Source organism: Somniosus microcephalus, unplaced genomic scaffold (genome assembly GCF_052327205.1).
Source record: "Somniosus microcephalus isolate GS21.2 unplaced genomic scaffold, FLI_Smic_1.0 scaffold943, whole genome shotgun sequence".
Classification (NCBI taxonomy): Eukaryota; Metazoa; Chordata; class Chondrichthyes; order Squaliformes; family Somniosidae; genus Somniosus; species Somniosus microcephalus.
The window spans coordinates 6455-73280 of NW_028226130.1; the positions used below are offsets into that span (position 1 = coordinate 6455).

The 66826-nt window shown below is 48.4% G+C and overlaps 1 protein-coding gene across 1 annotated transcript; it reads right to left on the bottom strand.

The window, feature by feature from the left end:
• Nucleotides 1-36182: 36182 nt before the first annotated feature.
• On the bottom strand, nt 36183-48917 carry LOC147080951 (protein O-mannosyl-transferase TMTC1-like; the record flags this gene model as incomplete). Its single annotated transcript, XM_085981008.1, has 4 exons — nt 47727-48917; nt 41010-41177; nt 37726-37839; nt 36183-36326 (listed from the first exon to the last, which is right to left on the bottom strand). Coding segments are annotated over exons 1-4 (434 nt in total), but the record flags the coding sequence as incomplete, so codon positions are not given.
• Between the last annotated feature and the right edge of the window lie 17909 nt (nt 48918-66826).

Below are 66826 nucleotides of genomic sequence, written 5' to 3' on the forward strand. Positions count from 1 at the left end.
TTTTATAGGTTTCAATGAGATCCCCTCTCATTCTTCTAAACTCCAGCGAGTACAAGCCCAATCGACCCAATCTCTCCTCATACGTCATTCCTGCCATCCCAGGAACCAGTCTGGTGAACCTTTGTTGCACTCCCTCTATGGCAAGTATATCCTTCCTTAGGTAAGGAGACCAAAACTGTACACAATACTCCAAGTGTGGTCTCACCAAGGCCCTATATAATTGCAGTAAGACGTCTTTACTCTTATACTCAAATCCTCTTGTAATAAAGGCCAACATACCATTTGCTTTCCTAATTACTTGCTGTACCTGCATGTTAACTTTCAGTGATTCGTGTACAAGGACACCCAGGTCCCTCTGAACACCAACATTTGCCAATCTCTCATCATTTAAAAAATACTCTGCTTTTCTATTTTTCCTACCAAAGTGTATAACTTTACATTTCTCCACATTATATTCCATTTGCCAGTGTGGATGATGGAAGGCTGACCAGGAGAGCATTGGAATATTCGAGTCTGAAGGTGGCAAAGGCAGGGATAGGGCTTCAGCAGAAGATGGTGTGAAGTCGAGGCAGAGTTGGGCGATGTTATGGAGGTGGATGGAGGCAGTATTTGTGTTGGAGAGGATGTGGGTCCGGAAGCTAAGCTCTGGGTTGGTTAAGACATCGAGCATGTGAACAGTCTGCATCGGCCTGAAACAGCGGTTGGGGAGGGGTATGAAATCAATTACAAGGGTGCGGAGTTTGTGGCGGGGGCTGAAGATGATGGCTTCAATCTTTCCAGTGCTCCCAATGTTGAGCTGGAAGGAAATGTGTCTGTTGGGCAATCAGTGTGACAGCACAGAGGCCGCGGAGCAGTCGAGAGCGGTGGTGAAGGGGTAGAACTGGGAGTCACCACCAACGTTCCCTGTAATTGTTTTTTTTCGTGCGCGGTCCCCTTTACTGGCTGCGTGGCCCATTCAAATTTTCGCGCATGCGCGGTTTTTTCCCATTGAAAAGCCGGTGAGCAGCTTGTGCGGGACCTCCAGACCACCACGCGGCTGCACAGCTTAGAAGGAACGTTGGTCACTGTTGTGTATGTACCTTTAAGAGAATAACTGGTCTCAGACTGCAGTACCGCAGTGACCACCCCTGTATAAAAGGCGCTAGTGAGCCTCTGTTGTTTTCAGTTTCACTATTGACTTCCATCAGTAAAGACTTGTTTTGTTCAACTCCTGCTGTCCGTGTCTCAATCATTCACGGACATAATACTGGCGACGAGCAGATACGAACCTACCTACAGTCTGCACCACCTCCTGGGATCCATTCCTACAGCGAAGTGAGCAGAGGTCGAGGCCAGAAAGAAAAGAAAGTAAGAGGCAGTAGAAACGGTCGTCGACCGTGGGCATGCGCCCCTGTGTTAGCGGAGTTGAAGTTTGCTGGAGAAGCTGTCGGAAGCGGGGCCTGGTTACTGTCGACGGTGCTTCAGCTAATCGGGCTGGTGGCAGGTAGTACACTGATCCTTCCTGGGCTGCGGCGGTCGCGAGCTCGAGCGGGTGGCTTGCAACGGGGCCGAGCAGCGTTGTCGGGAAGAAGAGAGAGAGGGTGGAGCACACAGGGCGCGGCCGGTGCTATGAAGCCGGGCTGCGTATAGACCCGAGAAGAGGGAGGCAAGAGTCCCACAGGGTTGTCCCACGACGGGAAAATAATAATAAAAAAAAAATTAAACGCGCAAGAAACCGCGAGGAGCTGCAGGTTGCAACGGGAACCGCGGAAAGCAGCGCTAGCAACAGCGGGGAAGAAGGCAAAGCACGGGAGGCACCATCTTAATCAGCGGGGAAGAAGGCAAAGCGCAGGAGGCGCCATTTTGTTAAATCAGGGAAGAAGGCAAAGTGCGGGAGACGCCATTTTAGATTTGCAAGATGCCGAAGACTGGCTGTATCACTGCTTTTGATAATACAATAGAGGACTGGACCACGTATGTGGAAAGAGTCGAGGTATATTTCGAGGCAAACAAAATAGCTGATGAGAAAAAGGCATCGGTATTGCTAAACATAATGGGCGCTAGAACGTACGGCCTATTGCGGGACCTGATTACTCCAGCCAAACCGAAGGCGAAGAGTTTTAATGAAATTGTTGCTGTCCTACAGGAACACCTAAACCCTGCACCGCTGTTGATAGCAGAAAGATTTAAATTCCACAGGAGAACTCAGCATATAGATGAGAGCAATGCTGAGTACCTTACGGAACTACGCAAGCTATCAAAGCACTGCCAGTTCAGAGAAGGACTGGCAGATACCCTACGGGACAAATTTGTCTGTGGACTCCTGAGTGAAGGAACACAGAAGAAGTTACTATCAGAGAAAGAGCTGACGCTAGATAAGGCTTTCAGCGTGGCAGTATCGTTTGAAGCAGCAGCCAGGGGAGCTGCAGAAATTCAACAAAAGCCACAGGAATACGGCACCCACGAAATGACACGGGGATTTGCAAAATGTTATCACTGCGGCAGAACTAACCATGACCAGAAGGACTGCTGGTCCAAAGACAAAATATGCAGGCAATGCGGAAAGATGGGACACATTGCACGAGTTTGCAGGTCTGGGAAGAAGACCAGCGACAACAAAAAGGCTACTAAGGGACCGTACAAGAAAGTACAAAAGATGACGGACAGTAGTTCCAAAGACCAGATGAGCGATAGTGAATCCGGGAACAGGAGACTAAGCTGTCTCAAACTTCACAATGTAATCGCAAAAGAGGATCACCGAACCATTTGGGTCACCCTCACGATAGCAGGGTCCCAAGTTAAAATGGAATTGGATACAGGATCAGCGCTAACTGTCATGAATCGACGAGACTACGAGCGGCTATTCTCACACATACCCTTGAGAGAGACATCCATCGTCTTGATGACGTATACGGGGCAAAAAGTATACCCCAGAGGAAAAATAAGGGTGCCTGTCGAATACAACGGCAAGAAAATACGGAAATTGTATCTCTACATACTGCCAAATGGTGGACCACCGTTATTGGGACGTGAATGGATCAGGAAGATAAACTTAGATTGGCACTCCATTCATGCAATGATGGTGGACGGTAAAAAAGATGAAGATGTCACTCCTGGACGATTGTCAACAATCTTAGCTAACGCCAAAGAGGTATTTCAACAAGAACTGGGCACGCTTAAAGGCGTAACCGCCTCGATAAAAATAGAAAAGAATGCAGTTCCCAAGTTTTTCAAAGCAAGACCGGTACCATATGCAATTCGCCCAGCCGCCGAGGCAGAGCTGGAAAATCTGGAGAAGGCAGGCGTGTTGTCTAAGGTCGACTGGAGCGAGTGGGCGACACCCATCGTTCCTGTCATGAAGAAAACGTTAAGCAATAAGTCCGGGGAGCCAAGGAAGATTCGCATCTGTGGGGATTTCAAGGTGACGGTGAACCCAGTCCTTCACACAGTACAATATCCTCTTCCAAGGATAGAAGACATCTTCGCCTCACTGTCTGGAGGGAAGCGTTTTACAAAAATTGACCTAGCACAAGCATATTTGCAGATGGAGGTTGAAGAGTCCTCTAGGAAGTATCTCACGATAAACACTCACAAAGGTCTTTACCAGTATCATCGATTGGTATTCGGAGTAGCATCGGCTCCGGCGATATGGCAAAGAGCGATGGAACAAGTCCTGCAAGGGATTCCGGGGACTCAGTGTTACTTGGACGCCATCCTTGTGACAGGTGAAGATGACAGTGAATACCTTAACAACCTAGAACAGGTGCTCACTAGACTACGGGAACATGGGCTACGAGCCAACCGCCCCAAGTGCGAGTTTTTTAAGAAACAGATATCGCATTGTGGCCACGTGATTGATGAAGAGGGGTTACATTAGTCCCCTGACAAAATTGAAGCGGTTGTTAAGGCCCCAGCACCTGAAAATGTGTCGCAACTGAGGTCATTCCTCGGATTGGTGAATTACTACCATAAGTTTTTGCCGAATTTGTCGACAATTCTGCACCCACTGAACGCCCTGCTACGAACGGGGTAGCATGGAAATGGAGCGATGATTGTAAGTGGGCCTTTCAGAAGAGTAAGGACTTAATCACTTCAAGGGAAGTATTGGCTCACTACAACCCAGCACTGCCGATCAGACTGGCGTGTGATGCGTCTCCCTACGGCATTGGGGCGGTACTGTCACATAAATTCCTTGATGGATTAGAGAGGCCGATAGCTTTTGCGTCACGCTCGTTAACTTCTGCCGAGCGTAACTACGCCCAGATTGACAGAGAGGCCCTCAGCCTAGTGTGGGGGGTGAAGAAGTTCAATCACTACCTGCACGGTCAAAAATTTACTCTACTAACCGATCATCAACCTCTTGTCTCCATTTTCAACCCTCAGAAGGGCGTACCGATAATGACAGCACAATGGCTGCAGAGATGGTCCCTTTTCCTAGGGGCGCACCAATATGACATCGAGTACAAAGGAACTAAACAGCATGGGAATGCTGATGGATTGTCACGCCTACCGTTGCTGACGGTGGAAGAAGAAGACCTTGCAGTGGATCCAATGGAGTTATTCCACTCGACCATAGTCGAATGTCTCCCTGTGACGAATGCAAACATAGAAAAGGAAACACGGAATGACCCGACACTATCACGGGTCTATGATTTAACGGTGAAGGGATGGCCAGCACATGGCGAACCACTGCTGCCAGCATTCTCGCCGAAGAACAGCTGTCAGTGTGCAGAGGAACCTTGATGTGTGGATCCAGAGTAGTAATTCCACCTAAGTTGACGGATAGAGTGCTCAATGAGCTTCATGAGGGTCATCTGGGTGGGGTAAAAATGAAGAACTTAGCCAGAGCGTTTGTGTGGTGGCCGGGAATCGATAGAGAAATCGAAGAGATGACCAAGAGCTGTGCAGGATGCCAGAAGGTCCAAAACGCCCCACCACAAGCTCCTCTGCATCCATGGGAGTGGCCCTCATCTCCATGGCAAAGGGTGCACATTGATTTTGCTGGTCCCTTCATGGACTCGATGTTTTTAATCGCGGTGGATGCATATCGAAAGTGGCCAGAGGTAATAAAAATGTCCTCAACCACCATGGAAAAAACTATCACAGTTTTACGAACCATATTCGCCAGGAATGGGCTGCCTGAACAGATTTGCTCTGACAATGGACCACAGTTTGTGTCTGAAGAGTTCCGGAGGTTCTTAAAGAACAATGGTGTTAAGTATTACACATCTGCCCCATATCATCCAGCCACTAATGGATTGGCCGAGAGGTTTGTCCAAACATTCAAGAAGGCTATCAAGGCAATGTGTAATGAAGATATACCCCTACAACACAAGGTGGACAACTTCTTGTTTGCCTACCGGAATGCGACACATGCGGTTACCAACCAAACTCCAGCCATGATGTTCTTCAATCGAAGACTACGATGCCGCTTGGATTTGGTTAAGCCAAACGTCCGAAGAGATGTGGAGAACAGGCAGTTTCAAAATATGAATGAAAGGCCGACCAGGAGTTTTAAGATAGGTCAACCAGTTTTGGCCCAGGACTACCTGATGCGCCATCAATTACTCAAAAGACTGAGGTTAAGCGAGTAACAACCAGGCTTTTATTAACTAAAGAATGAAGGTCTAGTCTCGAGTGGTCGACCCGTCCAGAATACTAAGGGACTGGGAGGTAGTCACTTATATACCTGGAATAGTGGGAGGAGTCAGCCGAGGCATGTCCAGACCTGTACCTAGTGGAATACACATACACCTACAGACAGGTATAACAGTGGTTTACCACACTACCGCACTGAGAAATGGCAGCCAGGAACGATTTGTACACGGCAAGGACCTCTCATGTATACCGTGGACGTTGGAGAGAGCATTGTAAGACGCCATGCTGACCAGATTCTAGAGTCACTGGAAAACGTCAACTCCACACCACGATCTGATACACCTGGCAATGAAATCGACGTACCAATTGCAGCTACCGCAGAACCGGTGATATTGGAAGCAGATGAACCAAACAACGACATTGATCCCGACTCAACCTTGCCAGAAGAACCTGATACCCCAAAGAGGCGTTATCCAGACAGAATCAGGAAGTCTCCTCAAAGACTGAACTTATAATTGCTTAAACTTAACCAATGTATCTAGCAACCGTGATTGTAATTAGTTATCATTTAGTTGTTAAATGAATGTTATGTACTGTTTATCTAAAAGGGGAGGAATTGTTGTGTATGTACCTTTAAGAGAATAACTGGTCTCAGACTGCAGTACCGGCAGTGACCACCCCTGTATAAAAGGCGCTAGTGAGCCTCTGTTGTTTTCAGTTTCACTATTGACTTCCATCAGTAAAGACTTGTTTTGTTCAACTCCTGCTGTCCGTGTCTCAATCATTCACGGATATAATAGTCACCACCATAATGTGGAAGCTGACCCTGAGTTTGCCGATGATGCATGTTAATGAGGAAGAGGAAGGGGGGCGGGGGGCTAGGATAGATAGTTGGGGAGCTTCCAACATAATGGTTTAGGGCAGGAAGAGAAGCCACTGGCTAGGGAATAGAGTAGAAACACTCCCAAGTGCCTTCCTTCTTGTTGCATTGCCTGCTAGCCCCTCCCTTCCCTCCACCCCTCCCCATCCAAACATACACACACACATTCGTGGGAAACTTCAGCTGAAATACCTGAAGAACAACTCGATGATGTGCCAAGTTCTGACTCAATAGTTTCATTCAACCAGCTCTAGCAATCAGAGGAAACACACCCTGGTGTACTTGAGCCTAGGCCGCAGTAATGTAAAGCCAGAGATTGACTCACTGCACCATCCAGTCCCCTCCGTCGCCACTGCGGAGATTTTACGACTGTATGACATTTCTTGCAGAACATAGCAATCAGCAAAAAAAACTACTGATTGAGCAGTCCAAATCAAGTCATAATTCGGCGCAAATATCACAAACAGACCTGCCTCACGGCAATACTGGATCACAATTGGCAGCTAAACGGTCCTTGGTCCATAACGCCTTCACGTGAGGGAATTCCTCAGTTACTTTCAGTGTAAAGTCCTACCAGCTTTTCTCATTTCCCTCCCTCCTCCTGAACGTGCCAATTCACACGGAGTACAGATAATACTGTTTATATAGATTTTAGATGCATGGATAAGGTTTCAGCCACGACTGCGTGCATCTGATAATATGATGTGCTTTTGTGCCACACTTGCATTGCACGGCAAATCACAAGGTTACTATTGCCATAGATACAGATTTGCATTAGCGGGGGGCGGGGTGGTTGATGGAACGTATTCCACTCTCCCAATTGAGGGTCACCATCTCATACTAGGCCCTGTAGTTTTGAGACAGGGCTTTCATCACGGCAATGGATGCTAAAGAACGTAAGAAATAGGAGTAGGAGTAGGCCATACGGCCCCTCGAGCCTGCTCCGCCATTCAATAAGATCACATGGCTGATCATCGACTTCAACACTACTTTCCTGCCCGATCCCCATATCCCTTGATTTCTCTAGAGTCCAAAAATAGATTTATAGAATCATAGAATGGTTACAGCACGGAAGGTGACCATTCGGTCTGTCGAGCCCGTGCCAGCTCTCTGCAAGAGCACTTCAGCTAGTCCCACTCCCTTGCCCTTTCCCCGTAGCCCTGCAAATTATTTTCCTTCAGGTACTTATCCAACTCCCTTTTGAAAGCCACGATTGAATCTGCCTCCACCACCCTTTCAAGCAGTGCATTCCAGATCCTAACCACTCGCTGCGTAAAAAAGTTTTTCCTCATGTCGCCTTTGGTTCTTCTGCCAATCACGTTGAACCTGTGTCCTCTCGTTCTCGACCTTTCTGCCAATGGGAACAGTTTCTCTCTATCTACTCTGTCCAGACCCCTCATGATTTTGAACACCTCTATCAAATCTCCTCTCAACCTTCTCTGCTCTAAGGAGAACAACCCCAGCTTCTCCAGTCTATCCACGTAACTGAAGTCCCTCATCCCTGGAATCATTCTCGTAAATCTTTTCTGCGCCCTCTCTAAGGCCTTCACATCCTTCCTAAAGTGCAGTGCCCAGAACTGGACACAATACTCCAGTTGTGGTCGAACCAGTTTTATACAGGTTCATCATAATTTCCATGCTTTTGTACTCTATGCCTCTATTCATGAAGCCCAGAATCCCGTAAGCTTTTTTAACTGCTTTCTCAACCTGCCCTGCCCCCTTCAACAATTTGTGCACATATACCCCTGGGTCTCACCGTTCATGCACCCCCTTTAGGAGTGTACCCTTTAGTTTATATTTCCTCTGTTCATTGTTTCTACTAAAATGTATTGGATGGGCAATAAATGCTGGCTTTGCCTGCGACGCCCAGATCCCCTAAACGAATATAAAAAAAAAAGGACACAGACAGGCTGGTGGAATGGGTGGACACATGGCAGATGAAAAGTGCGAAACATAGAAACATCCAAAGATGTGCGGGTTAGGTTGATTGGCCATGATAAAAATTGGCCCTTAGTGTTAGGGGGGATTAAATATGTGGGGTTACGGGGTTATGGGGATAGGGCTTGGGTGGGATGGCTGTCGGTGTAGGGACCGGGTGCTAGGGTTTGGATGATCAGCCATGATCTCGTTGAATGGCGGAGCAGGCTCGAAGGGCCGAATGGCCTACTCCTGCTCCTAGTTTCTATGTTTCGCACTTTTCATCTGCCATGTGTCCACCCATTCCACCAGCCTGTCTATGTCCTTTTTTAAAATATTCGTTTAGGGGATCTGGGCGTCGCAGGCAAAGCCAGCATTTATTGCCCATCCCTAGTTGCCCTTGAGAAGGTGGTGGGGAGCCGCCGCCTTGAACCGCTGCAGTCCGTGTGGTGAAGGTACTCCCACAGTGCTGTTAGGTAGGGAGTTCCAGGATTTTGACCCAGTGATGATGAAGGATCGACGATATACTAAGTCAGGTTGGTGTGTGACTTGGAGGGGAACTTGGAGGTGGTGGTGTTCCCGTGCGTCTGCTGCCCTTGTCCTTCTAGGTGGAAGAGGTCGCGGGTTTGGGAAGTGCTGCTGAAGAAGCCTTGGCGAGTTGCTACAGTGCATCTTGTAGATGGTACACACAGCAGCCACGGTACGCTGGTGGTGGAGGAGTGAATGTTTAAGGTGGTGGATGGGGTGCCAATCAAGTGGGCTGCTTTGTCCTGGATGGTGTCAAGCTTCTTGAGTGTTGTTGGAGCTGCACTCATCCAGGCAAGTGGAGAGTATTCCATCACATTCCTTACTTTTGCCTTGTAGATGGTGGAAAGGCTTTGGAGAGTCAGGAGGTGAGACACTTGCCACAGAATACCTAGCCTCTGACCTGCTCTTGTTGCCACAGTATTTATGTGGCTGGTCCAGTTAAGTTTCTGGTCAATAATGACCCCCAGGATGTTGATAGTGGGGGATTCGGTGATGGTAATGTCGCTGAATGTCAAGGGGAAGTGGTTAGACTCTCACTTGTTGGAGAGTCATTGCCTGGCAGTTCTGTGGCGCAAATGTTACCTGCCACTTATCAGCCCAAGCCTGAACGTCGTTTAGGTCTTGTTGCATGTGCGCATGGACTGCTTCATTATCTGAAGAGTTGTGAATGGCACTGAACACTGTGCAGTCATCAGCGAACATCCCCATTTCTGACCTTATGTTGGTGGGAAGGTCACTGATGAAGAAGTTGAAGATGGTTGGGCCTAGGGCACTGCCCTGAGGAACTCCTGCAGTGATGTCCTGGGGCTGTGATGATTAACCTTCAATCACCACAACCATCTTCCTTTGTGCTAGGTACAAGTGGAGCATTTACCCCCCAATTCCCATTGACTTGAGTTTTACTAGGGCTCCTTGATGCCAGACTCGGTCAAATGCTGCCTTGATGTCAAGGGCAGTCACTCTCACCTCACCTCTGGAATTCAGCTCCTTTGTCCATGTTTGGACCAAGGCTTGAAGTCGAAGACTATCCTCCTCACTGTTCACTATACTTCCTAGTTTTGTGTCATCTGCAAATTTTGAAATTGTGCCCTGTACACCCACATCCAAGTCATGAATATATATCAAGAAAAGCAGTGGTCCTAGAACCGACCCCAAACAGCAGCATTCAGTGTAGCTCATCTGGACGGGGATCAAACCCACAACCTTGGTGTTATTAGCACCACGCTCTAACCAACTGAGCTAACCGGGCACAGCCTTGAATATACTCAACGACTCAGCATCCCAGCCCTTTGAGTTAGAGAATTCCAAAGATTCACAACCCTCTGAATGAAGAAATTCCTCCTCATCGCAGACTTAAATGGCCTACCCCTTATCCTGAAACTATGCCCCTAGTTCTAGGCTCGACAGCCAGGGGAAACAACCTCTCAGCATCTATCCTGTCAGTCCGCCTCAGTATCTTACACGTTTTAATGAGATCACCTCTCATTCTTCTAAACTCCAGAGAGTATAGGCCCATTCTACACAATCTCTCATCATAGGACAGCCCTCTCATCCCAGGAATCAATCTAGTGAACCTTCGTTGCACCGCATCTAAGGCAAGTATGTCCTTCCTCAGATAAGGAGACCAAAACTGTGCACAGTATGCCAGGTATGGTCTCACCAAGGCCCTGTACAACTGTAGTAAGACTTCCTTACTCTTGTAACTGCGATAGACCTGCCTCCATAGCTGCCTGCGATGCAAGAGAAAATGTTTTTAAATCCAAAAGCATGACAAAAGTGAGGGGAAAATAATGAAAGACAGGAAATGATTGGTCAGTGGCTCCTACAGGGGCTGAATGTGTCTGAGTGAGCAGCATGGACAGAGTACTCGAGCTGTGATCTGACCAGAGCACTGTACAGTTTGAGCATGGAATCCCCTCATTTTGTATTCTGCTGCTTGGCCCATATAGATCAGCAGTCTAGTTGCCTTGTTGATTGCTGCTCCATAGTGACTGGACATGTTGAGTGGCAAGTCTATGAAAGCCCCCAAGTTCTCGTTCATCCCTTAGCTATTTGAGCATTATTCATACAGTTCTTGTGTTGCCGATTTTTCGCCCTACTTTACATGGATCTTGTTTCATCTGCTATTGATCGCCAACTTAAACATAGTCTTGCTTTTATATAGCGCCTTTCACGAACTCAGGACGTCCCAAAGCACTTTATGGCCAGTTAAGTATTTTTGAAATGTAGTTGCTGTTGTAACGTAAAAAATGGGGCACAGAAAGCTCCCACATACAGCAATGAAATAAATGACAAGATCATATGTTGTTAGTGATGTTGGTTGAGGGATAAATATTGGCAAGGACATTGTGGAGCATGACCCTGCTCTTCTTTGCAATAGTGGCGTGGATTCTTTTACGTCCAGCTGAGGGTGCTGACGGGGCCTCGGTTTCACGTCCCATCTGGAAGACGGCACCTCCGACAGTGTAGCACTCCCTCAGCACTGCACTGGAGTGTCAGCCTGGATTTTGTGCTCAAGTCTCTGGTGTGGTTCTTGAACCCACGACCTTCTGACTCAGAGGCAGGATTGCTACCCACTGAGCCACAGGTGACACCTGAGGGCGGAGGGGGAGTAAAACCATCCACTGAATGGACGGTTCAAATACTTGCTTTGTTAGCACAGGATGCAGATAAACACCAATAAAATTACAAAGCTGAGTCACCAACATCTGCCATCCTTCTGTGAAGATGATGTGCAAATAGCCATGGTGAGAAGGGACTGCTTCAAGGGTTGTTAGCCGGCTTCAATGATCTGGATGGGTGACTGGAGACTGCAGGAATCGATTCAAGCAGCTGTACAAGCAAAACTACAATCAATAAAAGCTGCTGTGCACCACGTTCAAAAAGTAAGTGGAAGCTGGGAATTCAACATTAGCCCGTAGGCTCCGCTAAATAAAACACCAGCCTGGAGTCTCCTTTAAATAAAACACCAGTCTGGAGTTTCCTTTAAATAAAAACACCAGCCTGGAGTCTTGTGATGAAATAACTCTGTGTTCTGGCATTTGTATTGTCTGTTGTTGTTGTACTTGTTCATGTCTGGAATGTTCTACAGGTGTAACCACTAATGCTCCTCCCTAGCCCCGCCCCTCTGGATCCTCCGGATTGGTGTGAGTCTTACTTATAAGGGCTGGGTCGGTGATGAATGATGGTTGCCCTGTGTTAACTTGATGCCATGTTCTTACTTAATAAAAGCCTTTAGTTTTAAGCTTTAACCTCTTGGATTCAGGCCGTTATTTGGCACATCAATTTTATTAAGTAACAACTTTTGGAAGATGGATCGATTAGAGCGTCTGGATATCGATCCCCATTTGGCAGACGCGTCGAAAAAATTTACGCATTGGCTTCGATGTTTTGAACACTTCATCACATCGATTGATCCGACGGTTAACAAGTTGGGTCTTCTAACCTACTTGGTAAGTCATCAAACTTACTCTATAATTGAAGATATTACTACATATGAAGAGGCCCTTGCAGCCCTTAGGCCCAGTATCTTAAGTCGGTTAACGAAGTATACGCCAGGTATCTTTTGTCTACTCGCAGGCAATTACCCGAGGAATCCCTGGATGATTTCCTGCAGGACTTTAAGGCTTTGGCTAAGGATTGCAACTACAAGGCTGTCTCTGCCATATTGTATCAGGAAGAAGCCATCAGTGATTCTTTCATATCTGGCCTCCGATCTAATTATATTAGACAGAGACTCCTTGAGAATGACTCGTTAGTTTTAAAAACAGTCGTCGCTATTGCTCGATCGTTAGATGCAGCCCAGAAGAATTCAGAAGTGTATGCATCAGCCCATGTGTCTTTTTCAGCCTTGTGTGTTCCGAGTATGGAGGCATCCATAACACCAATGGAGCCTCCACTTAATCCTTTTGTTGCGGCTGTACCTGTAGTGTATGTACCCGTCTACCTTTAAGAGAACTATTGTATGTAACCGTCCACCTTTAAGAGAACTACTTTAGGTGTTGCACTACTTTGTTGGCTTCTGTATACTGTAATACCGACGGTGACCACACCGGTATATAAGTGCTGTGTCAGGATTTATTGGGCAGATTCGCCCTGACCTTTGAATAGTAAAGTCCTGTTTTAAGTTACTCTGGTAGTCTGTGTATTAATTAACTAAACAACCCACAGACTTTACAGTGGCGACGAGTCCGATCGTACCCTGCGGCAACAATACTTCCGAAGCAGTTAACGAGCGTCGAGAAGAGGCAACCGCCCTCGTCATTCTGCTGGGAGAAAACTCGAGTCTGCAGAGCTGGAAAGGAGGAAGAATTCAGAGACAAAGACTTCCATCAGCAACAGGCACTGACTGTCCCTTCTGCCACGGTGAGGAGTGAGCCGATCAGCACGAGAAGCAAGCCGGCCACGGTGACTGTGAGTAAGGGAAAAGTAAAAAGAATAACCGGAGGATAAGGGCGGTGCACTCGACCACGGTCGAGGGGGAAAGGAGCCGGACAGAAGTCGGGCCCAGAGGCGCTGAGACTGGGGCAGCGTGGAGCAAGGAAGCCGTGGTACAGACAGGCTGGGGACGCAACGGCGTCGTGAGACAGCTAGACCGCGACCGGCGAAAAAGGCCGGGCAGCGACCGAAGCCACGAAGCGCTGCGACCGGGAGCGTAGGAAGATATAAAAACTCAGCCGCAGCCGGGGAGGGAAGCACCGGACTGCGAGAGGGCTGGGAGGCGCGATTGGGAGCCGAGCGAGCGGGAGAGGCAGAGCCGACCAAGGGAGACTGAGCGAGAGCCAGTCCAGCGGCTGAAACTGTTCGCCGTCAACGGGGTGTACCCAGCGCCGGTAGAGCCGAGCGAGCGGGAGAGAGACAGAGCCCGAGCAAGGGGAACTGAGCGAGAGCCAGCCCAGCGGCTGAAACTGTTCGCCGTCAACGGGGTGTACCCAGTGCCGGTTGCCCTGCCGAGAAAAGGGAAAGCACTGAAGCCGACGCGCAGGCTGTGAACCTGAAAGCCAGCGGCCGTCGCCCGTGGGGAAAGTGTACCCCTCCCGCCAGGGGAAGAAACGCGGGAAGCCGCCATTAGGCGGAGAAGAAGACAGAAGCGGGGAACCGCCATTGAAGTGGGCGGGGAGAGAAGATAAGCGCGGGAAACCGCCATTTTTGCGGGAACCGCCATCTTGAAGAAAAAAAAAAGAAAATTTAAAGAAATAATCCGTGGTGTTATCAGGAAGAGAGGAAGATGCCTAAGCGTGGTAACATCAACGATTTTAATTCCGAGGTAGAAGACTGGGCCACGTATGTGGAACGCATTGAGATCTATGGTGAGGCCAATAAAATAGAAGAAGATGACAAAGCTATAACCTTGCTAAACTCGATGGGCGCGAAGACATACGGGCTCTTGAAGCATCTACTAGCACCAGCTAAACCGGCGGATCAGACTTTCGATGATATTGTTGCTGTCCTGAAGGATCATTTTAACCCCGCACCACTGATGTTAGTGGAACGATCCAAATTTTACGCGAGAACGCAACGGAAAGAGGAAAGCAACGCGGAGTACCTGATTGAACTGCGTAGGCTAGCGAAACACTGTCAGTTTAGGGAAAATCTGGCAGAGGCACTCAGAGACAAATTCGTGTGCGGAATGTCGAAGGAAGAAACACAAAAACGACTGCTCGAAGAGAACGATCTTACACTTGATAAGGCTGTCCTTATTGCTGCATCGAACAAAGCCGCAGCGAAAGGAACGGCGGAAATGCAGCTAAAGGCAGCGGCACTCAGTGTGCAGCAAATTACTTCGGGTACAACGAAATGCTATCGTTGTGGGAAGACAACACACGACCAGAACCAATGCTGGTTTAAAAACCAGGAATGTAGGAAATGTGGCAAGCTCGGTCATATAGCTAAGGTATGCCGGTCAGGAAAGAAGACCAACAATAATGAGTCACCACAAAAGAGGTACAGAAAGGTACATGAGGTGACTAGGAAGAGTCCGGAAGAACAGAATTCGGACTCACACTCCAACTGCAAGGAACTGGATAGTCTGAGAATTCACAATGTGAGTAATGAAGCTGACCGACAAGCTATCTGGATCACACTACAGATTGCAAAAGTCCAAGTGAAAATGGAAGTGGACACCGGATCGGCGTTGACGGTCATGAATAAGCATGATTATAAAAAGTTATTCAAGCATATTCCCCTACGGGATACGGAACTAGTATTGCAGACATACACGGGGCACAAAGTATACCCCATCGGAAAGACAGAAGTCAAGGTGAGATACAAGGACAAAGATCACCAAAGGATGGACCTGTATGTGTTGCCTGAGGGAGGTCCACCACTTCTGGGACGGGAGTGGATCAGGAAAATAAAGATAGACTGGCATTCACTAAACACCATGACGGTAGATTCCGGAAAGGAAGGTGTCAAACCTGAACGGTTGTCCAGAATATTGGACGAAGCTAAAGAGGTATTCCAGCAAGGACTGGGAACACTGCGAGGAATTAAAGCAAAGGTTAAGGTTGCAGAACATGCAAGCCCAAAATTTTTCAAAGCCAGATCGGTACCTTACGCGATACGACCTGCTGTGGAGGCAGAACTGGAAGAACTTGAACGATCAGGGGTACTGTCAAAAGTGGACTGGAGTGAGTGGGCCACGCCCATTGTTCCCGTCATGAAGTCTTCACCAAGTAACAAGCCAGGGGGACCGGGGAAGGTCCGCATCTGCGGAGACTTCAAGATCACAGTGAATCCGGTGCTTCACACGGTACAATGCCCGCTTCCGCGGATTGAAGATATCTTTGCTTCGTTGGCTGGAGGGAAACACTTCACCAGGATAGACCTGGCACAGGCATACTTACAAATGGAAGTCGAGGAAGAGTCGCGTCAGTACCTCACCATCAACACACACAGAGGCTTGTATCGTTATAATAGACTGGTTTTTGGGGTAGCTTCGGCTCCAGCAATTTGGCAGAGGGCCATGGAGCAGGTATTACAAGGAATTCCAAGCACGCAGTGTTACTTAGACGATATCCTGATTACGGGAGAAGACGAGGAAGAACACCTCACAAATTTGAAACTGGTGCTCACTAGGTTGAAGGAATATGGCCTTCGAGTTAATCGCAAGAAATGTGAGTTCTTCCAAAAACGGATCTCGTACTGCGGTCATGTCATTGACCGAGAGGGGCTGCACAAGTCACCTGACAAGATAGAAGCTGTCGTGAAGGCCCCCGCTCCGGAAAACGTATCACAGGTAAGATCATTCTTGGGGTTGATTAATTATTATCACAAGTTTCTGCCGAATCTATCCACGGTGCTGCATCCGCTGAATGCTCTGTTGCGGAAAGAAGTACCATGGAAGTGGAGTGAGGAATGTAAAAAGGCCTTTCGCAGAAGCAAGGCGTTGATTACCTCTGAAGAAGTGTTGGCTCATTTCAACCCAACGTTACCTCTTCGTCTAGCTTGTGATGCTTCCCCCAATGGAATTGGAGCAGTACTTTCACACAAGTTACCAAATGGCTCGGAAAGGCCAGTGGCATTCGCGTCCCGATCATTGACCTCCGCGGAGCGAAATTATGCTCAAATAGATAGGGAGGCCCTCAGCCTTGTGTGGGGCGTAAAGAAATTCAATCATTACCTGCAGGGCAAGAAGTTGGCTGTGATAAAATTGACCCTTAGTGTTAGGGGATTAAATACGTGGGGTTACAGGGATAGGGTGGGATATATGTCGGTGCAGGCTCGATGGGCCGAAATGGCCTCTATCTGCACTGTGGGGATTCTGTGGATTCTTCTGTGGAAGTTCACATTACTGACAGACCACCAGCCGTTGGTGTCCATATTCAACCCTAACAAGGCCGTTTCCACCATGACAGCGCAAAGGTTACAGAGGTGGTCCGTGTTACTTGGGGCACACCAATATGACATCGAATACAAAAGGCCCAAACAGCATGGAAATGCTGATGGGTTATCGCGCTTGCCATTGCCGATAGTAGAAGAAGTGACTACAGTGGACCCGGTAGAGATGTTCCACTCATCCATAGTGGAATGTCTACCAGTAACAAATTCGATGATCGAAAACGAAACAAGAAATGACCCGACTCTCTCACGAGTCTATGATTTAACGGTGGAGGGATGGCCAGCACAGGGCGAACCAACGCTGCCAGCATTTTCGCAGAGAAAAGAACAGCTGTCAGTGTATCGAGGAACCCTGATGTGTGGATCTAGAGTGGTGATTCCACCCAAACTTCAACAGAAGGTGTTAAAGGAGCTGCACGAGGGACATCTGGGTGGAGTGAAAATGAAGAACCTAGCAAGAGCGTTTGTGTGGTGGCCAGGCATTGATGGGGACATCGAAGAAATCACTAAGAGCTGTCTAGGATGCCAGAAGGTCCAAAACGCGCCACCACAGGCTCCTCTGCATCCATGGGAGTGGCCCTCATCTCCTTGGCAAAGGGTACACATCGACTTTGCTGGTCCATTTATGGACTCAATGTTTCTAATAACGGTGGATGCACACTCCAAGTGGCCGGAGGTAATAAAGATGTCCACCACCACCACGGAAAAAACCATCACAGTGTTAAGGACCATGTTTGCTAGGAATGGGCTGCCGGAACAGATCTGTTCTGATAATGGACCGCAATTTGTGTCCGAAGAATTCAAGAAATTCTTAAAGAGCAATGGGGTTAAGCACTACACGTCAGCCCCATACCATCCCGCCTCCAATGGATTGGCTGAAAGGTTTGTCCAGACCTTCAAGAAGGCCATAAAGGCCATGGGTAATGAAGCCATTAACTTACAACATAAGGTGGATAGCTTCTTGTTGGCGTACAGGAATGCAACACATGCGGTCACAAATCAAACTTCCGCCATGATGTTTTTTTAATAGACGACTAAGATGCCGGCTGGATTTGCTTAAGCCAAACGTCAGAAGGGACGTAGAGAACCGGCAATTCCAGGGCATGAATGAAAGGCCAACTAGATCTTTTCAGATAGGTCAACAAGTTTTGGCCCAGGACTACCGTACCGAGAAATGGCAGCCTGGAACTATTGGAAAAAGGCTAGGGCCGTTGATGTATACGGTGGACATTGGGGACAGTATAATAAGGCGCCATGTTGACCAGATCATAGGGTCAGCCACAAATGGCCAACCTACTCCACCACCTTACACGGTTAATGTTGAGACAGAGATACCCAGAACACCTACCTCCGATCTGGTAATACTGGAATCAGATGAACCTGACACTGTCCTTCAAGCCGAATCGACCTTGCCAGAAGCACCTACTACCCCGCCGGGAGTTACGACACCACCGAGGCGTTATCCGGACAGAGTCCGGAAACCTCCAGAGAGACTGAATCTGTGAACTGTCTTGCATAAAGTTGTATATATGTTATAATGTATGTTTAATGGGGAATCAGTATGTTGTAAGCTAAAAAGGGAGGATTGTAGTGTATGTACCCGTCTACCTTTAAGAGAACTATTGTATGTAACCGTCCACCTTTAAGAGAACTACTTTAGGTGTTGCACTACTTTGTTGGCTTCTGTATACTGTAATACCGACGGTGACCACACCGGTATATAAGTGCTGTGTCAGGATTTATTGGGCAGATTCGCCCTGACCTTCGAATAGTAAAGTCCTGTTTTAAGTTACTCTGGTAGTCTGTGTATTAATTAACTAAACAACCCACAGACTTTACAGTACCCCATGGGTCTAAGTGTTATTTTTGTGGCCAATCTAAACACCCCAGGTAAAGATGCCCAGCCAGAGAGGCTACTTGTTTTAAATGTAAGAAACGGGGACATTTTAGTAAAGTGTGTAAGGGTAATCCTGTACCTGATGTCTTTTCTGCTGCCGCCTATCGTTTTACTCTAGCCTCGGTTACGGTTGACCAGACCATACCGTGTTCCTTGTCGAAATCTATGATGGACATCAAGATTAATGGTCGTCCTACTGGGTGTTTGATAGACTGTGGCAGTACTGAAAGTTTTATACACCCCAACCTTGTTAACTCCTGTTCCTTGAAGGTGTATCCTACTCGAAGTGAAATCGTGATGGCGTCCAAGTCCTTTACTTTGGAGGTAACTGGATATTGTAAAGTCACATTGACCGTTAAGGATACGGAGTATAAGGATTTTAAACTCCTCATATTACCTCGGTTGTGTGTGAACTTAATTTTAGGTTTGGACTTCCAGTGTCAGCATGAGAGCGTCACCCTTAAGTATGGTGGATCCCAGCCTCCGCTCACAGTCTGCGGCCTTTCTACTTTAAAAGTAAGTCCGCCTTCTTTGTTCGTGAACCTTGCTCCTAATTGTAGACCTATAGCGACTAAGAGTCGATGGTATAGGTCAGAAGATAAAAAAATTATAAAAGAGGAAGTGGAAAGGCTTCAACGGGAGGGAATCATCGAACACAGTAATAGCCCGTGGCGTGCCCAGGTGGTGGTGGTTAAAACTAATGAAAAGAAAAGACTTGTGGTTGATTATAGCCAGACTATAAACTTGTATACCCAATTAGATGCCTATCCTTTGCCTCATATTTCTGAGATGGTGAACCAGATAGCTCAGTACCGCGTGTTCTCCACCATTGATTTAAAGTCTGCCTATCATCAACTCCCCATTAAAATAGAAGACCGACCTTATACAGCCTTCGAAGCTAATGGGCGCCTGTACCAATTCCTTAGGGTGCCCTTTGGAGTGACGAATGGGGTATCCCTCTTCCAACGGGAGATGGATCGTATGGTGGATGAATACGCGTTGGAAGCAACATTCCCGTACCTGGACAATGTTACCATCTGTGGGCGTGACCAACGGGAGCATGATCAAAATCTCGTGAAGTTCCTAGAGACTGCAAAGAGGTTAAACCTGACCTATAACGAAAACAAGTGTACCTTTAATACTACACGTTTGTGTATTCTTGGTTGCGTTGTGGAGAATGGGGTAATCGGGTCAGATCCTGAAAGATTACGCCCGCTTAAGGAATTACCTTTACCTCACACTGTAAAAGCTTTAAGGTGGTGTCTGGGATTCTTCTCGTATTATGCCCAGTGGGTGGCTAGCTACTCAGATAAAGTCTGACCTCTTATTAAGTCGACATCTTTTCCGCTATCGGCGGAAGCTCAGGAGGCTTTCTTTAATATCAAACGGGACATTGAGAAGGCAGTGGTATGTGCCGTGGATGAGAAGATCCCTTTTCAAGTGGAAAGTGATGCATCTGATTTTGCGTTGGCAGCAACTCTTAATCAAGCTGGTAGACCAGTAGCTTTCTTCTCTCGTACATTGCAAGGACCAGAAGTTCGACATTCTTCAGTGGAAAAGGAGCCACAGGCGATTATCGAAGCAGTCAGGTATTGGAGACATTATCTCGCTGGCCAACGTTTTACGCTCATTACTGACCAGTGATCTGTGGCCTTTATGTTCAATACTAAGCAGAGAGGCAAGATCAAAAATGATAAGATTTTAAGATGGCGAATAGAACTGTCAACATATGACTATGATATTCAGTACAGGCCTGGAGTATTCAATGAGCCATCGGATGCTTTGTCACGAGGAGTATGTGCTAGTCTAGGTATAGATAAGCTTCAAAGTCTCCACGACACACTCTGCCACCCTGGGGTTACCAGAATGAACCACTTCATTAAGTCCCACAATCTACCCTACTCTATTGAGGAGGTCCGGACAATGACCAGAACCTGTTGTGTTTGTGCTGAATGCAAACCCCGCTTCTATAAGCCGTCCGAGCCAGCTCATCTTATTAAAGCAACTCGACCATTTGAGCGTTTGAGTCTCGATTTTAAAGGTCCCCTTCCATCGAGCGACCGTAATGTCTATTTTCTTAATATTATAGACGAGTACACTCGGTTCCCTTTTGTTATCCCCTGTCCGGATGTGACTAGTGCTGTTGTAATTAAATGCTTCTGCCAACTGTTTTCCTTGTTTGGCATGCCTAACTATATACATAGTGATAGGGGTTCTTCCTTTATGAACGAAGAATTGCGACAGTTTTTGCTATCGAAAGGGATTGCAACGAGTAGAACTACCAGCTATAACCCTCGTGGTAATGGGCAGGTCGAGAAAGAAAATGCGACAGTGTGGAAGGCTATCGTACTGCCTCTGAAGTTGCGAGGCCTGCCGACCTCTCGCTGGCAGGATGTCCTGCCAGACGTGCTGCATTCCATAAGGTCTCTTTTGTGTACAGCAACGAATGCCACCCCTCATGAAAGGATGTTTAGTTTTCCAAGAAAAGCTACTAATGGAGTATTGTTACCCACATGGTTGACGACCACAGGCCCTGTGCTGTTGCGCAGACATGTGAGAGGCCACAAGACTGATCCACTGGTGGAGGAAGTACAACTCCTCCATGCTAATCCCCAGTATGCGTACATTCAATATCCGGATGGGCGAGAGGATACGGTCTCTATTAAAGATCTTGCACCTGCTGGAGCTCAAAGAGTTCGACTCTGAGAGTAGAGTTTTCAATCATGGTATTGGACCTTCAGAGACACAAACCCTCAGTGTGGAAAACACTGATGATTTGGGGAATTCGAATGAACCGGAGTTAGTACTCCGGGAGGAGCCTCAGCAAGAGTTATGTTGTTCCCAGAGGACTATCAGACTTCCTGACAGACTGAATCTATAGCAGGGGGTGAATGTGATGAAATAACTCTGTGTTCTGGCATTTGTATTATCTGTTGTTGTTGTACTTGTTAATGTCTGGAATGTTCTACAGGTGTAACCACTAATGCTCCTCCCTAGCCCCACCCCTCTGGATCCTCCGGATTGATGTGAGTCTTACTTATAGGAGCTGGGTCTTACTCATAAGGGCTGGGTCGCTGATGAATGATGGTTGCCCTGTGTTAACTTGATGCCATGTTCTTACTTAATAAAAGCCTTTAGTTTTAAGCTTTAACCTCTTGGATTCAGGCAGTTATTTGGCACATCAAGTCTCCTTTAAATAAAACACCAGCCTGGAGTCTCCTTTAAATAAAACACCAGCCTGGAGTCTCCTTTAAATAAAACACCAGCCTGGAGTCTCCTTTATATAAAACACCAGCCTGGAGTCTCCTTTAAATAAAACACCAGCCTGGAGTCTCCTTTAAATAAAACACCAGCCTGGAGTCTCCTTTAAATAAATCACCAGCCTGGAGTCTCCTTTAAATAAATCACCAGCCTGGAGTCACCTGAAAATAAAACACCAGCCTGGAGTCTCCTTTAAATAAATCACCAGCCTGGAGTCACCTGAAAATAAAACACCAGCCTGGAGTCTCCTTTAAATAAATCACCAGCCTGGAGTCACCTGAAAATAAAACACCAGCCTGGAGTCTCCTTTAAATAAATCACCAGCCTGGAGTCACCTGAAAATAAAACACCAGCCTGGAGTCTCCTTTAAATAAATCACCAGCCTGGAGTCTCCTTTAAATAAAACACCAGCCTGGGGTCTCTTTTAATTAAAACACCAGCCTGGGGTCTCCTTTAAATAAAACACCAGCCTGGAGTCTCCTTTAAATAAAACACCAGCCTGGAGTCTCCTTTAAATAAATCACCAGCCTGGAGTCTCCTTTAAATAAAACACCAGCCTGGAGTCTCCTTTAAATAAAACACCAGCCTGGAGTCTCCTTTAAATAAAACACCAGCCTGGAGTCTCCTTTAAATAAAACACCAGCCTGGAGTCTCCTTTAAATAAAACACCAGCCTGGAGTCTCCTTTAAATAAAACACCAGCCTGGAGTCTCCTTTAAATAAAACACCAGCCTGGAGTCTCCTTTAAATAAAACACCAGCCTGGAGTCTCCTTTAAATAAAACACCAGCCTGGAGTCACCACTAAATAAATAAGTGAGTCCACGAGCAAAACTTTCAGCTGCTTCTTTCAGGTTTGTGTCTTCTATCGCCAGCTCGGCCCCTTCTGCTGTTTCTCCCCCACTGGATAAAATTCAACAGGTGCCCGTGCTCCCTGCCCAAGAGGGACCTATTCAGGAGAGTCTTGACAGTCAGTGTTGAACTGGCAATTTGACCGTGCATGGCACATATGCACTTCTGGCAGGGACCAGTATGGAGCGATGGTAAGCTGGAATCTCACCGATTTTGCCCTCCCTGCCAGAGAAGGCACTGAGAAGAACTGTCGCCTGCTGCTGCCGCGACCACATATCCGCTACCTCAGCACAGCCTCAGCATCGGACCTGGGATCATTCTGCTCTGTGCGGCTCTATTATTTATTTGGTGAACTACCGTAGAGTGGGGGACAACTTTTATATCCAACAGTCGCAACTGCAAAAATGCAACATGTATTTTCTTGCTGTCAGCAGACATCAAATTGCCGTTTGGTTGCTGAGAGTTCAGCTCCAGTTTTATTCTTGATCGGGATCCCGCAGAATCCTGAGGTTAGTTCATTGTTTATCCAAAGTAAACTCACAGCTATATTTATTCCAGAAAGGATCTGGGGTGAGTGTGTGTGCAAATAAAGTGGAAGAGGTGCCAGGGAGCGATAAAGTTACTCACGATGCGCGAGAAAAGTCTAAAAGAACAAAAAGATATTTTAATAATTTAGTTGAAGCAGAGTAAGTGCAAATTTCAGTTATTCTCAGTCAGTCGCTAATAATTTAAGCAAAAGCAAAATACTGCATATGTTGGAAATCTGAAATACAAGCAGAAAATGCTGGAAATACTCAGCAGTTCAGGCAGCATCTGTGGAGAGAGAAACAGAGATAACGTTTCAGGTCGATGACCCTTCGTCAGATCCGGAAGATCGTCGAGATGAACAGCATCTTCCAGTTCTGATGAAACATCATTGACCTGAAACATTAACTAATAATTTACATACAGATGGGTTTTCCCCTCCCGCTGGTTGGCTTTTTAAAGACCTCTATCTCTTCCATCTTCAGTGCTGGAAGCATGATCCTGAAGAGAGATGTGATTTTTTTTTGAAGGTCTAACCGTGTGTTGGAATATTACAATGCACAAAAACTGATTTAGATCCTGGGGGAAGGAGACTTCCTTCAAACTTTTCTCAAAATCTAATTAAGTGAGAATGGAGCTGTTTCTGACTGGGGTGGCACTCAGGGCCAGAGTGATCTCCTGGACTGGTTTTAATTGCTTAAGGGGGCCAGAGAGGAATTTCCCAGATTTTTTTCTCCAATCGGCCTGTGTTTTCTTCTGTGTTTTTCGCCTCTCCTAGGACATCACACGTTTCTCGGGTGAGGTGGGGAGTATACGTATTGTGAGGCACAAGGCATCAAGTTGTGTAGGACTGGCTGGCTGGATCAGAGCATCCTTGCCTGTCTGTTATTGTTTGTATGTTCGAATCCCAGAGTCAAACAATTCCTTAAATTAGCAGTATAGATGGAAAGAATTCTGTTGACAGCAGAGTACTGGACACCCTCAAACTAAGGGGTGTATATCTCAGGCGATCTATAAATTGGGTCCAAGTTTAAAACAGAATGTCTCTGGCCTCTAACACATTCCTGTACTTGAATAAAGTTCGGCCTTCCCTTATCTTGCCTCTCACAAGCCAGCCGCGACCCGCTATTTTCACTCAGATTCCCCAGCCACCTCACAGTAAAGGTCAATGGACGGTCAGTACCGTAAACTCTGGCGTAGTGGTCGCAACAAAAACAGTCAAACCGTTTTACTCCCCATTGTCAGGTGTCTTGCAAACCCGCAGGCAGGCCCGAGGTACCTGCCAGAGTTTAGTAGAGGGGCTCAGGTTGAGTGTCAGGTTGAGTCCCTGGTGCAAGGGTCAACGATGTCTCAGAATGGCTGCAGAACATTTTGGAAGGGGAGGGTGAACAGCCAGTTGTCGTGGTGCATATAGGTACCAACGATATAGGTAAAAAACGGGATGAGGTCCTAAAAGCTTAGGAATAGGGACTTAGAAGGTAAATTAAAAAATAGGACCTCAAAGGTAGTAATCTCAGGATTGCTACCAATGCCATGTGCTAGTCAGAGTAGAAATAGAAGGATATTTCAGATGAATACGTGACTAGAGGAATGGTGCAAGGGGGAGGGATTCAAATTCCTGGGACATTGGAACCGGTTCTGGGGGAGGTGGGACCAGTACAAAACAGACGGTTTGCACCTGGGCAGGACCGGGACCGATGTCCTCGGGGGAGTGTTTGCTAGTGCTCTGGGGGAGGGTTTAAACTAAAATGGCAGGGGGTTGGGAACCTGAGCAGGGAGACAGAGGAAAGGGAAACAAGGATAGAAGCAAAAGAAAGGAAGGAGATAAACAAAGGTGGCAGTCAGACAAATCAAGGGTTTAAATCAAACATGGCCACAGTAAATAATAATTCTAAAAGGTGTAAGAGTGTTAAAAAAACAAGCCTGAAGACCTTGTGTCTTAATGCGAGGAGCATTCGTAATAAGGTGGATGAATTAGCTGTGCAAATAGAGGTAAACGGATATGATATGATTGGGATTATGGAAACATGGCTCCAGGGTGACCAAGGCTGAGAACTCAACATCCAGTGGTATTCAATATTCAGGAAAGATAGGCAAAAAGGAAAAGGAGGTGGCGTAGCATTGCTGGTTAAAGAGGGGATTAACACACTTGAAAGGAAGGATACTAGCTCTGATGATGTGGAATCTGTATGGGTAGAATTGAGAAAAACCAAGGGGCAGAAAACATTAGTGGGAGTGGTATACAGACCTCCAAACAGTAATGCGGAATTGGGGATGGCATTAAACGGGAAATTAGAAATGCGTGCAATAAGGGCACAGCAGTAATAATGGGTGACTTTAATCTACACATAGATTGGGCTAACCAAATTAGTAACATTACTGTGGAGGAGGAATTCCTGGAATGTATACAAGATGGTTTCCTGGACCAATATGTTGAGGAACCAACTAGAGATCAGGCCATCTTAGACTGGGTATTATGTAATGAGAAAGGATTCATTAGCAATCTTGTTGTGCGAGGCCCCTTGGGTCAGAGCAATCATAATATGATAGAATTCTTCATTAAGATGGAGAGTGAAGTCGTTGACTCAGAGACTAGGGTCCTGAGTTTAAATAAAGGAAACTACGATGGTATGAGGTGCGAGTTGGGTAGGATTGATTGGGGAATGTCACTGAAAAGGTTGACGGTGGATAGGCAATGGCAAACATTCAAAGATCGCATGGATGAACTACAGAATTTGTTCATCCCTGTTTGGCATAAAAATAAAACAAAAAAGGTGACTCAACCGTGGCTAACAAGGGAAATTAGGGATAGCATAAGATCCAAGGAGAAGACATATAAATTGGCCAGAAAAAACAGTTAACCTGAGGATTGGGAGCAGTTTAGGATTCAGCAAAGGAGGACAAAGGGATTAATTAAGAGGGGGAAAATAGAGTATGAGAGTAAGCTTTCAGGGAACATAAAAACTGACTGTAAAAGCTTTTATAGATATGTGAAGAGAAAAAGATTGGTGAAGTCATGCGTAGGTCCCTTGCAGTCAGAATCAGGGGAATTTATAATGGGGAACAAAGAAATGGCAGTCCAATTAAATACATACTTTGGTTCTGTCTTCACAAAGGAGGACACAAATAACCTCCCAGAGATGTCGGGGAACATAGGGTCTAATGAGAGGGAGGAACTGAAAGAAATCAGTATTTGTAGGGAAATGGTGTTAGGGAAATTGACGGAATTGAAGGCCGATAAATCCCCAGGGCCTGATAATCTACATCCTAGGGTACTTAAGGAAGTGGCCCTAGAAATAGTGGATGCATTGCTGGTCATCTTCCAAAATTCGATAGACTCTGGAACAGTTCCCATGGATTGGAGGGTAGCTAATGTTTACCACCTTTTTTGAATAGTGGGGTGAGAGAAAACAGGGAATTATAGACATCGGTAGTGGGGAAAATGCTAGTCCATTATAAAAGATGTAATAGCAGAGCACTTGGAAAACAGTGACAGGATTGGACAAAGTCAACATGGATTTACAAAAGGTAAATCGTGCTTGACTAATCTACTGGAGTTTTTTGAGGATGTAACTGGTAGAATAGATAAGGGAGAACCAGTGGATGTGGTGTATTTGGACTTTCAGAAGGCTTTCGATAAGGTCCCGCATAAGAGATTAGCGTGTAAAGTTAAGGCACATGGGATTGGGAGCAAGGTACTAACTTGGATAAAGAACTGGTTGGCAGACAGGAAGCAAAGAGTTGGAATAAATGGCTCTTTTTCCGAGTGGCAGGCAGTGACTAGTGGGGTACCGCAGGGATCGGTGCTAGGACCCCAGCTATTCACAATATATATAAATGATCTAGACGAGGGAACTAGATGTAATATCTCCAAGTTTGTAGACGACACAAAGCTGGGTGGGCGTGTGTGCTGTGAGGAGGATGCTGAGAAACTCCAGTATGATTCGGACAGGTTGGGTGATTGGGCAGAAGCATGGCAGATGCAGTATAATGTGGATAAATGTGAGGTTATCCACTTTGGTGGCAAAAACAGGAAGGCAGATTATTATCTGAATGGCAATAGATTGGGAGAAGGGGAAGTGCAACGAGACCTGGGTGTCCTTGTGCATCAGTCGCTGAAGGTAAGCATGCAGGTGCAGCAGGCGGTTAAGAAGGCAAATGGTATGCTGGCCTTCATAGCGAGAGGGTTCGAGTACAAGAACAAGGATGTCTTGCTGCAGTTGTACAGGGCCTTGGTGAGACCACACCTTGAGTATTGTGTGCAGTTTTGGTCGCTTTATCTGAGGAAGGATGTTCTTGCCATGGAGGGAGTGCAGCGAAGATTCACCAGACTGATACCTGGGATGGCAGGAATGACGTATGAGGAGAGATTGGGTCGATTGGGCTTATACTCGCTGGAGTTTAGAAGAATGAGAGGGGATCTGATTGAAACTTATAAAATTCTAACAGGACTGGACAGACTAGATGCAGGAAGGATGTTCCCGATGGCCGGGGAGTCCAGAACCAGGGGTCACAGTCTAAGGAAAAGGAGTAAGCCATTCAGGACAGAGATGAGGAGAAATTTCTTCACCCAGAGAGTGGTGAACCTGTGGAATTCTCTACCACAGAAGGCAGTGGAGGCCAATTGATTAAATATATTCAAGAAGGAGTTGGATATATTTCTTAAGGCTAAAGGGATCAAGGTATATGGGGAGAAAGCAGGGACAGGGTACTGAATTTGGATGATCAGCCATGATCTCATTGAATGGCGGAGCAAGCTCGAGGGGCCGAATGGCCTACTCCTGCTCCTATCTTCTATGTTTCTATGGATCAGTTGGTAACTACTGTAAAAGCCGCATTATTTAACAGATGGCCAAAAGGGACAGAAACCAGCTGTTATTCTGCTAATATTTCAGTGAACAATGAAAAAATAATGATCACGTTCATTTACATGGGCAGATAGAGAGAAACTATTTCCTCTGGTGGGGGAGTCCAGAACAAGGGGGCATGATCTTAAAATTAGAGCCGGGCCATTCAGAGGTGATGTCAAGAAACACTTCTTCATACAAAGGGTAGTGGAAATCTGGAACTCCCTCACCAAGAAGCTGTTGAGGTTAATCTGAGTGGGGCCCTTCAATGTCCATCACCAAGGGTGGATCGGTAGCACCACTACAACCAATCTGGCCAAGTCTAGAAGGATATTACTGCCACACTGGGCTTGCGGCATGTGGTGAGAGAACCAACACGAGGGAAAAACTACTTGACCTCGTCCTCACCAACCTACCTATCGCAAATGCATCTGTCCATGACAGTACTGGAAGCAGTCATCACCGCACAGTCCTCGTGGAGACAAAGTCCCGTCTTCACACCGAGGACACCCTCCATCGTGTTGTGTGGCACTACCACCGTGCTAAATGGGATAGATTCAGAACAGATCCAGCAAAAACTGGACATTCATGAGGCGTTGTGGGCCATCAGCAGCAGCAGAATTGTATTCACCACAATCTGTAACCTCATGGTCCGGCATATCCCTCACTATACCAATACCATTAAGCCAGGTGACCAACCATGGTTCAGTGAGGAGTGTAGAAGAGCATGCCAGGAGCAGCACCAGGTGTACCTAAAAATGCAGTGCCAACCTGGTGAAGCTACAACACAGGACTGCATGCATGCTAAACAGCAGGAGCAGCATGCTATAGACAGAGCTAAGCAATCCCACAACCAATAGATCAGATGAAAGGTCTGCAGTCCTGCCACATCCAGTCCTGAATGGTGGTGGACAATTAAACAACTAATGGGAGGAGGAGGTTCCATGAATATCCCCATCCTCAATGATGGTGGAGCCCAGCACACGAGTGCAAAAGACAAAGCTGAAGCATTTGCAACCATCTTCAGTCAGAACAGCCAAGTGTATGATCCATCTCAGCCTCCTCCTCAGGTCCCCAACATCACACGTACCAGTCTTCAGCCAATTCAATTCACGCCACGTGATATCAAGAAATGGCTGAATGCACTGGATACAACAAAGGTTATGGGCCCCGACAACATCCCGGCTGTAGTACTGAAGATGTGCGCCAGAACTAGCCGTACCTCTAGCCAAGCTGTTTCTATACAACTACAACACTGGCATCTAGCCGACAAAGTGGAAAATGGTCCAGGTATGTCCTGCCCACTATAAACAGGACAAATCCAATCTGGCCAAATACCGCCCCATCAGTCTACTCTCAATCATCAACAAAGTGATGGAAAGGGTTGTCGACTGTGCTATCAAGCGACACTTACTCACCAATAACCTGCTCACCGATGCTCAGTTTGGGTTCTGTCAGGACCACTCGGCTCCAGACCTTAGTCCAAACATGAACAAAAAGAGCTAAATTCCAGAGGTGAGGCAAGAGTCACTGCCCTTGACATCAAGGCAGCATTTGACCGAGTGTGGCATCAAGGATCCCTAGTAAAACTGAAGTCAATGGGAATCAGGGGGAAGCCTATCCACTGGCTAGAGTCATACCTAGCACAAAGGAAGATGGTTGTGGTTGTTAGCGGCCAATCATCTCAGCCCCTGGACATCACAGTGTCCTAGGCCCAACCATCTTTAGCTGCTTCATCAATGACCTTCCCTCCATCATAAGATCAGAAGTGAGGAAGTTCGCTGCTGATTGCAGTGTTCAGTTCCACTTGCAACTCCTCAGGTAATGAAGCAGTCTGTGCCCATATGCAACAAGACCTGGACAGTATCCAGGCTTGGGCTGATAAGTGGCAAGTAACACTCACACCACACAAGTGCCAGGCAATGACCATCTTCAACAAGAGTCTAACCACCTTGCCTTGACATTCAACCGCATTACCATCATCGAATCCCCCACCGTCAATACCCTGGGGGTTACCATTTGCCAGGAACGTAACTGGACCAGCCACATAAATACTGTGGCTACAAGAGCAGGTCAGAGGCTGGGTTATTCTGTGGTAAGTGACTCACCTCCTGACTCCCCAAAGCCTTTTCACCACCTACATGCAATACTCGCCACTTGCCTGGATGAGTGCAGCTCTAGCAACACTCAAGAAGCTCAACACCATCTAGGGCAAAGCAGCCCGCTTGATCAGCACCCCATCCACCACCTTAAACATTCACTCCCTCCACCACCGGCGTACTGTGGCTGCAGTGTGTACTATCTACAAGATGCACTGCAGCAACTCGCCAAGGCTGCTTCAGCCTCTACCACCTAGAAGGACAAGGGCAACAGGTGTATGGGAACATACACCTCCAATTCCCATCAAAGTTACACACCATCCTGACTTAGAAGTATATCTCCGATCCTTCATCGTCGCTGGGTCAAAATCCTGGAACTCACTACCTAACAGCGCTGTGGGAGTACCTTCACCACACGGGCTGCAGCGGTTCCAGAAGCGGCTCACCACCACCTTCTCAAGGGCAATTAGGGATGGGCAATAAATGCTGGCCTTGCCAGCAGCGCCCACATCCCATGAATAATTAAAAAACTAAAAAATTTCAAAATTGAGTTTGATAGATTTTTGTTGAGCAAGGGTATTAAGGATTTCGGAACCAAGGCGGGTAAATGGAGTTGATACCGATTAGCCATGATCTAATTGAATAGTGGAACAGGCTCGAGGGGCTGAATGGCCTACTCTTGTTTCAATATGGCCGGATCAGGTTTCACTTGTTTTTCCAATTTTGTCTCCAACTCTGCTCAGCTCCAATCTTGCAAACATCCACCACTGCACCAGGGTGACAATTTTCACTTCGCATATCAGAGGTCCCTGTGCCTCACAACCACTGGGTTAACACTGCTCAAACACAGTTCAGGTAGGAATGAGTGACACTGCAGATAAACAGTCACACTGTAGAAATGAAATGACGCCATCAGCAAAATGGCTTACAGTTTCTCCTTTAGGGAAGGTGATGGAAAGGCAGAAATGTAATTAGCTGATGCTACAAATGGATAGGCAAAAAAAAAGTGAAACACAACTTGTGTAAAAGTTCTTGGCCTAGAAATTCAGTTGGGCGTGCCAGCCGTTAGCGCCTTAGGAGGAGTAGATCTCGAGCGCTAGGCGCTTAGCGCCCGGGCGCAGCGCGATCTGCGCCTCGCCCCAACTTCAGTACACATTTAGCGCCGGCGCAAAGTCTTAGCGCGCGCGCCCTGTTGCGCGCGCAGATCATGACGTCATTTTGTCGTGCAACGCCCTTTGTGCGCCCCGAACCGGAACTTCGCTCGCGCCGGCCCATTGTGCGCCAGGCGGCCCTAACGACTGTGAAGTGGAACGGTACACAGCCGAAGCGGGCCGCGGGGAGCGCAAATTAAAGGGCCCTCCTGTACTAGAAATGGTACGGCTGGTTGGCTGGCTGGCTGGGAGGAGGACGAGGAGGAGGAGGAGGAGGACGAGGACTGGTGTGCCGGGAACACATAACAAACTGATGGAGAGAAACCCTCCCCAAAACCACAAATACACCAGTGTCGAGGACGAGGACGAGGACGAGGACTGGTGTGCCGGGAACACATAACAAACTGATGGAGAGAAACCCTCCCCAAAACCACAAATACACCAGTGTCGGCCTTTCAAAAAAACAAATCCAACCTCCCCCTTTAAGAGCTCACCGGAGCCAGAGTGTCTGCCGTCAATCAGCAGCTCGCCGCACCTGCCCTGCGCCCAACTTCCGGTTTAGCGCCCCGGCCCGCCGGCTTAGCGCCTAAAGAGAGGCGTGCAGCGCCAGTTTTAGCGCTCGAGCAAACTCTTAGGGCGAAGCTAATGAATATCGGAGAAGTGGCCTCGATTTGGCGGCGGGCGCAAACTTTAGCGGCCGCCCGACTTTACCGCCCCAAAAGTGGCTACAATGAATTTCTAGGCCCTTGTACCTTACACATCCCTTGGTGTCTGCTCTCAATCTAGCAACGCTAGAACCCACACGCACCTCTTCTTCCAATTTATACTGGATGCCTGGCGACATTCTATATAAACATCCTTCACGCCTGATGTGTTGATTTTGTCAAGTGTAAAGGCCTATGGAACCAGCTCCTCACATCAGCGGGCTGGGAGAGAAGGCGGTTAATCTGATGGCACACTGCCAAAACTCCCTAGAGATGGAATTCTTTACATCCCATCCAAGAAAGAAAGAACTGGCATTTATATCGTGCTTTTAACAATATCAGGACGTCCCAAAGCGCTTTACAGCCATTGAAGTGCTTTTGAAGGGCTGTTGGGGTCTTATGGAGCCCTACCCAGCTTGAGTGCGGAGAGGAGGGATGAAAACTGGCAGCTGACATGGTTCGGCGACAGCCATCGTTTCTGAAGCGAATGCACCCGAGATATTGCTCCTCAGTTTAGCCGAGTTAGAAGAAGTGCTCCCTGAAGACCCGCTGTGGGTACGGCCTCATGCGCAGTGCCCTCCTCCTCCTCCCTCTTCTCCCAGCTGCTCCTTTCTCTCTCCCGTCTTCCTTACTCTCCCCCACCCCCGGTCCATCAGCCCCAAAGGCAGCCCTGGCTGAGCACCCATGACCGCAGTAAAACGGTTTAAAAAACCGGGCAGCAGCAAAAACCTCTTCTCAGAAATCAGAATTAAGTTTGCAGAGTCAGAAAACAGGCCAAAAAAACACCCAAAAAATTAACCAGCAGCCGAAAAGAACAAACCAGCAACTATCCTGCCGGCTGGTGTGATGTGTTACAACTCTCCCTACGCCTGGGAGGGAGCTGGAACGGTTCTCAACTAGGCTGGAGATCGCATCATATAGAAGATAACTTTATTGATAACACTTGGTCCATGTGATCTCCTGGGCTGGTTTTGATCGCCTGAGGGGGTCGGAGAGGAATATCCAGAGTATTTTTCCCTTGTTTTTTCTGCCTCTTCCAGGAGATGACATGGCTGCGAGGGGGGGGCGGGGCGAACTATTTAGCTATGATGCTCCAGCCATCATGAGTGTGGGGCAGGCTTGATGGACCAACTGGTCTTTTCCTGCCCGTCAATTTTGTAAGTTCACAATCTGTGTGTACTGGATGAGCCCTTCAAATAGTGCTGCTGTAGGGTCCTTCCTGCCTGTTAGAGCCACAAGTTTATCACATGGCCAATCAGGCACGGGGACATCCCTAGATCACAAAAGATGTCCTACAACAAGCGCAAGACCCATTAATATTTTAATTAGTGAGTTAAATAGGTCTGGCATGCGCCCTGGATGTCTACAGAGCAGCCCGAACCAATATGGCGGGCGGTGCACTTCCAGTGCGTAATATTGGATGCTTAGGCGCCCGTTTTGCGACTGAAAAACAGGCACGGCACCATCGAATTTCTGTATCTGTGTCTCGTCTGACTCCAAATGCACAGCCAGGACCTTAGTATAACCTTATAGTAAGGAGTTGGAAAACGTGCCCTTGTACTCGACAGTCCTGGCTATGTATCTCATTATCCTGTTCGCTTTTTAAATTGTTTTGTCACACGGCATACGCATTGAAAGCGACAGGTCTATTATTCCTCGGTCCTTTTCCAAGTACTGTAGTCTCCTTTTATAAATCACCTCTTTCGCACCTCATCATTTCCCATTTACAGCCCCATTTCCCTTCTCGTTGTAATCTCCCTCATGCCCACTTGCAGCTCTCAATTCCATCTCTGCTTATTTTTTTAAGCTGCACTTTGCAGATCAAATTATTTCCCCAATACTGTAGTTTGTGGCACCCAATTTTCTTTGCTGAGGCAGTAGTTTAAAACTCAGCCTGCATTTACATCAAAACAGGAGGAGGCCATTCGGCCCTTCGAGACTCTTCTGCCGTTCTGTTAGATCATGGCTGATCTGTACCTCAACTCTACTAGCCTTGTGCACAATGAAGGCTTTTGTCAGTGTACCTGTGGAGAGAGCAGCTTGATACGTTTTTTCCCCTGTATCCGTGGAAGCAATTCAATTTTCCCTTCCCTACGCTCCAGCAATGGAATTTGACAGAAAGACTCCAGAATATCCTCTGTCATGGCTACTGCACTTCGAAAGCCGATAAGATGTGGCAATTTGTATTCAGTCAACAAGAAAACGCAAACACAACTATGAAGGGGAACTGAAGTGGGGAGGCAGAAACACATCTTCGTGCCAGTATATGTTACACACTAGTGAGATCTAAATTACATGACATAAAATAGCTTTTCAATTAGCAACACGACAGGCCGACAACAGCAATATCTGTGCTAACAAATATCCTTAATTTTCCAATTAGAACTACTGCCCAACACCCCGAGACCTCACTATGCTTGGGTACGTGTGCCTCAGTGAAAATCCTACAGCATAGAATCCTACAGCATAGAAGGAGGCATTTTGTCCTGTCGTGTCTGTGCCAGCTCTTTGAAAGAGCTCTCCAATTAGTCGCACTCCCTCTGCTCTTTCCCCATGGCCCTGCAATTTTTTTCTTTTCAAGTACATATCCAATTCCCTTTTGAAAGTTACGATTGAATCCGCTTCCACCAACTTTTCAGGCAGTGCATTCCAGATCATAAGCAAACGCTGCATTAAAAAAATTCTCCTCATCTCCCCTCTAGCTCTTTTACAAATTACCTTTGAACTGTGTCCTCTGGTTACTGACCCACCAGCCAGTGGAAACAGTTTCTCCCTACCTATTCTATCAGAATCCCTCATAATTTTGAACACCTCTATTAAATAAAACAACTCCAACAGTTCCACACTTGTGATGTTGTGTTGAGGGTGGGGTCGAACCAGCAGTGTTACAGTAAGATTTAGACACCAAACTTCAGTGAACTCGTCGTGAAAATCTTAGTACAGGAAGTTCTTTTTTATCCAGCACCGACGGGACCAGCGTGCTGCCGGTTGATCAAAAAGTCCGGATTACAGAGAGGTATACTTACTAAGGTACGAGAGCCCCGTACATGGCCACAGATCCAGGAGTCCCTGTTGCAGGAACCCCAGTTACACGGCCACAGATCCAGGAACCCCGGTTACATGGCCACTAATATGAAGTAAAACTTACCTGAACCTACTCCTGAATTTTGCCGGTTAAGAGAGATTTCCGGTTATTTAGGTGCCGGTAAAAAGAGAGTTTCCTGTACTGACTAGCCGCATTGAACTTCAATGAGGCTGCTCAAACATGCTTAGGCCATAGATGAAGATGGAAAACCAGCTCCAGTTACACAGCTGGACAAGGTACAGATATAAAGAAATCAATGGAGACTTCTTTACCACCAAGATGCACCATCTGAAACCAGTCTTGTTTCTGCTGCGAGTCTATTGTCCGCCCACACAAGCCCAAAGACTTGCAGTAGCAAGTAGACACCAGCCCGTTTCACAAACATGAAGTGGGCCACACACAATGGGTTTTCTCCAAAACTTGCATTGCGTATGGGCAGGCCACAATTCATGACACAGAGAGAGCTGAGGGAGAACTTCAAGAACATGCTTTCATCTTTCTCCCTCTCTCTAGATAAAGCAAGTCTTTTTTAGTTTGGAGTTGAACAGAGGCCTGGAGATTTCTTACTAAGGTTAGTGCAAGTTAGCATGGAAATTGTTGACTTGCAAAGTGAGTCTGACCTGTATCAAAGGGCAAAGTTGTGAATTTTTAGTATTTTGATGGTATGAGGAACGATAGGAAATTGACTGAATCTCACTGAAAACTCTATTGTGTTCACTGATATTCGTCACGTAAAATAAACTAGTCTGTTGCTTCACAATTGGCCTGGTCTCAGTCTGCCTTCCAAAAGATACATGGTAGCACGTCGAGTATCACACAGTGAGGGGTCCTAATGTAGTAGCCCCTAGGTTACGTTATTGTTTAATTCGAAATTGGACATTAAAGGTACTCGTCGGTTAGTGAGGAACATGAGGTTCACTTACAGGAGTGACCAGTGATGCCAAAATTTTAGTGTGGGCCCGTAATTTGTCACAGCAACATTCCAAAAACTCTTAGGAGCATGCGTCAAATTTTTGCACTTACTTCAGCAGGTTCCCCAGATTGAAGAGCGCGCGGTTATGCTGAGGGTTCAATTTCAAGGCCTGTCTGTAATGGACTTCCGCCTCCGACACGGCCTTGGTCAATGTGCCAAGATTGTTCAGTGCGCTGGCGTGACGTGGGTACAACCTGGCAGAAAACAGATTGAAGAACCCAACAGGGAAAAGAAGAAATATTAGTCCTGTAAATCCATTGACAGTCGCTACACAACGGTGTCATGGGAAAGGTATGATTAACGGCATGTTGTCTAGGCATTGTAAGTACATTTAATCTGTATCATTACCTGACTATACCTAGGGTATACCTATCAGGAAAGATAGAACAGGCTGGGGCTCTTTTCTCTAGAAAAGAGAAGACCAAGCGGTGACCTGATAGAGGTCTTTAAAATTATGAAAGGTTTTGATAGGGTAGACGTAGAAAAGATGTTTCCATTTGTGGGAAAGTCCAAAACTAGGGGCCATAAATATAAGATAGTCACTAATACATCCATTAGGGAATTCAGGAGAAACTTATTTTCCCCAGAGAGTGGTTAGAATGTGGAATTCGCTATCACAGGGAGAGGTTGAGGTGAACAGTTTAGATGCATTTAAGGGGAAGCTAGATAAACATATGAAGGAGAAAGAAATAGAAGGATATGTCGATGGGGTTAGATGAAGTAGGCTGGGAGGAGGCTTGTGTGGAGCATAAACACTGGCATGGACCTGTTGGGCCGAATGGTCTGTTTCTGTGCTGCACATCCTATGCAATTCTATATAATTACTGCAATTACCTAACAGTATGCAACAGTATGCTTCCTTGTGTCTGAAAATAAGATCCCGAGGCACTATTCGAAGAACAGCACTCCTGTTCTCCTAGCACTTTCATCAACACCACCAAAGACAGATTAATTGATGAGTCATCTCCATTGGTGTTTTGCAGGACTGTACTGTGCGTAAAATGGCTGCAGCATTTGGCCTACATAACAAGAGCGACTGCATTTCAAAAATAATTAATTGGTTGCTAAGTGCTTTTGGACATCCTGAGGGTTTGATAATGTGCAATAGAAATTCAAGTTCTTTCTCTTTTTTCCTAGGTTTTGATCTCTGTCTTTTCTCCAAGCCTTCTCTTTCTCTTTTTCCACCGCCCCCCACCCCACCCCCCCACCCGAAATCAGGCCTGTGTTACACAACGAGTTGGTCTGGTATGCCACATATGCTAGACTTAAAACCAATCTTCTTTTGATAACCGGACACAAAGCAGCAAACAAGGCAGAGTAAGTAATACGCTGCTCTGCATCTGCTAAACGGCACCAGGCCACCTCATTCTTAAATAGAAAAAGGTGTAGCTATGGTAACTTTTATACTGCCCTTCATCAGGAAGCACAAAGGAGTTGGACTGTGGCCAGGCAAGTCACTTTACATGACAGACTTTGAACACTGAGCCAAGCCTCTTCAGCAGGAGATTGCCCTTTTGTCCCAGGAAATGTTTCAGGTTTGAAGACCGAGGGTTAGGCAAATAGAGCAAGGGAAACACGGGCCTTGCTGCTTACCTCAGAGCTGTTTTGTAATGATAAACCGCTTCGTCATGGCGACCGTGGTCTTTCAGGAAGTTGGCGTAGTTGTAGTGCACCTTGGCATTAAGGGGCAAAGTCTGAACTCCAGATCTATTGAGACAGACAGGGGAAAAACAACCAGAATTACAGGCTCAGCGTGAGTTTTAGTGGAAGCAGCACATTTATTACCCTCATTACGTTCAATAACATCAATGGCTATGCCAAATCATTCAACAAACTTGACTCTTAGCACAAGTGCCTACAATAATATAACACCTTAAATTAATTTACAAAAAAAAAGATATTTCTTAAGGTTTGAAGATAACATCTTGGACACTTTTTCACCCTTCTCCCCTTCCCCTACTTCCTGTTTTATTGCACTCACCACACATTACTATTGCAATGTCAATAGACACAGTGGCCTAGAAATTGAGTGCCCTTAGCGCCGATTTTGCGGCGCTAGAGGGCCTAGCGCTGCACTTGGCGCCGGCGCCGAAATTGCCTGGGGCCCTTACGCCGCGGTAGACCGGTAGCGCTGCGCCGGCACCGATGACGTCATCGGTGTGCGCAGCGTCCCGGTTGCCATGCCGACGGGCCCCAGCGCCGAAATTCAGTTGCGGCCGCCTCGCCCGTGACAGCCGCAACTAAGACTCTGGCAACAGAGTCTTACGAGTCTTTGCGCCGGCGCATTAAAGGCCCCGCGGCGGCCGGCCGCTTTCCCGCCGGCCGCCTGGCCGCAGCTCCCTCCCCGGACTTCCCCCCCCCCCCCCCCCCCCGGAACAGAAGCAAGCCCGGCACTTGTCCGAGGTGCCGGGCTCATTTTTTAAAAGATTTTCGCGGGCCGCGATCGGGTGCAGGCAGCTCCTCCTTAAGGGAGGGAGGAGGCCTGCACTTCCCGAGCCTGCCGCACCGCATCGGGTGCCGCAGCGCCGGAATTGCGGCGCGAAACGGCAGTTAGCGCCGATTTACCGCCGCAAAGACCCTTCAGTAGCGCCGGCAGCCGTTTGGGCGCGGCCCTGCTGAATTTTTGGCGCGCGCAGGGGGACTTAGCGCCGGCACTAACTTCCGGCGCTAAAGCCCTGGCTAAGCCAAAACTCAATTTCTAGGCCAGTGAGTCTGCACCTTGTCAAGCGCCTTATCTGGAAAAGGCAACAGCAAGATAATAACCAAGTGACAGTTTTGGTAGTGAATGGGGTCATCCTTGCAGATCCTCCACCTTTTTATGAGGAAGACACAACCACAATGTTTAAGACATGAGGCATAGTCCAACTGGTTGGGGATGAGTGAGTGAGAAAGAACATGAAAGGCATACACAGTGTGACCAACATTGCCGAAAAGAAATTCATCTGGGCCGTCCCAATGTTTCAGCGATGAAGTCACTGTCCCCAAAGCATACAGACCTTGAAAGTCCCACGGTTCAATCCCCAGTTTGAGCTGTGTCACCTGATCTCAGTTGGGGCTGCGATTGAGATGCAGCAATTGGCCACTGCTCCTGTGGGTTAGGGAGGACAAAAATGGCCAAGGAGCCCATTCCTGTTTGAAATGCATATGTGTGTGTGTGCGTGCGTCTGTGAGAACACCGGGCGAGGATAGGGTTGGGATCAGCTGAAATGCCTCGTACAGTCCGCTGACTCTGGCAATGCTCAAATGAAGAGCTGAGGGAGCCAATGCTTTTCAGAAGAGGTGAGAAAGGGAGAAAATTGTAGGGAAGAACCTCTACAGGCCGTACTCAAGTGTGCACTACTTTGTTAAAATTACAGTTTTGCTTTCAATGGAAAACATTACTTGACTATAGAATGTTCCAACACAGAAACAGGCTGTGAGGCCCATTAAATCTGGCCACTGATTTTCTGCACATGATCCACTCGGTCGAATCCCACTCTCCTGCGCACTTCCCATATCTTTTAACTTTTTTTCAAGCAACAGTCTAATTCCCTTTTAAAAGAATTTATGGACTCTGTTTCAACAAGGGTTCATGGCAGAGAATTCCACCATCTGACCATCCTTCATGTAAAGGCGTTTTTTTGCCCCTAAGCTTCCTCATAATGCTTTTTGTGATCATCTTAAACTCATGCCCTCTTGTTAGTGCCTCACCGACCAGTGGAAATGGCTCAACGACTGTTTACCTGACAGCACAGATGTCAAAATAAATTTGGACATGGTCCCTTTAAGGAAACCGGCTGATGATGCGTCATCAAATGACCTGCTTCCTCTAATTGGCTGAGAAACGCGCTGGGCAGGCCCAATCAGGGGAAATTCATTTCAGAGGCCGGGATGGAGACAGCAGCGGGATCGGGACCCACCGTGGTCTGCGTCATGACCTTGAACTCCTTCCTCCCTGGTGATTTCTGCTCTGCGGCAGGACATGTGTGAAGGTCACTGCCTCCAGATCCTCCATCTCAACTGCCCCAATGCCGGCTTGCCCTCATTCGCTTATTTAATTACTTACTGTTGTGAACGTCAAAATAAGTTCACGGTCGGGAGGAAAGAAATCACGTTCTGTCCCGTAACTTTCACGTCACTGACTGGGTTACGTTACAGTCCGTCACCTCGCTTTTTGGTTTACAAATACCACTTTCTTTTTTTATGGTTGTATCTCACTCCTAGAACTAAGCACAACGCCTGGGTTGGGACACTTTGGGGCCAGACAGGAGCGGTGATTGTGCAGGCAAACATTCTTCCGTCTCCCTGATGTCTGCTGCCACTTCTGGAATTTTCTGCCACAGGTGACCGCGGAACTTGAACACCAAGAAGAGGTTTGCGATGGGGAGAAGGTTGTCCAGCACTCTTTCCAACTGCAGGAAACTAAATTTTCCTCTACGCTACAGTGTGACACGAGCTGCAGCCATGCCCCCCCCAAACCGAGTTAGGCAACAGGGAAGCCACAGAAATGCCACCAGGATCGTCCCGGCAGCATTCAAGTTAGCCTAACTCTGGAAGATCTGCTGGGTGAAAGTAGGGGCACCCCAACAGGCAGAAGTCCCGCCCGACACACTTCCAGTGGGAATCTTTGCATGGAGGGCAATCAAGGCCCGAGTGATTAAATGGGTTTGTGGGCAGGTTCACTCTTTTTCATCATAAATCTCACTTCTACCGTTTCCCCTATGTTAAAAAATCTCTGCTTAAAACACATCTTTATTAGCGTCCTCTCTATTTAAAAGTACATCTATACAAAAAAGGCCAATTTTCCCTGTGCTCAACTCTTTTGTGGAGCGCTCCAGGCCACATGCTGTACACGACTGGCTCTTTAACAGTGTCAGGCCTGATCAGCCCGCTCTTACCTGAATAGAGATTCCCTGGACAGCCACACCTCGTTCTGTCTGAGGGTCTTCCAGAAGAACAGTCCCAGGACAAGCAAGGTGGATACGGTGACAACGCTGGCTCCCCATTTACTGAGAACTCCACACAATCGGTTCAAGCCATGGACGACGAGGATGCAGTATCCCATACTGAAGTTAAAAGGGGGAAAAAGACACATGAAAATACTGGAAAATAAGGCCCCCAAATATGTCACAATTTCCAACAACAATTACATTTTAAGTGGCTTGACCTACAACAACCACTTGCATTTATATAGTGCCTTTAACGTAGAAAAACAACCCAAGGTGGTTCACGTAATCGTAATCAAACTTAAATGGATGAAAAGAACATGGAGAAATGTGAAGTTATCCACTTATATAGGAAAAATAGAAAATCAGAATATTCTTTATATGGTGAGAGACTGGGAAATGTTGGTGTTCAGACAGACCTGGGTATCCTTGTACACGAAACACAAAGTTAAACGCAGGTACAGCAAGCAATTAGGAAAGCAAATGGTATGTTGGTCTTTATCACAAAAGGATTGGAGTACAAGAGTAAAGAAGTCTTACTGCAATTATATAGGGCCCTGGTGAGACCACACCTGGAGTATTGTGACAGCTTTGGTCTCCTTACCTAAGGAAGGATATACTTGCCATAGAGGGAGTGCAACAAAGGTTCACCAGACTGATTCCTGGGATGGGGGTGGGGTGGGGGGGAATGTACTATGAGGAGAGATGAGTAGACTAGGCCTATATTCCCGAAAGTTTAGAAGAATGAGAGGTGATCTCATTGAAACGTATAAAATTCTTAAGGGGCTTGACAGGGTAGATGCTGGGAGGATATTTCATCTGGCTGGGGAGTCTAGAACTAGGGGTCACAGTCTCAGAATAAGGGGGTTGGCCTTCAGAACTGAGATGAGGAGAAATTTCTTCACTCAGAGGGTGGTGAATCTTTGTAACTCTCTACCCCAGAAGGTTGTGGGGGCTCACTCATTGAGTCTATTCAAGATAGAGATCAATAGATTTTTGTATACTAAGGAAATTGAGGAATATGGGGACAATGCGGGAAGGTGGAATCGAGGTAGAGGATCAGCTATGATCTTACTGAATGGCGGAGCAGGCTCGAAGGGCCTAATGGCCTACTCCTGCTCCTATTTCGATGTTCTTATGACAAGTCAAAGAATTAGATATTAGAAGGGGTGATGAAAAGCTTGATAAAAAAAGGTGCGTTTTAAGGAGGGCAGAATGGTGGAGAGCCGGGGAGGATTAAGGAGGGAATTCCAGAGCATAGGGCCTAGACAACTGAATGCACGGCAGCCAATGGTGGGGCGAAGGGAGTGGGGGATGCACAAGAGGCAAGAACTGGAGAGGGTTGCAGGGCTGGAGGAGGCTACAGAGATAGACAGAGGCGAGGCCATGAAAGGATTTAAACTATAATTGAACGCAAATACTGTAATGGTCTATGAAAGACTAACAAACTACTTCAAGCTATCCTGCAGACAGCCCAGGAGCACATGCACTCATGCATCAAACATTGCGGAGTACAAAGTCACACAGAGCCAAGCTTGTATTTATTCAAAAAATGTTCTGCATATGTACAAAATAGATCTTCTAGAGTGAATCACAGTGAACGTGAAAACCGGGGTTGTCGAAGAGTCACTATATTTGGCCTCGGTACTCCTCGTTAATGAGGGGAGAATTGGGCAGAAATCTCGCCCACGATTGCCATCCGAGAATTCTGCTAGAAGAGCATGAAGGTGGATGTTGGCGGAGGACAGAAGCGCGTTCAACTTAGATATCTCCCCACTATAATAGAATAGCTCAATGTCTGTTCTCATACATGGACAACGGCCACATGGACAAGTTACTAGAGGCCTCACACCAGCCGTGAAATCGGACCTCAGAATGAGTCACTTCCCTCAGGAGAGGAGGGGAAAGAAAAAAAAACATTTCCATTACTGAATCATACAGAAATATTCAACAGCTCAATGCTACCATCCAATTAAAATATTAACCATTGGAAACTGGCTGCAGAACATATGCAAGTGATAGAGATCTGGAATGAAGCTGGCAAGCCGCCAACACTGTCAGCCTTCGGGGGCTCAAGGGGAAAGAAGTCCAGGGAAGGAGTTTCTTGTTCCAAGTATACATCCATTTTATGGGATAACATAATACGCTCAGTATAATTTTGACATGATTTGGAACAAGACCAGTGGAGAGCCCCCAGGTCTGGTGTACCTCCCTACTAGGCCACTCTGGCATGGTCACCGACAGGAACTATCGAGTTGCATCCCGGACTAGCTTGACTGCAAAAATCTCCAGGCCACAACTTCACGTCGGCTTAAAAGCTGCTGAACCCCAGGAAGGTGCAACATCAGCTGGTGACATCACCAGAGTGGCCTAGCAGGGAGCAAGAGTGTACCTGAGTTCTATGGCAACAAGAATACTTTTACCAGAATGGGCTCATAAAATTCGATGGAGTCGATTATTTCACCGAGAATGAGGAAGTAAGAAAGAACCTACATTTTTATAGCACCTTTTATGACCTCAAACCCTCCCAAAGTATTTCACATCCAATGAGTTGCTTTTGGAATGCAGTCACTTGTTCTGCAGGCAAGCGCAGCAACTTGTTTGCATTCAGTAAGGTCCTGCAAACCGCAATGAGATAACTGACCGATAATCTTTAAAAATCCGCCTGAACAGGCAGCTGAGGTACAGTATTGAGTTTAATGTCTCATCGGAACCACAGCACTTCCTCAGTGCTGCAGTGGAATGTCAGCTTAGATTACATGTCAAGTCCTGGATGGGAACTGGAATCCACGACCTTCTGACTAAGAGGTGAGAATGCTACCACTGAGTCAGGCTAACACATTCAACCATAGTATTCCTCAAGACTTTCCTTCCTATATAACCTTTGATATAAAGACGACAATATTGTATTGTGGAGTGTTCCTGGATGGTTTGAGGACTGAGGCTTTCCATATCATCAGTGTGTAATATTTCTATCCAAGTCAGTCACATGAAATCTGTAAATCTGCAGTATGATATTGGCTGGGGAATCATCATCACAGCTGGGTCACAGTAAACATCAAAATCTGTACTCCAGATCTTGGGCTACCCGTGAACATCACCACTGCAGATCTACTATTCCACACTCAACTATTCTAATGCTCTTCCCTCACCCATCCTCCACCCTTCATAAACTTCAGCTCATCCAAAACGCTGTTGCCTGTATTATAACTCGCACCAAATCCTGTTCACCCATCACTCCTGTACTCACCGATCTACATTGGCTCCCGGTCCAGTAATGCGTCAGTTTTTAAATTCTCATCCTCGTGTTCAAATAACTCCTTGGCCTCACTCCTCTCTATCTCTAAAACTTCCCCAGCTCTACAACCGTCCTCCAACTCGGAGTTCCTCCAACTCTGGCCTTCTTGTGCATCCACCAATTCCTTCACCCCACCATTGGCGGCCAAGCCTTCATCCATCTAGGCCCTAATTCCCTCCCTAAACCTCCCCCACCTCTATCTTTTCCTGTACAACGCACCTTAAAACCTACCTCTTACCTGTCCTAATGTCTCTCTGTCAATTTTAGTCCACTTACGACTCTGCGAAGCGCCTTGGGACTTTTACTACTTTAAAGGCGCTATATAAATGCAAATTGTTGTTGCACTGGACAATATACAAAGGTTTAAAATGGATGCAAATGTGCTCCCCGCACTAACATACTAAAGGTGACAGCAGATTGTATAATTGCAAGAGTTTCACTCCCCAGGGTCACGCTATGTTGTCCAGACTCTCCAATGTCTGAGATTGTCTAGCCAACTGCCGTTCCCTTGAGATTCACTGCAGAGCCCATAGTCAGCAATGTCCAGCGCAATGCAAACCTCGTACCAGTCCACTGTCTGCAATGAAACACTGAGGTACTGCAATCGAACACTCAGGTGAGCATCTGAAAGCTTGCATGTGTTACTGGGAATATTTAATTTTCTAAAGCCCCCGAAAAAAGGACATCTCAGTATGTAGAAGTATTTCTGTACATTTGTGTTCCAGCAGCTAGATTTTCACCAGCGGTCCTTGGTTCAAATTCAGTCTCATATCAAAAAGGTTGCTACACAAGTAAATGCCTTGTGCAAATCCTTCCCCCCTCTCTCTCAAGTGGGTTCCAATATGCCGAGCTGCTAAATCGGCACCAAGATTGCTGGGAATTGAATGGGAGTACTTTGCATCGGTGTTTACCAAGGAAGAGGACTTTGCCAAAGCTACAGTAAATAAGGAGGTTGTCGGGATAAGAATAGAGAGAGGAGGTACTAGATAGGCTGGCAGTACTTAAAGTGGATAAATCACCCGGTCCGGATGACTTATCTTCCAATCCTTCTTAGATACAGGGATGATGCCAGAGGACTGGAGGATTGCAAATGTTACACCCTTGTTCATAAAGGGGGAGAAGGACAAACCTGACAATTATAGGCCAGTCAGTTTAACGTCGGTGGTGGGGAAGCTTACAAAAACAATAATTTGGTAGAAAATTAACAGTCACTTGGACAAGTATGGACTAATAAAGGAAAGCCAGCATGGATTTGTTAAGGGCAAATCGTGTTTGACTAACTTGATTGAGATTTGATGAGGTAACAGAGAGGAGGGATGAGGGCAGTGTAGTTGGTGTTATGTACACGGACTTTCAAAAGGTGTTTGATAAAAGCATAGTACTCCAAGCCTGGGAACATGCAAAGTACAATTGGATTGCTATGTACTGCCATTAAATTACTGTCCCAACCTTCTACTGATCAATAATTCAACATTTGGCAGGTTGTGGCTGTCAAACCAGTTAAACAGTCACTTCAGGATAATGGAGTTAGCACATATAATGTCATAACCCAACAGCAGGCCAGCCGTAACCATAGCAACAGTGCGGGTTTGTGGGCTTAAGTTTAGAGAACTGCCATGTACCTTATGGCAGCTAACTGAAGAACGTCACGGGTGCAGTCTGCCAGACTTTGCCTATCCACCCTCTCGGCTGCAGGGGAGAAGGTGCACCAGCCATCAAGACCTGTACCAGGATTGGCGGGAGGGGGGGGGTGGGGAGGGGGGAGATAATGGGCAAGATTTCGGGCAAGTTTGAAGGATGAAAAGTGGCCTTTTCTCCAACCGTCCTGTATGGGTAAAAAGAAGTCAGGAGAGACAGGAAGGGTCATTCTGCCAGGTGCTCAAGCATCATTCACCATTAGAAGCATGGAGACTTCAGTGAAACAGCAAAGTCAAAGATTTATAAATCTCGGGTTAGGCCACAGCTGGAGTATTGTGTCCAATTCTGGGCACCACACTTTAGGAAGGATGTCAAAGCCTTGGAGAGGGAGCAGAGGAGATTTACTAAAATAGTACCAGGGATGAGGGATTTCAATTATGTAGAGAGACTAGAGAAGCTGGGATTGTTCTCTTTAGAGCAGAGAAGGTTAAGGGGAGATGCAATAGAGTTGTTCAAAATTATATGGGGTTTTGGTAGAGTAGATAGGAAGAAATTGTTTCCAGCGGCAGGAGGTTCGATAACCAGAAGACACAAATTTAAGATAATTAAGAGGGAAGAGGAGGATATTTTTTATACGCAGGAAGTTGTTATGACCTGGAATGCATTGCTTGAAAGGGAGGTGGAAGCAGATTCATTAGTAACTTTCAAAAGAGAATTTGATACATACTTGAAAAGGATAAATGTACAGGGCTATGGGGAAAGAGCAGGGAAGTGGGACTGGTGGAGAGCTCTTTCACAGAGCCAGCACAAGCACAGGCCTCTTTCTGTGCTGCATTATTCTATGATTCTATAACCATTAGGCCAGACAATGGTCTTGAAACCATGTTAACTAAAGGCACTAGTGGCGCTCAGAGGGAGGCCTGTGACCTCAGAATTATGTCCTTCCTTTTACTGGACCTGTGTGGCTGGTCTCTGTTGCACGGCTAATAGGGCTTCTTAGCCAAGACCTTCTGAATGACGTTGGATGACTGCAGATGACTACTCCAAGCTGCAAGAGGGCAGACGTTATCGTAAGGGACAGTTCAAGCATTATAAAGACACAATGAAAGGGAACCTAGATAACTTTGAAATCAACCTGGAATTCCGGGATCGAGGGGCTGAATGGACTCCTCCTGTTCCTATGCCTCCAACCTCTGCTGTGAGGAACCACAAAGAATTGAGTGCCGGGCACCAGCGGAGTCATGGAATTCACCTCCTTTATAATGTAGGAACGTAGGAACAGGAGTAGGCCATTTAGCCCCTCGAGCCAGTTCCACCATTCAATGAGATCATGGCTGATCTGTGATCCAACTCCATATGCCCCACCGTCACCTTCTACCAACTTCATGGGGGTCACACTGACATTCAGTAATCAGCACAATTCATCATCCTGGGGCTTACAAAACAGATGAAAGTCATTGTAAGCCAAATGCTGCAGTTCCTCTTAAACAGCTCTAGAAATCCCCCCCCCGCAACCCCCGCCCCGCCGTTGCTGTGAATCTCTCGCCAAACACTCCTGCCATTGCGTTGTCTAATGTGGAAATAAGATGACAAGGTTTGGGTAATCCCACTCCCTCTCTGGACAGCTCGAGTCCCGCACAAGTTACTCACAAGAGGCATTGAGTAACGGCAGGCCTGCTTCCCTTATGGCCCATTACATGGAGCGTGTCAACACCTCATCGGATGGTCCTTACCTGGGCATGTACAGCACCCGCTCCGCCACCACGAACCCCACTCTGAAAAAGAGGTTGCTGGCGGGAATGAATGGGAAGACCAAGAACAGCAAGCCCACTAAAACCTCTCTGTGCTCCAGTTTCTGCAGAAGGAGGGGAGAAAAGCATCAATTCATTGATGAATTTGACAACCAGTGTATAAATAAAATATGCAACACATTACTTTATTCACACATGCTGAATGAAATAGTCTTCTTTGTAAAGCAGCAACCTTATCACAATGAAATATGATTATTTTTTTCAAAACGACAGATACTATCTCGAGGAGATGATTAACATAGTCTAGGCACACCATGGTGGCAGAAGAGGCGCAGTCAGTGCTAATGCACCGATGCAGGTTTTAAAGGGTTAAATTAGAAGGACGCTGCATAAACTTGGCTTGCATTCCCTTGAGTTTAGAAGGTTGAGGGGTGATCTAATCGTGGTGTTTCAAATGGTAGAGGGATTCGATAGGCTAGATAGAGTGAAACTATTTCCCCTGGTGGGGGAGCCCAGATCAAGGTTGGGGCCTCGTTAAAATGTTACATCTGAATGACGGCAGCTCTGACAGTGCAGCAATCCCTCAGTACTGCACTGAAGGATCAGCTCAAATTATGTGCTCAAGTCCTTAGAGCGGAGCTTGAACCCATACCTACCGATAACATTGCTACCACTGAGCCAAAGTCGACAAGGCTTTGCTTCTGTTTGGTTGGCCCACATTGGGCAAATGACCCAAATCTGTCAGATCACCTCTCTTTGAAGACAAGACCCTCACTATGCTCCTGACCCAGACAAAATACCATGGCCTCCAAAGGTTTGATACCCAGCTTAGCTTTACTAACAGCCAATGTATTCTCCTGTAAGTACTGCTTAAACTGTACAGTGACTTTACAACATGCACACATTCTTATAGCTGAAGAAGAAATAGAAATAGAATATGAATCATGGCAATTTGGGCAAAGTACTGGAGAATGAACTGTATCTTGGCAAGGAGTCAACATCGCCAAGTGAGGAGAGAATTGGGAGAGGGAGGGAATAAAGCAAAACTACAACTGGTTTTATTGAATTAAACATTAGCACTAGGGCCAAACATCTGGATTACTAGTCCAAGAACATACTGTATTACTGTACCCATTCTAATACGGTGCACGCCCATCAGTGAGTCCTTTGCCCTCACCCAGAAAAACCATTAACTTTAATTGAAGCTTTCTTCCACTGAAGCCAAGGGGTTTAAAGCATTCAGTTAATGCAGAGATTGCCCTGCTGGAGTGCACACAGTCAGAAGCAGAATTAGTTCTGAACTGCAGCCGTGATTGCCAACGACACGGCATCAAACTTCAAGCTGCATTGACCAAACTAATTCCCCTCAACACCCACCACTGCCAAATAAAAATCAATCAGATCAGCTCGAAGTTGGAGCAATGGGAATTCCGACAGCAACGTCATTCTCCGCATGGCAGCAGCTTGCAAGACCCCCCAAGAACACGGAAGTCCAGAACAAGGTAAGCCAGGCAGGAGTTAATGGGGGAGAAATTGGGTGAGTAGTGCCACCTGTTAGCGCCTAAAGAGGCAGTCAGTGGCTGTAGCGCCACTGGCTGCGTCTGCGGCGATATTCAGTAGGGGTGCTAATGGTGGCGTTAAGCATTTGCGCTGCGCCGCCACCGATGACGTCATCGGTGTGCGCAGCGCCCCATTCATGCCCCGTTCGCGGTATTTGGTAGCGAACGCCGCATTTGCGCCGCTCGCTACCCGCGCCCGGTTCACGGGGCCTTACTGTGCCGGCAGCGGCGCAAGTTAAGGTGGAGGCGCGGGGCGCCTGCCAGCACCTCCGTCCCTGGCCTCCTAACCCCCCCCACCACCCCCCCCCCCCGCGGCATTGCCGGCTGTTTCCCGAGAGTCCGGCACTTCTCCTTGGTGCCAGGCTTATTTGCCGGCACTCGCGATCGGGGATCGCGCTGTTGCAGCCACCTCCCCCTTAACAGGGGGAGGAAGGCCTGCAGTACTGCAGCGTGCCGTGCCGCAGCATGTGGCGCTGCGGCACGTTGCGCTGCGATAATCAGTTTCAGCGCCCTAAGAGGGACGCGGAGCGCCTCGAGCCTCGCCCCATGTCCCTCGAGGGGCACTGAAACTGAATTTCTGGCGATCGGTATCACTCCGATCGCTGCGCTAAATCCTGCGCTCCGCCGACTTCTGCGCCCCAACCCAATTTCTAGGCCAATATTTCAAACTGCAAGTAGGGTATTGGTAGTGTAGTGGTTATGTTACTGAACTAGTAATCCAGAGTCCTGGACTAATAATTCAGAGAACATGAGTTCAAATTCCACCATGCCAGTTTGAGAACTTGAATTCAGTTTTTAAAAATCTCAGTAAAAGATCATGAAGCTGTCGTCGTCACAAAAACTTAACTAGCTCACTAATATTCTTCAGGAAAGGAAACTGTCCATCCTTTATGGTCGGGCCTATATGTGACTCCAGTCCAACACCAACATGGTTGATTCTTAACTGCCCTCTGAAATGGCCTAGCAACAACAACAGAAAGTTGCATTTATGTAGCACCTTTAACTTAGTAAAATGTCCCAAGGCGCTTCACAAGATCGATTATCAAACAGAATTTGACACCGAGCCACGTAAGGCGATATTAGGACTGGTAACAAAAAGCTTGATCAAAGAGGTAGGATTTAAGAAGTCTCTTTTAGGAGGAAAGAGAGGTAGAGGGGTTTAGGGAGGGAATTTCAGAGCTTAGGGCCTAGACAGAGATAGGGAGGGGAGGCCATGGAGGGATTTGGACTCAAGGAAGAGAATTTTAAATTAGATTTATTGCCAGACTGGAAGCCAATGTATTCAGTGAGCACAGGGGTGATTGGCAAACGGTACTTGGTGGGAGCAAGCCACTCCACTGTATCAAACCACTGCAGAGGTTCAAGAAGGCAGGCCCACCACCACCTTCTTAGGGACGAGGGACAGGCAATAAATGCCGGTCTTGCCTGTAGCGCCTACATCCAAAGAATATTTTTTTTAAAGTTTGCTGTTTTTAAACAAACCTTCAGATTATGACCAGCTCGAGCTCCAGGATTGTTGGTCTCAGTTAATTGACTGCTAAAGACGCGCGCGACAAAGGAATTGGGGAAATTGTGATGTTTTGGAGGGAATTTTTTTAAAATTCATATCCTGTCGGGAACTGAAGGACATAAATTTAAGATGATCGCCAACAGAATACGGGGAGAGGTTCAGGAGAATTTCTTTGCGATGTAGAGAGGGTTGTTAGGATAGAGGATGCACTACTAGAAACCAGTGGCGGAAGCAGAATCCACAACAGGGAGTGGGGAAACATTTGAAAAGAAAAATGTAGACGGGGCATGGGGAGTGAGATTGAGCGGATAGCTCTCGGAGAGCCAGTACAGGAACGGTGACCTGAATCACAGCCTCCTTCTGCGCCGTTAAACTTCAATGATTCTATGTAAATATCCAGTTGCACTGTGTACACATTCCAAACCAGAGCAGTAAAGAATTAATCATCTCGGAGCTCGGTTTCGTTGAACAGCAGCAGTAAATGTCTCGAGGTTGAAGATATTTATTTTTGTTGAATATCTATTTTTTTTTTGCATTATACCCTTTCTCAGAATAGTCACCCGCCAACTACGACGGCGACAGCCTCCATTCGGCAATCTGCTCGGCATTAAGATCCTCGGGTTCCGTTAAACCAGACTTGACAGTAAGTTTAAGCTGTTGGCGGAGAGTGTGTAATGTTTGTTGTCATTTCAGCAGGTCCAGCTCCCCACAACAGGCTCCTGTCACAGGAGCAGTGGAAAGCCTCTTGCTGAGGTGCTGGCCTTGAAGCTTGAATTTCAGCTCGAGAGACTCCGCAGATCTTTTATTGACGTTTTCGGGCTAGCTCGAGGATTTAAGACACACCCCGTCACAGTCCATCAGAGGCGCTGGTCCGCAGTCCATTGAACCGACAGAATTACGGCTGTCTTTCGGGACTGCAGTCGTCTGGGAGCGGGAGCGCCGTTTGATTTAAGAACAGATGCTGCATTAAACAGAGACGCTTTGCTGGAGCCTTCACCGCAAAGCCATATTTCAAGTATCTGCTGAATTTACTGCAGGACAGTTCGGTTTGCCTCTGGATAATGAGAAGCTTGTCTTCCTCATACTGCTCTGATCCATTTGGTGTACACACCAGCCACCACTGGTTGTGTCATGCTTTTCCACTCTGGAATGTTATTCCCAAACCGCCTTCCTCACCTTCAAAAGCCTCCTCAAAACCTACGTCTGATCAGGCTTTCAAACACCCCTTCTCATCCCACCGCCTTTCCGTTCCCATTCAGATCCTTCTAATCTTCCTGTAAAACGCACAGGAAGGTTTGGTCATGTGAAAGGCGCCATATAAGTACAAGTGGTTGTTATTTGCTCAGCCTAACAGAAGCTGTGTCCTTTTGAAGCTCATCTATGACCAACAATATCACAAAGGTCACCAGCCGGTCGTCAGGAGAGGCATATGCCGAAAGGAAAGAGAGAGGGGGAGAGAAAGGGAAAGAGAGAGGGGCAGAGAGAGAGAGGGGGGGAAGAGAGAGGGGGGGACGAGAGAGGGGGGAAGAGAGAGGGGGGGACGAGAGAGGGGGGAAGAGAGGGTGGGAAGAGAGAGGGGGGAAGAGAGAGAGGAGGGGGGAAGAGAGAGAGGGGGGTGAAGAGAGAGAGGGGGGGAAGAGAGAGAGGGGGGGAAGAGAGAGGGGGGGGAAGAGAGAGGGGGGGAAGAGAGAGGGGGGGAAAAGAGAGAGAGGGGGGGAAGAGAGAGAGGGGGAAGAGAGAGAGGGGGAAGAGAGAGAGGGGGGAAGAGAGAGAGGGGGGGAAGAGAGAGGGGGGAAGAGAGAGGGGGGGAAGAGAGAGAGGGGGGAAGAGAGAGGGGGGGAAGAGAGAGAGGGGGGAAGAGAGAGGGGGGGAAGAGAGAGAGGGGGGAAGAGAGAGGGGGAAGAGAGAAGGGGGAAGAGAGAGCGGGGGGGAAGAGAGAGAGGGGGGAAGAGAGAGAGGGGGAAGAGAGAGAGGGGGGAAGAGAGAGAGGGGGGGAAGAGGGGAAGAGAGAGAGGCGGGGAAGAGAGAGAGGGGGAAGAGGGGGAAGAGAGAGGGGGGAAGAGAGAGGGGGGGGAAGAGAGAGGGGGGAAGAGAGAGGGGGGGAAAGAGAGAGGGGGGGAAAGAGAGAGTGGGGGAAGAGAGGGGGGGGGAAGAGAGGGGGGGGGAAGAGAGGGGGGGGGGAAGAGAGGGGGGGGGGGGGAAGAGAGGGGGGGGGGAAGAGAGGGGGGGGAAGAGACATGAGGAAAAAACTCGAAAAATATCAAACCAAAAACAGAGACAACCAGAAAACGAGGAATTACACCTTACTTATTGTCAGGCACTAACACAATACAAAAGCACACTCAGAACCAAGAAAGAACAGTATATTAAGAATAAACTCAGCTCCATTGAGGAATCTATTGACTCTAATTGTTTCTGGGTCAACTGGAATACATTACACAAAAAGCAACACGACGAATTGCCCATTCAAAATGGAGACACATGGGAAAACCATTTTGAAAAATTATACCAGAAAAACACACTAAGCCCAGAGCAAGATCAAATATGTAAAGAATTGGAAAAGCTCGAACTGGCCATAAAAGATTACCAAAGCCCATTAGACTCCCCAATAACTAAAAAAGAGCTATTTGAAAAATTCAAGGACCTGCGACCAAGAAAAACTTGCGGTGCAGATGGCATCCTAAACGAGATGATTAAACACACTGACGATAAAATGAAATTGGCTATCCTAAAACTCTTCAACTTGGTTCTGAGTGTCGGTTACTTCCCTGATATCTGGAACAAAGGACTCATAATGCCCATATACAAAAGTGGAGACAAAGTTGACCCAAATAACTATCGAGGCATCTGTGTGAACAGTAACCTGGGGAAGGTATTCTGTAGTATCATAAACCAAAGACTTATAAACTTCCTTGAGGAGCACAATGTCTTGAGTAAAAGCCAAATTGGATTCTTACCAAATTATAGAACATCGGATCATATCTTCACCCTACACACCCTAATTGACAAACATGTTCACCAAAACAAAAGCCAAATTTTTGCCTGCTTTATAGATTTCCAGAAGGCTTTTGATTCTGTAATGAAATCTGCTTGTCTTGCCTGTATTCGTTTTGCACTCATGTGTATTACCCTCCCCCACACGGTGTATAGTTTCACTTCCTCTTCCCTGACTAACCTGGAAGGTTCCAGGTCTTGGCTCTTGGCTCTGCCCCTGACTTCTCTTACTTAAAGATCCCAGGATCTGTATGACTCATTCCTGTGAGCCAGTCAGTGTGTTGAGATGTTTAGCTCTGATCTTAGTGATTAAAAGCCAACTTGTTAAAGTCTATAACTTCTAGTTTTGTGGTTGATGCGCTATCAATTACTCATAAAAGACTGAGAGTTAAGAGAGTAACTAAAGGCTTTTATGAACAAAAGAATGAAGGTCTGCCTCGAGTGGTCGACCGGTCCAGAATACAAAGGGGCTGGGGAGCAGTCACCTTTATACTAGGACTTGTGGGAGGAGTCAGCCGAGGCATGTCCAGGCATGTACACAGTGGAATACAAACAGTGGTTTACCACATTCACCCCTTGTTTAAAATTGAGTCCGGCGGGGTGAAGTGTATTAAAAGTTAGTGTACTGGAGTCTCTCCGGAGGTCTTGTCTGCCGCTGTGATCGGCGTGGCGACGGCAGGGGTAGTGGCGCTTCCGGCGTCGAGTCCCGCGTAGGCTGTGGCACAGGCGTGTCGTCCTCGTAGATGTCGAGCGGGTCGCTGGGCCCAGGCCTGCCGTCTGCCGGGGCTGGATATCGGATCGTGGGGGGGGGGGTGGTAGTGGGTAGTGGGTTACTGCGGCCCCCGAGGGTGCAAGGTCTCTTATGGAGACTGTGTCCTCCCGCCCGTCCGGGTATGCAATGTAAGCATACTGGGGGTTGGCGTGGAGGAGGTCGACCCTCTCGACCAGGGGGTCCGTTTTATGGGTCCTCACGTGCCTTCTCAGTAGGACCGGCCCTGGGGACGTCAGCCATGGCGGTAGCGATGTCCCCGATGTGGACTTCCTTGGGAAGACAAACATTTTCTCATGAGGGGTGGCATTAGTGGCAGTGCAGAGCAGTGACCGAATAGAGTGGAGCGCATCGGGGTGCACATCCTGCCAGCGGGAGGTTGGAAGGCCCCTAGACTTTAAGGCTAGCAGGGCGGCCTTCCAAACTGTCGCATTTTCTCTTTCCACCTGTCCGTTCCCCCGGGGGTTGTAACTGGTGGTCCTGCTTGTGGCAATACCCCTAGTTAGCAGGTACTGACGGAGTTCGTCGCTCATAAACGATGAGCCCCGGTCGCTATGGATATAGCTGGGGAAACCGAACAGGGTGAAGAGGTCGTTCAGACATTTAATGACCGTGGCACTGGTCATGTCCGGGCAGGGGATGGCGAACGGGAAACGGGAGTACTCATCAATAATATTGAGGAAGTACACATTGCGGTCGGAGGAGGGGAGAGGCCCTTTAAAATCAACGCTCAGGCGCTCGAAGGGGCGAGTGGCTTTTATCAGGTGGGCCCTGTCTGGTCTATAAAAGTGCGGTTTGCACTCAGCGCAGACTTGGCAGTTCCTGGTCATGGTCCTGACCTCAATAGAGTAAGGCAGGTTGCGGGCCTTGATGAAGTGGAAGAACCTGGTGACCCCCGGGTGGCAGAGGTCATTGTGGAGGGCCCGCAGTCTATCGATCTGCGCGCTGGCGCAGGTGCCACGCGATAGCGCATCCGAGGGTTCGTTGAGCTTCCCGGGCCGGTACAAGATCTCGTAATTGTAGGTGGAAAGTTCGATTCTCCACCTCAAGATCTTGTCATTTTTGATTTTGCCCCTCTGCTTGTTGTTAAACATGAAAGCAACTGAACGTTGGTCAGTGAGCAGGGTAAATCGTTTTCCGGCCAGATAGTGCCTCCAATGACGCACAGCCTCCACAATCGCCTGGGCCTCCTTCTCAACAGCGGAGTGTCTGGTCTCCGGGCCTTGGAGGGTTCGTGAAAAGAAGGCCACGGGTCTCCCCGCCTGATTGAGGGTAGCGGCCAGGGCAAAGTCGGACGCGTCGCTTTCCACCTGGAAGGGGATGGATTCGTCCACTGCGTGCATGGTGGCTTTGGCAATGTCTTCCTTGATACGGTGGAAGGCTAAGCGGGCCTCTGCCGTCAAGGGAAAAGAGGTGGACTTGATCAGCGGATGGGCCTTGTCCGCATAGTAGGGGACCCACTGGGCATAATAGGAGAAAAACCCTAGGCACCTCTTCAGGGCCTTGAGGCAGTGGGGCAGTGGGAGTTCCATAAGGGGACGCATCCGGTCGGGGCCGATGACTCCGTGTTCCACAACACAGCCAAGGATGGCGAGGCGGTTTGTGCGGAATATGCACTTCTCCTTGTTATATGTCAGGTTCAGGAGTTGGGCGGTGCGGAGGAATTTTTCGAGGTTTGCGTCATGGTCCTGCAAGTCACGGCCGCAGATGGTCACATTGTCCAGATATGGGAAAGTGGCCTGCAACGCATTTTGATCTACCATCCGGTCCATCTCCCTTTGGAAGACGGAGACCCCGTTGGTGACGCCAAAGGGAACCCTAAGGAAGTGGTAGAGGCGGCCGTTTGCCTCAAAGGCAGTATACTGGCGGTCCTCAGGGCGGATAGGGAGCTGGTGGTACGCTGATTTCAGGTCAATGGTCGAGAAGACGCGGTACTGCGCGATCTGGTTGACCATATCAGCTATGCGGGGGAGTGGGTAGGCGTCCAGCAGGGTGTAGCGATTTATTGTCTGGCTGTAGTCGATGACCAGGCGCTGCTTCTCGCCGGTCTTAACGACCACAACCTGGGCTCGCCAGGGGCTGGTGCTGCCCTCAATAATCCCTTCCTTCAGGAGCCGCTCCACTTCGGTTTTAATGAAAACCCTGTCCCCGGCACTGTATCGCCTGCTCTTTGTGGCGATGGGCTTACAGTCGGGGGTGAGGTTAGCAAACAGTGGGGGGGGGGGTGACTCTGAGTGTGGAGAGGTTGCACCTGGTGCACGGCGGGCAATTTGGGAGCTGCTGGCTGCGGACTGTGAGTGGGGGTAGGGGTCCACCGTACGCCATCGTAACACTTTTAAGGTGGCACTGAAAATCTAACCCCAGCAGGACGGCAGCACAGAGGTCGGGCAGGACCAGAAGTTTAAAATGATCGTACACGGTCCCGTCTACTACGAGTGTCACTACGCAGTAGCCGCCGATGTCCGCCGACTGGGACTCGGAGGCCATAGAAATCCGCTGGTGCGCAGGCAGGACTGGGAGGGAGCAACGCCGCACCGTGTCGGGGTGGATGAAGCTCTCTGTGCTCCCAGAGTCAAAAAGGCAGATTGTATCGTGACCATTTACCTTAATGTCCATTGTGGAACTGGCCAGCTGGTGCGGTCTCGCTTGGTCCAGTGTAACGGATGCCAGCGTAGGGGTCGGTGTGTCGCTGCGGGTATCAGATGAGGCGGTGTTGGGGGTCTGCTGCGTTCCGGCAGTCGTCCAAGATGACGGCGTCCATGATCCCCATGTGGCTGGAGGCGTCCAAAATGGCTGCTGTACCGGTGGTTCGCACATGGCCGGGGAGGCCCAAGATGGCGGCCCGCAACGCCCACACGCGGCGCTGCTGGGGTTCGGGGTGGCTTTGGCCCTGCAGACGTTAGCGTAGTGTCCCTTCTTCCCGCAGCCCGAGCAGATCACATTTTTCGCCGGGCAGCGCGCTCTGGGGTGTTTTGCCTGGCCACAGAAGTAGCATTTCTGGCCTTGGGGCACTGCTGTCTGGCCTTGGGACACTGCTGCGGTAGTTGGGCCGTTGCTGGGGTGTGGCTGGGGTGGCACGGCGCTATGAGGCGGTCCTACCGTGTCCCAGGCTGTCATTCCCCGCGGCGTCCACGGTGCAGAGGAGTAGGCATCCATGCCCCGGTAGGCTGCATCCAATGATAGTGCGAGTTCAGAGGCCTTGTTGAGGTCGAGGTCACTCTGCTCCAACAGTCGCTGTCGGGTGTAATTGGATCTGTGGCCCGCTACAAAAGCGTCCCGGATAAGTTCCTCTGTGTACACGGCGGCCTTTACATCCTTACAACCACAGGCCCGGCCAAGCACAGACAGTGCCTGAAGGTATTCTACGGTCGATTCCCCAGGTTGTTGTTTACGACTCCCCAGAAGGTGCCTGGCGTACACTTCGTTCACTGGGCGCGTGTACTGGTCCTTGAGGAGCTTGATAGCGTCCACGTACGAGGTCGCGTCTTGGATGACCGAGTACACTCGGTGGTTCACTTTGGAGGTCAGGACATCCAGTTTGTCCTCGTCCGATTTGATTGCTGCGGAGGCGGTCAGGAATTTTTCGAAACACTTAAGCCAGTGAGTAAACTTGGTGGATGAGTCCGCCTCCCGATGATCTAAGTCCAGGCATGCTGGTGTGAGGATCTTCTCCATTATAAAAATTTTGTTAATAAAATTGATGCGCTATCAATTACTCATAAAAGACTGAGAGTTAAGAGAGTAACTAAAGGCTTTTATTAACAAAAGAATGAAGGTCTGCCTCGAGTGGTCGACCGGTCCAGAATACAAAGGGGCTGGGGAGCAGTCACCTTTATACTAGGACTTGTGGGAGGAGTCAGCCGAGGCATGTCCAGGCATGTACACAGTGGAATACAAACAGTGGTTTACCACAGTGGTTATTGAAGGCACATCAATTTTAATCACTAAAGAATACTAGGATGGATCGACTCCTAAAACCAGAGCGTCTGGACTTGGATCCACATTCTGCTGAAGCATCAAATCAATTTGGACACTGGCTCAAATGCTTCGAACTCTTTGCGAGGGCCTCATCCGCTAGCGAGGTAGATAAACTGAGTCTACTGACTACTCGCGTTAATCATCGGATTTATTCGTTCATCCGGGACGCCACCTCTTACATGGAGGCCATCACTATCCTGAAGGCCCAATACCAGAGGCCAGTAAACGAAGTGTACGCCAGACATCTGCTGGCTACACGCAGGCAGCGACCTGAGGAATCAATGGACGATTTCTTACAGGCCCTAAAGGACTTGGTCCGGGACTGTAACTGCAAGGCCGTGACGGCCAACGTGTACTCTGACGAATTGGTCCGCGATTCCTTCATCACGGGCCTCAAATCGAATTATATCCGGCAGAAACTGCTGGAGAAGGAGGTCCTGGACTTAAAAAAGGCAGTGGCCACTGCGCGATCGCTGGACGTGACCCAGAAAAACTCTGACTCTCATTCTTCCGGCCATGCGGCCCTCACCGCCTCGTGCGCGCCGCCATCTTGGAATCAGCCATCTTCCCCATCCAGGTCTCAGACCAGCTCTACACCGCCGGAGTCCCCACACAGAAGTTCACCGAGGAGTCCTACTACAGCGGCAATGTCTCGAGGCCCGAAATGTTACTTCTGCGGCCAAGCCAAGCACCCCAGACAACAATGCCCAGCGAAGGACGCTACATGCTTCAAATGTAAGAAAAAGGGGCATTTTAGCAAAGTCTGCAGGGGGAATCCGATTTCCAACTCCGTCACCGCCTCGTGCGTGCCGTGCGGGCCGCCATCTTGGGATCCGCCATCTTTTCCCGACTCAACGGCCGCCCAGGGCCCAACAGTGGCTTCGATCACGGTGGATCAATCCAGGCCACACCCGTTGACAAAATCTATGATGGACATACAGGTAAACGGGAATTTAACGAAATGTTTAATTGACTGTGGGAGTACTGAGAGTTTTATCCACCCTAGCCTGGTACGGCGGCACTCATTAACGGTAACCCCTACACGGAGCAGAATTGCTATGGCTGCTAAGCCCCACACTTCGGACATTTTGGGCTACTGTATGGTAACACTGACTGTAAAAGGCACGGACTACAAGGATTTTAAACTCCTCGTGATGCCAGAACTCTGTGTTAATGTAATCTTGGGCCTGGACTTCCAGTGCCACCACGAAAGTGTCACGCTAGCATATGGCGGGTCCCAGCCGCCACTCACAGTCTGTGGCCTATCAACCTTAAAAATCAGCCCACCCTCTTTATTCGCTAATCTCGCTCCGAACTGTAGGCCCATAGCGACCAAAAGTAGACGGTACAGTCTGGAAGACAGACACTTTATCAAGGCGGAAGTGGACAGACTCCTGCGGGAAGGCATTATTGAATGCAGTACCAGTCCGTGGCGTGCCCAAGTAGTCATAGTTAAAAATAGCGAAAAGAAACGGATGGTAATTGACTACAGCCAGACTGTTAATATTTATACCCAGCTGGACGCCTACCCTTTACCCCGCATATCAGAAATGGTCAACCAGATTGCGCAATACCGAGTCTTCTCGACTATCGACCTCAAATCCGCGTATCACCAGCTCCCCATTAGAACGGAGGACCGCCCATACACCGCCTTTGAGGCGAACGGACGCCTCTACCATTTTCTCAGAGTGCCCTTCGGGGTAACAAATGGGGTCTCGGTCTTCCAACGTGAGATGGACCGCATGGTTGACGAGAATAAACTACAAGCTACCTACCCCTATCTGGACAATGTCACTATCTGCGGGCACAACCAGCAAGACCACGATCTAAATCTTGCGAGATTTTTAAAAACTGCCCTAAAGCTGAATCTAACCTACAACGAAGACAAATGTGTCTTCAACACAACCCGTCTCTGTATCCTCGGCTGTGTGGTGGAAGATGGGGTAATTGGACCGGACCCTGACCGATTACGCCCCCTAAAGGAACTGCCCCTGCCACACAATCCCAAAGCTTTAAAAAGGTGCCTGGGATTTTTTTCGTATTATGCCCAATGGGTGCCCAATTACACTGATAAGGCCCGACCCCTCATTAAATCGGCATCCTTCCCACTATCAGCTGAAGCTCGGGAGGCTTTCACCAGTATCAAACAGGACATTGAAAGGGCTGCACTGTGTGCAGTGGACGAAAGCATTCCCTTTCAAGTCGAAAGCGATGCGTCAGACTTTGCCTTAGCTGCGACCCTCAATCAGGCTGGGAGACCTGTGGCCTTCTTCTCCCGAACCCTTCAGGGACCTGAAATCAGGCACTCTTCTGTCGAGAAGGAGGCACAGGCTATAGTGGAGGCAGTGCGGCACTGGAGACACTACCTAGCCGGCAAACGTTTCACCCTGCTCACCGACCAGCGGTCGGTGGCTTTCATGTTTAATAACAAAGGGGGAAAATCAAGAATGACAAAATACTCAGGTGGAGGATCGAACTATCCACATTCGACTATGATATTATGTACAGGCCGGGAGCCCTTAATGAACCCCCAAACGCCCTATCGCGGGGAATGTGTGCCAGCATTCATACGGACAAATTACAGGGTCTCCACAATGACTTCTGTCACCCAGGGGTCACCCGACTATACCATTTTATAAAGTCCCGCAATCTGCCCCACTCCATCGAGGAGGTCAGGGCAATGACCAGAGCCTGCCGCACCTGTGCGGAATGCAAGCCTCATTTCTACAGGCCTGACCGTGCACACCTTATCAAAGCCACACGGCCATTCGAGCGCCTAAGTCTGGACTTCAAGGGACCCCTTCCCTCTGCCGACCGTAACGTATACTTCCTCAATATCATCGATGAATATTCCCGCTTCCCCTTCGCCATTCCCTGCCCAGACATGACCAGTGCCACGGTCATCAAGTGTCTCTGTAATCTATTCTGCATGTTTGGCATGCCGAACTACATACACAGCGATAGGGGGACGTCATTTATGAGTGGCGAACTGCGCCAGTTCTTGCTCTCAAAGGGGATAGCCACTAGCAGAGCCACTAGCTACAACCCCCGGGGTAATGGGCAAGTGGAAAGGGAGAATGCTACTGTTTGGAAGGCTGTCACGTTAGCCTTAAAGTCAAAAGGCCTTCCGACCTCCCGCTGGCAGGAAGTCCTCCCAGACATGCTCCACTCCATAAGGTCTCTGTTATGTACAACCACTAACGCTACCCCTCACGAAAAGATGTTTGTTTTCCCCCGGAAATCCACCTCGGGCATATCTCTACCCGCATGGCTGACGTCTCCGGGGACAGTACTATTGCGGAAGCACGTGAGAGGCCATAAAACGGACCCCCTTGTGGAAAAGGTACAGCTCCTCCATGCAAACCCTCAGTACGCCTATATCGAATATTCTGACGGGCGAGAGGACACTGTTTCCATAAAAGACCTCGCTCCCTCGGGGAGCGGAGAGAACGATGAGAGACTACCCGAGGAAGACCTACACCAAAACGAGACAGGACGCCCAGAGGTATCAATACCCAACTTTAACCTGGAGGACACTGCAGATAACCTGGAAGACACTGCGGAGGCCCGGACAGCGGAGGAACCAGAATCCACTCCCCTAGAGGCACCCCAACCGGCTTTGCGCCGATCACTGAGAACCGCAAAACCTCCTGACAGACTCACTTATACCAACTTTTAAGAAACATCACCCCGATGGACTAAATCTAAAGAAGGGGTGAATGTAATGAAATCTGCTTATCTTGCCTGTATTCGTTTTGCACTCATGTATATTACCCTCCCCCACATGGTGTATAGTTTCACTTCCTCTTCCCTGACTAACCTGGAAGGTTCCAGGTCTTGGCTCTTGGCAGGTTCCAGGTCTTGGCTCTTGGCTCCGCCCCTGACTTCTCTTACTTAAAGATCCCAGGATCTGTATGACTCATTCCTGTGAGCCAGTCAGTGTGTTGAGATGTTAGCTCTGATCTTAGTGATTAAAAGCCAACTTGTTAAAGTCTATAACTTCTAGTTTTGTGGTTATTGAAGGCACATCAGATTCTATTTGGCACGACGGTCTATTCTTAAAACTTATTGAAAGTGGTGTAGGGGGAAAAACATATGATGTAATTAAATCAATGCATACAAACAATAAATGTGCAGTTAAAATTGGAGACAAACAAACAAAATATTTCTCACGGGCGTGGCGTGGCGCAGGGCTCGCCCATCTCACCGACACTCTAATCTATATATATAAACGGATACTTCTGTCGATCTGTCTGTCTCTCTATCCTTCTGTCTGTCTGTCTGTCCTCGGGTGTGCGTCTGTCCGGCTATGCGCTCGAAAGTTACAGAGCGTACCTACGCGTGCGTTACGTCGAAAGAAAGCTTACCTTTCCGAAACCCTGGTAAGCATATTTACGTTTCGGCTGGATGAAAATCGCGCCCGCGGTATCCGAAAAACCTTCAACATTCCGCCCATTAGCATCTCATTATCCGCTCATTAGCGACAGAGTGACCTTGAGGTCGACCAATCGTACGCCGGGTTGCTGGCGCGTGCGGCCGGGCCCTCCTACGGTCGAGTGACGGGACGATTGACCAATCCTACGCTTTGGTGACCTGACGGTCGACCAATCGGTGCGTGTGTGGGCACCGAGGTGAGTAGCCGCCAGCTTGCTTCCATTCTTTTTCCTGCTTTCTGCGTCTTTCTTTTCAAATATACATTTCCAGCAAAATAAAATTGCTTTTATTAAATTGTTTTAAAAAAAACTTCATTCATTTGTAAATATTTTCTCTAACCTGAAGATTCTTTTTCCTACCTTTCCCCGTTTTTGTTAGGCCTCAAAGCCTGGGCCTTTCTTGCCCAGCCAGGCCCCAGCTAGGTAATTGTCCCACGGCTTCTGCTAAGCTCCTCACCACCCCCCCCCGGTGTCACGTTACCCGGGGCAACGGATTTCAGCCACGAGGGTCACGAGGGTCAGGGTGCGCGCGCAGCAGGAGCAGCTGAGACGCGGCGTCTGTCTCTCTTCCCCGCTCGGCTCGGGCGGTGAGGGGGCGGTGCTCTCGGGAGTGCGGATCTCGGGCAGGTCTTGGTGAGCGGGAAGGTGCGCGCGCAGCAGGAGCAGCTGAGACGCGGCGTCTCTCTCTGTTCCCCGCTCGGCTCGGGCGGGGCTCTCGGGAGTGCGGATCTCGGGCGGGGCTTGGTGAGCGGGAAGGTGCGCGCGCAGCAGCTCTCGGGGGGGCTTGGTGAGCGGGAAGGTGCGCGCGCAGCAGGAGCAGCTGAGACGCGGCGTCTCTCTCTGTTCCCCGCTCGGCTCTGGCGGGGGGGCGGGGCTCTCGGGAGTGCGGATCTCGGGCGGGACTTGAAGCCAGCTCGGGAGGGCGGGGCTCCGGAGAGCGGGAGAGCGGGGGGCCGGTGCTCGGGAGATCGGGCCTCCGAAGTTCGGTGCTTGGTTGGGGGGGGGGGGGCGAGCCTCGGGAGATCGGGGGGGGGCGAGCGAGCCTCGGGGGGGGGCGGGGCTCCGGAGATCCGGGGGGGGCGGGGCTCCGGAGATCGGGGGGGGCGGGGCTCGGGAGATCGGGGGGGCGGGGCTCGTGGGGGCGGGGCTCGGGAGATCGGGGGGCGGAGATCAGGGGGCTCGGGGACTCTCCCCCTTCCCCTTCCCCCTTTCTCTTCCCCCCAGTCGCTCTCTCTCTCTCTTCCAACAACAACATGCCCTCGAAAAAGCCTCGGCACCGCCGGGCACTCCCGCTAGTCTATATAAACGGATCGTTCTGTCTATCTGTCTGTCCTCGGGTGTGCGTCTGTCCGGCTATGCGCTCGAAAGTTACAGAGCGTACCTACGCGTGTGTTACGTCGAAAGAAAGCTCACCGTTCCAAAACGACGGTAAGCGTATTTACGTTTCGGCCGGACAAAAACTGCGCCCGCGGTATCCGAAAAACCTTCAACATTCCGCTCATTAGCATCTCATTATCCGCTCATTAGCGACAGAGTGACCTCGAGGTCAACCAATCGTACGCCGGGTTGCTGGCGCGTGCGGCCGGGCCCTCCTACGGTCGAGTGACGGGACGATTGACCAATCCTACGCTTTGGTGACCTGACGGTCGACCAATCGGTGCGTGTGTGGGCGGGCCTTATCGTTCTGAACCGAGGTGAGTCGCTGCCATCTTGATTCTAAACTTTTCATTTCTTTTTCCCGCTTTCTGTGTGTTTCTTTTCAAAGCTACATTTCCAGCAAAAAAAAGTTGCTTTTAAAACACAAATTGTTTTAAAAAAAAGTTAATTAATTTGTAAACCTTTTCTCTAACCTCTATAATTCTCCTACCTTTCACCGTTTTTCCAGGCCCGGGGCCTAGGCTTCTCCAACTGCCAGCAGTGCAACTCTAGACCCAGGCTCCCGGCCCAGATAGAGACAAACACTGGCAGAGGGCAGAGGGTGTGCTGCCTCAGCTCCATTCCCGGGGTCAGTAGGTGGGGAGGCTTCATAAGCAACTGGGGTAGGTCGCAAGCCCCGAATAATAATCTGAAGATCCTGTGTTTGCAGCTGAGGAAATTTCTTCTGCAGACAGCCCCAGGTTAACGGCAGCCATCTTTGTCAAGGAGGGCGAAAAGTTTCAGTGCGACGCCATTTTGATTCAGTGTGTAACAGAGTGCATGCGCGGCCATCTTAGTACAGGAACAGAGTGGGTGGGGCTTCTGTGCTCCAAATCTGTGTCTGTGACAGACAATCGACTGTGTAGCTGTGCAAGGTCTGTCGCTTTTGCAACAGCTTTAGCTACAGAGCTTCAGGGCCACACCTGAGTGTTTAGAAGCTGTTGCTAAGCAACAGTGTTTGTTGTTAAATACAGAGATAAGAATCTCCGTATCTCTCAACATTAACTCTGAAGAGTGGGTGCCGGATAGCACAAAGTGTCCTGTACTTTAAGTTTATCTCCCCCCTCTCTTTCCACACCCCCCCACACCCCCTTCCCCCCCCACACCCCCTTCCCCCCCAACCCCTCCCCCCCCACACCCCCTTCCCCCCCAACCCCCCTCCCCCCCACACCCCCTTCCCCCCCTTCCCCCCTCCCCCCCACACCCCTCCCCCCCACACCCACTTCCCCCCCACACCCCCTTCCCCCCCACCGCCCCAACCCCCCTTCCCCCCCACACCCCCCAGCCACCCCCTCCCCCCCACACCCACTTCCCCCCCACACCCCCTTCCCCCCTCCCCACACCCCCCACCCCCCCTTCCACCCCTCCCGTTCACCCCCTTCCCCCCCTCCTCCCCCTTCCCCCCCACCCCCCCTTCCCCTCCCAATTCAATTCGCTTTATTGGCATGACAAGTTACATCTTATGTTGCCAAAGCATCTGAAAACATTCATGTTTGTTCACAAAAATACAGATCTATCCATACAGTGTATAAACAGATATATCCCTGAGTGTATAAATATATACTTTCATATAATTTATATATACTCTTTTCTTAAATTTGCTGGTTGTCCCTCTGTTTATGGCAAGCTGTAACATAGTGTGCCGCTAGTGTTATGTAATTTCTCTCTTCCCCTAGTAGGTATGGGAGTTTTTGGTCGTCATTCAAATTTCTGAATTCCGGGCATATTTTTGTGAATTTTGGGTAGAAATTCTCCCTTATGTCCTGATATTTTCTACAAGCTGTGAGGAAGTGCATCTCTGTCTCCACCACTCCCTGACTGCAGTGAGAGCATATCCTGTCCTCTCTTGGTAGCTGGGTCTGTCTGTGTCTACCTTTTTCGATCGCCAGGTTATGTTCACTAAGTCTGTACATTGTCAAAGTTTTTCTCAGTTTGCTATCCTTTACCATGGTCAGGTAATCAGCCATGTTGTATTGTCTGTTTAGGGCCAAGTAGAAATTGAGTTTGCTTTGGGTTTTTGTTGTTTCTGCCCAATATGACAGATATTTTTCCTTTAGCTTAGCGACGATTGTGTTGGGTCGAATTCTTTGTGTTACGCTGTCACTGTCCTGGGGCTGGTTATTGTTAGTAGTGTTAGTAGTTACTTCACTGAGTCCCAGGACTAGTTGACTGAGGGTATTCTTCTTTATGGTCCTCTCTTGGCATTTCAGGGCTTCGTAGTGATAGCATTGGGGGTTGCTCATTTCTAGGTGTTTCCAAAATTTGGTGGCTCTTTTTTGGATAGTGATTATTAATGGATATTGGCCTAGTTCTGCCCTGCATGCATTGTTTACGGTTTTCCTTTGAGTCCGGAGTATACTTTTACAGAATTCTGCATGTAGGATCTCAATTGCCCACACCCCCCTTCCCCCCCACCTCCCCAA